General features: G+C 38.4%; 3 protein-coding genes and 1 pseudogene across 5 annotated transcripts; all 4 read left to right on the top strand.

Annotated features, from left to right (window-relative positions):
- The window catches only part of LOC115414683 (terminal nucleotidyltransferase 5A-like), a 5,298-nt pseudogene extending 2,297 nt beyond the window's left edge, over positions 1-3,001 (top strand).
- Positions 3,002-42,108: 39,107 nt separating this feature from the next.
- Positions 42,109-50,318, top strand: LOC115415470 (elongation of very long chain fatty acids protein 4-like). Its single transcript, XM_030129057.1, has 7 exons — positions 42,109-42,344; positions 44,082-44,173; positions 44,433-44,620; positions 45,231-45,311; positions 46,483-46,654; positions 48,304-48,431; positions 48,947-50,318. The coding sequence occupies exons 2-7, from the start codon at positions 44,107-44,109 to the stop codon at positions 49,226-49,228; spliced, it is 918 nt and encodes a 305-aa protein (XP_029984917.1). The 5' UTR covers positions 42,109-42,344; positions 44,082-44,106; the 3' UTR covers positions 49,229-50,318.
- Positions 50,319-53,932: 3,614 nt separating this feature from the next.
- LOC115415468 (protein SOGA3-like) lies at positions 53,933-60,258 on the top strand. Its single transcript, XM_030129053.1, is given in 10 exon segments — positions 53,933-53,962; positions 54,292-54,514; positions 54,517-55,034; positions 55,615-55,839; positions 56,020-56,178; positions 57,408-57,476; positions 57,974-58,243; positions 58,316-58,696; positions 59,128-59,790; positions 59,937-60,258. Coding segments are annotated over 9 exon segments (2,583 nt in total). The 5' UTR covers positions 53,933-53,962; positions 54,292-54,327; the 3' UTR covers positions 60,048-60,258.
- An 845-nt stretch (positions 60,259-61,103) lies between these two features.
- Positions 61,104-67,658, top strand: LOC115415469 (uncharacterized). Of its 3 annotated transcripts, none has more exons than XM_030129056.1 (6): positions 61,104-61,150; positions 63,671-63,943; positions 64,800-65,129; positions 65,627-65,706; positions 65,818-66,730; positions 66,835-67,658. In XM_030129056.1, exons 2-6 carry the CDS (start codon positions 63,800-63,802, stop codon positions 67,090-67,092), a joined length of 1,725 nt encoding a protein of 574 aa, XP_029984916.1. In that variant the 5' UTR covers positions 61,104-61,150; positions 63,671-63,799; the 3' UTR covers positions 67,093-67,658. The 3 variants fall into 3 exon arrangements, with proteins under 3 accessions (XP_029984916.1, XP_029984914.1, XP_029984915.1); XM_030129054.1 differs by having other exon boundaries at positions 65,815-66,730; XM_030129055.1 differs by lacking the exon at positions 61,104-61,150 and adding an exon at positions 61,177-62,280 and having other exon boundaries at positions 65,815-66,730.
- The last annotated feature ends 4,431 nt before the right edge of the window (positions 67,659-72,089 follow it).

Here is a 72,089-nt window from a genome sequence, read left to right as displayed (position 1 = left end):
TCACTTCTGCTCTTCTACGAGTGTTCAGAACACCCGATGGCTGCAACTTTCCACCCCACAATTCTTGGGGAGAGCGTCTATGGTGACTTTCCTACAGCCCTCGATCATCTGCGCAAGCGCCTCATTTGCACAAGGAGCCCCGAAGAGATTCGAGGTGGTGGTTTGCTGAAGTACTGCCACCTTCTGGTTCGGGGTTTTCGTGCTGCTTCTGATGCAGAGATGAAACTGCTGCAGCGCTACATGTGCTCACGTTTCTTCATAGACTTTCCTGATGTGAGTGAACAGAGGAGAAAGCTGGAGTCATATCTCCAGAACCACTTTGTGGACCTGGAGGACAGGAAGTATGACTATCTGGCCACGCTGTACAACGTGGTGCAGGAGAGCACAGTGTGCCTGATGGGCCACGAGAGGCGGCAGACGCTCAGCCTCATCTCTTCACTTGCACTGAGGGTCCTGGCTGAACAAAACGCCATCCCCAACGCTGCCAACGTCACCTGCTTCTACCAGCCAGCTCCTTATGTGTCAGATGGCAACTTCAGCAACTATTACGTAGCACAGGTTCAGCCTGTGTACTCCTGTCCACCCTCACCCCCTCACCAATACATTCCTCCACAACATCCCATGTATGCCACCTGGTTGCCATGTAACTAAACTTTCTGTCACCATGCACTTTTTTGTGTACCGGGTTTAATTCAGAAACCCTGAAAGGGATGACACATGATTGCTAAAATTCAGGGAAACAGGAAAAGGAAACAGAAGACAAAGGGCACAGATAAAAGAAAATAAAGAAAGCAAAGGAGGACAATGAAGCTGGATCATGGAAGGGAGCCAGAGAAAGGCTTTTCCTTAGGGTAGGGTGCCACAGCAGGAGCACAAAGGGAGTGATGCCAGTGGGACGCCCTGACACATCAATTTTAGTGTTCTTTCATCAGCACTAAAATTGATTTCAGTGAGCAAATGACAGTTTTTGCTCAGCTTCAGCATCACCAAGAGCATGAAAATCCTATTTCCTGTGGGTGTTATGGATCATTACTAGATGGCACGGACCCTTACATTTGATGAACACTTATGAGAGCCACATCATCAAATTACAAACCAAAACACAACACCTCGTGTACAAGTGGTATTTGATTGGTTCCTGGTCAAATAATGATGACCATCTGACCTGCACACACCCTCTGTTGTGTAGGACTCTTTTTTTTTTTCTTTCTTTTTTTTTTTTTTACAGACAATGCAAAAATGAGGAACTGGATATTGTTTACACATCCAAAGATCTGTTTTGAAACTCCAGTTTATCTGAGAAACAAGAAACAACAAAACAATGCATGCTTTATTTCTGTATAGGAATAATTTTCTTAAGTGCCTAAAGCCTAAAGGGAAGAGATACCTTTGTGATTCTTAATTGTAGTGAACCAATAAATGACAGTACTATTTTAAAGTGATAATGAATGTATTATCAACAGAGGGCTTAGCCATGCTGAGTGAGGTCTCTTACACTGAGGGAGGTTTTGGACCAGTTGATTTTTTGGACAACGTTTAGTTGAAGACTCTGCTCTTATCTGCACTGCTGTTGGACAAAATGCACATCCTGATTACCAAAGAGGAAGTAACAACATAATCTCATCATCTGTAGAAAGAATGAGGGGGGAGGGGTGCTACAATTAAAACAATAAAAGACATGAGAATTGTGAGAGAAATACACAGAAGAGATGGAGAGAGGTTTGGCAGCTAGAGAAAAGTATACAAGGGAGTTTAGAGCAAAACTCTTTTTTATTGCAGCTTATTAGATTTGTGCAAAGCACCAAAAAGCTAGAGAAAAACAAATAATTTAGTCATATATGCAGGATGAAATGCAAATTAATCACAAACGGTCTTATATTAAAATGCAGTTTAGGCTTTATGCTTAAGTGTTCTTGTAGATGGTCAAATGCAGACATTATGAGATATATATGTTTTTGGATTGCATTCTGGAAAAAAAATTCCCTCAAATCACACTGGAAACTTTTATACACTTTAATTTAATCGTCTTCTTTTAAATCAAATTTAGGCTGTAAGTGAGTGTCCATTTTTACATATATTTTAAAAAAGCATTTTCAATTACTATGTGCAAATGTATGTCAAAATGTATATCCCTTTAAAATCTACTATGAAAAGAAAGACAGAGAAAGAGATTCAGGAGAGCGAATCAGATCCGTATCTATGTTGTTACTGCAAATATCTGCACACCATCAAGTCATCTAAGTAACCAACTGTAATGTTTGCAAGAAGGGTGGAGGGTGGATTGTGTATGCAGGGATGTTGCAGCAGAGCAGCTTTCAGAGACCCAACAGAGAATACTTTCAGAAGCCAGAAAAGCTTCACAGATTATATAAATCCAGTGGATATTGGTCTCTGTATACAGTGGTTTATGGTCTCTGTATGGAAAGATATGTGGGCTTCATGCACAGTGGACAGCTGTCTCTTCTTACCCTGGAAAAAGTACCAAAGAGGAAATAAATATAAATGTAAAATATGTAAAGAAAATCAGAGGGATATTTGAACAGCAATAAAATAAGTAGGCTGTGAGGATTTTTGTCATCGCGACTGTAACAGTTGTAAATTTCAGTTTTGCAAGTGCAAGAGCCTCGGCATATTCTGTCAAACATGTCAGATGTCCTATTTTTCTATCGATCTCTATTTTTGTACAGTTTGTGTTTGGCTGATCTAGTGGGCAGATTCAAAGCTGTGTTGTTGAGTCTAAGAGTATTTTTGTGGTGTGTGCGACATTGTGTATTACTCTGGCTGATGAAGAGCAGCGCCAGTGGACACATTGACTATGTCAAGATGCATAACTTGTGTTGATTTTATGTGTGCTCTGAACTGTTTCATATGGACTTGTTGCTCTAAAGAGATTGTTTCATTGGGGTTTTAACTGCCATTCTGTTTGGACTCAGAAATTATGATCTGATAATTGTGTTCAAGTTGATCAACTTGATAATTAAAAGTGAAAAAAAGTCCATCAGACAAGAGTTCTTTACATCCTTTTTGTCATATCACCACACACTAACAGCAGTATTATCTTCACGCATTATGGTTTTTAGACATTTATTTAATTGATGTGATGGTGTTTGTGGTTCTTATTTGACAGAAAACTTTGAGTTAAGTTGGGGCTTACGTTCAGAATAGAGCTCAAACACTTGACAAAGTCTTTGATAATTCAAAATATCAAATTTGACACATAATAGTTGACTCCCTCATTTACAAGGTATGTTTTTCCAGAAAAAAAAAGCCAATGTTCGTTTTTCAGGTGCGTAAGTGTTGTGCCCAGATCTCACAATGGTCAGGAAAACCCTAACACCTCAGATTAGTTGAGGTTTAATAAGGTAAAAAGCTTTGCCTTTTCAATTTGGTACCCAGGCTTAGGCAGACAAATACTTGAGCGGGTCAATGTCCCGTGGGCACGGCTGATACTGCCAGAAAGTGACAGCTGAATGTGGCGGATTTCCCCTCGAAGAGACGTCACCAGCAAACGTCAATTGGCACCTGTAGCCGTCATGGTGTCGATTGCCAGACCTCATTAGTTCGCAGGTTCATCAAGTACATGATCGGACCTTACTACCAGCAGAGCCTTGGTCTCCAGAGACACATTGTAACTGGTAGATTGGCTGCAGGTCTGCATAGGTCTAATGCCCAGAGGCCTCAGCCTCCAGATGTCACTTTCCCTGCTAACACTGAGAAAAATACCCACCTTATTTTGTCTTTTATGCTTCAATTCATCTCTTTCTCTTTTCAGTTGTCTTGTCACCTTCCTTATTTCCTCATTTCTTTCATTTTTACCTTTGACCTAATTTATCTGATCAACACTGTGCGTTTTACAGAGTGTGATTCTTGCATCTGTTTCATAAGTGTCTCTTAAATACACAGCTTCTTTTATGCCTTTTCTTCCCTCTTTAATTTATTTCCCTATATCATATCCCACATGGACTTCTAGACCATTTTAAGGAAAGAGAGATGAGCTATGGAGAAGAGAACAGGGCCAGTGTTATCCCCTGTTAAGAGGGAGAGAGTGGACACTAAATATAGGCCCCCCTCTCAGCCACTGTAAGGACATTAGCCCATCTGCAGAAAGCTGATTAGCCTTTCTCCATAAGCATGTGCTCAGTGCTCTGGTATGGTTACTGCTGAGAGATTTACTAGCTATTGTACTGTAATACATACCACCCCCATGTCCCAGCGTCTTTTAGGTCACTCTCACTGTAAAGGGCAAGAAAAAATTCAGTCCACTTCCTTATCAACGGCTTAAAGGGAACTGAGAACGAGGGATTTGTGGCGTTTAGTGTGTTGCACAACAAGGAAAAGACCTAACCCAATAACACGATGAGCTTAGAAAGTGTGTTACCCAGGTATATGATTTAACGTAGTGTCTCGACAGGTGGGTTGAGCCGAGGAAGTATGTCATGTAGTTTTTGGTGAAGGTCCCACTGAGAGGGAACGTCAAGGAAAACTGGTGTGCAACTTCACTACCTGAAAACACATTTTAGAGAAGTATATATACTTGAAACTATTGACCGATAGCATTTCATCTTAAACCCAGCTCATGGAAGTAAAAATAAAACCCTTGTTCCTGTTCTAGTAAGTGTCATCCTTTAAAATCCCACAGCAATTAGACAAATAAACAGCAGAACTTCAAGAGTGTCTTTATTAAGTTAAAACTGTGGCCTTGGCATGTGACAAAGAAGACACTGGGAAATCCACATCTGTTTGAAAACTCAGAGCCATGGATGGCCATCAAAGGGGAGACTTGTGTTAAGAAAAATACTGCAGCTATTACTTTAAGAAGACCCATCAAAGAAATATGAAAAAGAAGGATTCCATTGTGATTTATCTGTTCAAAGAAGTGCTGACAGGTTTATTTACTGCAGATTTACTTATTCCAACAGTCCAGTAGGTTATTTTATCTATCACTGTTCAGTACTGCAGACACTGATATTTATCCAGGCTGTAGAGGAGGTTAAGGTCAGCTGGTAGAATTTTTGCATTGGATATTATATTAGCACTGTGCAGTTCTGATACTAAATCTGTACTTTACAACCATACAGCTGTTTTATATGCTTAGATGTTTAATATATTAATGAGTAAAACAGCCTGCTTTCTCATTGGGTAATAACAGTTTCTCACAAAAAAAGGCTGCAGTCACTGTATTGCTGTTGCAATAAAACTGATTCAAGTTTCACAACACAAGATCTGCAAAAGGTCAGTTAAATACTTGATAAAAATACAGGAATTGTGTTAGCAAGATAAACTCAGTTTCATATCAGCTCTACACAATCAAAAGAGGAGAAGGCACTTAAAACTTGCTGCTGGTGGAGCACAGAGTTAGATAGGAAATAAGAATATCTACAACACTAGGTTATAAGTGTGAAGATTTCTATCAGACTAACAGACACACAAATGCAAAGCCACAAACACATAGACACACACACACACACACACACAGGTCCAGTGTGGTTAGGCTAGAGATGAACCAGTTGGTGGAACAGCAGAGCCAACAGTCCATCCCGCTCAGCCCAACTGAGGTCGGAGGTCAGCAAGTAAATCAAACAACAGCCAGAAGAGACTGTGAGAAACAACTGTGTATGTGTGTGTGAGAAAAAAGTGTGTGTGTGGGCATGCATGTCTGCATCTGTATATTTGGGCTGTCTGTGTGCTTGTGTTACAGGAAAACTTGAGTGAGCCTCTTGTTTTCTGTGTCAGACATGTCGACAGTGCTGCTTTGAGAGATTACAGAGAACAGCCATAACCGAAACTCGATCCTCCTGATTATTGGGCAACAGAAAAATAATTCAACTTTAAGAAAAAAAAAATGTATGTGATATCAGATGCCAAATGACTAGATGGCTGTAGCAATAAATCAGATTTGCTCCTAATCTTAAGTGTTTATGCCTGGTAGTGTAAATAGTATGGCCAGCTGGATCAGGGCTGGCCCCAGGAAACAGACTGGGGTGTTTCAGTGGAGAAACCAGTCATTAACAGACAGTATAAGGCAGATTGGTGCAATGCAAATGCCTGTTTTTGGTTAAAAATCATTAAATAGATATGCAGCCTCTTGTAATATCTGCATGTTTGTTTGTAAAAAATAAATAAATAAATAAAAATAAAGTGTCTGCAAATTAATTTTGGTTAAGGTTTGTTCAACTAAATAATTTGCCTGTAGTTTCTAGATTTCAAGTTTCACTGCTACTTTATCATTATTATTGCTATTTTTTTTGTCACTTTAGTCACTTTAACAAACTTTTTTATGTTTTTTATCCTTTTAATACATACTGTCTTGTGCTGCTGTATACACTTGAATTTCCTCCTTGGGGGATCAGTAAAGTATATTGTATCTTATCTTATTAAGATTATAACTAATTAAATAAATTTAACATAAAATGACACCTATCCTTTCAGTTTGCTTGCACTTGTAAAAGTATTTGACCATCATTTTATTTAATAAAATAGAAGACAAGGATAGATATTTGAGAAGTTAGTACATGCTTTTAATAGAACTGCCTTTGAATGTAGCCTGTGAGGCTTTTCTTTTTTTTATATTTTTAACCAGATCAATCTTGTACAAATTTTTTTCTTTTTTTTTTTTTTTTTCAATAAGCCACACGAGACTTGTCTCCTCTCTCCTGCAAAATAACATCTGGTACATTGCTCCCAAACTCACATACCAACTTTATACACACACCAGCCCACACAACTAAGCTGAAGAAGAAGACAACTAGTATAGAAGAGAGAAAAAGCCTGACTATGACTAAAAAGTCAAATGGTATATGGTTGTTTCATCATAGATGTGTTACAAAATAAGTGGATGACGACTCTAAAAACACTACAGCAACAAACCAAACAAAACTAGAGCTGGTAAAAGTTCAAGGAGTCAGCGATAATACACACATACACAATACGGAGACCAAGCCAATCAGAAATGAAACTGTAGCAATTATCATCATCATTAGCATTAATGTGATGAAAACAAATATTCATGCTGCAGTTGGTGCTTATTCTGTCTGATGTTATCATTTGACTTGGCACCGGAGTCAGATCATTTTAATATCACTTCAGGAAATGTTTTCTTTGGAGCTCTTCCCTATAGTCTGGCTATAATACTATGCAGTTTAACCCATAAAGACCTAGGGCTACTTTGTGGCAGTTCTCAATTTAATTTCTCTCTCTATTTAACATTTCTTAAATGATTTATCAGCATTTATCATAATATTATCCTTTCTGTTTTGCATTTTTTTCAGTGAAAATCAAGTATTTTTTAATATTCAGTTACTGATCATGTACGTCAGTCCTATAACGCCAAACGTATCATATTTGATTCATGAGTTTTGAAGCCATCTACATGATCAGTGTCATATTTTTTTCTTGAAAAACCTGATGTATACAATTAGATACATCTGATACACAGATAATCCACCAGGGGGGAGGGATTCGTTCACCAGAGGCCTTTCCAGCGACACTACAAGATTAAACTAATGAGAAAGGAGGCAGAACTTTGCCAATTTTGAAAAGGAATTGCCAATTTGTTAGAGATGATTGTGTTATATTATGTATTTGTTTGTTCAAAAATAGTAATATTTGAGTATTGAGACCCAATTGAAACTGATACATGGAAATTGATATTTTAAAAAAAAGGGTTGTTCAGAAGGACCAATAAAGGCTCCAGTTTCAAAGAACTGGAATTTTCTGTCAGTTTTTTTTTTTCTTTTTTCTTTTCCTTTTTTCCCCTTTTTTCTCCTTTTTTTCTCTTTTCTATGATTTAATGGTTCAGGCTTTACAGGTTTAATCATCATACTAAGATTATATTTGAGGGTTCTTATATCAAAAACAGAGGAAACTGAAAAAACTTTTTTTGTACAATCTATCATTAATTGAACATAAACTATGTATCTCTATCCACTGTCATTTAGTAAACTCTATGGGTTTAACTGGTGAATCAATGTTGTAGAAGATGACGGTGTTTCCATGTTCACTACGGAGTCTCTGAACATCCAAATGGGTCATATCTAATGACTATGACAAGACGAAAAACTGCATTTTACACCAATTACTCACATGTTTTGATAGGACTAGTGGCTCTAAGGTAATTAAACATTTTAGATCAGCAGATGCTTTTGGTCACTGGTGTATATTTGGGTTTTTATGGGTTAAAGAACAAGTATATGAAGATGTGTTTTTTATGTGGAAACACTGATAGATCCTCACCTCGAAAGGCTGAAGGTGTAGGTCAGGACATAGGTTTAGGTTTAATCCTAGACTCAGAATTAGGATTAAAGGCTAAAGCTGGTCACCGAAGGAGCCTGTGACAGTTCCAACAAAGTATGCTGAATGTGTGTGTTTTTTGTGCGTGTCTGTTTGTGCGCACACATCTGCCTGTCTCTGTTTACTGCACCCAAGGAGGTACTGAAAAGCTGTGATGGATTTGCCCCAGATGGTGAGACAGCAGAAACAGAGAGCAAGCCTGAGAAAATATCAGCATGTTTTTGAACTATCCTTACCTGGCGCTTTGTGCATGTGTGCATGTTTACGTGTGCTCTGCTGGGAATAATGATAAATTAGTTGGATTCAGGATGACACAGGCAACAGCAGTGTTACTAGACCAGTGAGGTTTGCATTAGAAGAATTTTAAAGATAATTTATCTGGTGTTACAATTCATTAACACCTGAATCATTGAAGTGCACATTAAACCATAAATTTGGAGTTCATGCAGGAGCCAGTCATGCAAATAAATTTGCTATTAAAATGCCACATACAAGATATGCAGGAAAGGTTGATATATTCACTAATATTTCATATTTTTAATGTTCTTTTGGGTATTAACACAATTTACGAGTGATCCAGATCTGTTGCAGGGATTGTATAAGCTTAGTTTGCTGTAGTTCTGTTAGCATTCATGTCTAAATAATTGTATATGTCATTACTTGGAAACAATTTTGAGTGTAAAAACCCACACTTTATGATTTGTTGACATGAAGACTGACACAGCTTGTGGCACAAGGCACATCCATCATGTTTATTATGATTGACACAGTTTTCTCAAATTTCAAAGTTTTGTGAACTCATAAAAATAAAATAAAAAAAGTTCAGATCAGAAAACCAAAATGTTATGTATAATGTTACATATATACTGCACATTATCTATAAAAACAAATGTTCAACACACTAACTTGCACTTTTCTTCAATAAAATTAACAGTAATCTGAAACAGGCGTTTATTTTCCGCCTAGATACTTCACTAAGTGTTTATTTAGAGCTAAATTTAAATTGCAAAGGTGCTAATTTGTGCAGGTTTCTCATCGCAGAGTTTGTGTGTGTGTATAAATGTGTGTTTATAGCTCTGTGTGTTTAAGCCACACAAGTGCCAGTTGTGCACTCACATCCTGGTAAAAGCGTTATTGCTTTCCTCTCAGGTCCGTCCCAGCCGCCTGCTTACACGTCTGTTCTTACCTGGGATCTAATGATAGTCATTATCACATTGTAATAGCAAACACACCTGCCAGCTCGCTGCTCGTGCCAAAAACACACCTGCATGTGGTTAAGTATAGTTCTGTCGCTTTATACAGTAGGAAAACAGAAAGTTATAACTGGCTTTAAGAAATGACTGAGTGTGCACGGGAATGTGGTCCAACTTTATGGCATCATATATCAACAGATCTATACATCTGTACAAAGACGATAATTTATCACTTCCTGAATATCATAAACATATTTTCAAAAGAGCTTATAGGAGAGGAAACATTTTAGTGCTGCTTTCAGTGTGCTAAAAGGATTTATGTGTAATTAATCACAGGGACTGTCTTAGTCACAAAGGCAGGAGAATGTCTTGAGGATTTGTGTATTATTAGATCTGCTGGTCAAAAGCAAAGCCGAGAAGAGTCTGAGGAGTCTTGGGTTTGATGGTTCCAGTTACACAGCATGATCCCAGCCAGAAAAATTCAAAAATAAACTGTAGCAAAACCTTACAGTTTGACACTACTGCTCATTTTTCATCACATTCAGCTGTTGCAGCAAATACGACATGCAGTACTCATAATGTGGTTTGAAACTGAATGTTAGCAACATATCTAGGCACATTCATTTGATGGTTTGGACCTAGGAATGCTTTTAACTTGTGAAGCATGTTTATATTTGACAAATGAATCTTTAGCACCCTAGAATAAAACTTTGGATGTTATCAGTTTATAACTAGGTTACCCCGACATGTGTTTATGTCTTTGCTGGAAATAGAGTCATGACCCTGATCAGATAAGTCCTGCTGACTCCCATTCAAAGTGCTTTTCTTTCCTCTGAGCCTCGTCCAGCTGTGTATTATTTGTGTATCTTTGTCTGGAAGCTGACACCTGTATCTTTAGTTTGAGCTGCCGAAGGAAAGCCATGCACTCATCTGAGAAGTCAGAGCAGTTACATGTGGCACAAATGGGTTTGTTTAATCCAATACCTAATGTGATGTGAAAAAGTATTGGAAACAGAGGCCACACACAAAGATGCATTTGGAGGTTGTGGTATTTATTGCAGCAGTTTTATGTGTATGTAATGATTTGTGCATTATGTGTTGTTATATAAAGTTAAAAAGACAAATGTTTCAACTTTGCAGATGAGGCACAAAAGACATGAAGCCTCTGACAGAGCGCTGCCATGTGTGTAAACTTGATGAACTTTGAACTCTCTCACACAGAAGAAGCCTCATTTTAAACCTCCTGGACACTGTGGCACTTTTGGTGTCTGATGATCTGCTTAATATGAGGAAAATCTGCAATGTGCGATAACTTATGTTATTGCACATGACTTATGTTAAATACGATGATAACAAGACTTACGATGAAAAACAAACTAATTTCACTGTCACAAAAACAGATATTACGTCATGTAACTGCAGCTGACGGATTGCTACGGCTTCGTCTGATTGGCCAAAGTAGTACAGAAAAAATGTGTCTGATTCATTTAGTTTCAAGCGGCCTTTTGTGATATGCTTTTCAGAAATGTTCATATCTTGGAAAATGATGAAAATACATTTCAGTAGCTCTGTAGATGTCTATGTGTGTCAATGACTGCATCTGCCACCAATGTTATTAATTTTTTTTTTTACCAACTATTTATTGTCAGATGTGTCTGTTATATGTGTTTTAACTGTGTAATCTTGTAACTGTGTGTTCCATTTGCTACTGTCTTGTAAAAGAGGTTCTTAATCTCAGTGGGATTTTTCCTGGTTAACCCATAAAGGCCCAGTGCTACTTTTCTGTCAGTTCCTGTATATCATTTTCTGTATATCTAACCTTTCTTATGTAATTTATCACCATTTATTACAATACTATCCTCTGTATTTTTCATTTTGTCAGTATAAATCAGTTATTTTCCTGAATTTAATTTACTGATCATGTAGATGTTCATAAAAGCTCAGATTAAAGTCGAGGGTTATTATATCAGAAACAGAGGAAACTGCCAAAATAGTGACTTTTTCAGTAAAATCTTTCATTAACTTGACATAAACCAAGCATTTACATCCATTGTCATTTATCAAACTCCATGGGTTTTACCGGTGAATTAATGTTGTAGAAGATGACAGTGTTTCCTTGTTCACTACGGAGCCTCTGAACGTCCAAATGGGTCATATCTGATGACCATGAAAAGATGATAAACTGTGTTTTACACCAATTATTTACATGGATTAATAGGATTAGTGGATCAACAGGTATTTAACATTTTAGATCAGTAGATGGTTTTGGTCGATGTTGGATGTTTAGGTCTTTATGGGTTAAATAAAGGCTAAATAAATAAATGTAATGAGCTAATGTCAGCACATGATTACAGATGAGCTGATCTTCAGCAGCATGGTGGTGCAGTGGTTAGCACTGTTGCCGCACAGCAAGAAGGTTTGCATGTTCTCCCCATGTCTGAGTTCTCTGTGGGTACTCCCACTGTCCAAAGACATGCATCTGAGTAGGTTAATTGGTAAATCTAAATTGCCTATAGATTCCTCTGTGACCCTCTTGAGGATTAAACAGTTCAGAAAATGAAAGAATGAGCCTGTTCTCCTGTTGAAAAAATACTCTTAGGTCACTCAAGCTAAGGATGGGCCATAGTTACTTTCTGTTGTACCCCAAACCATCATGGATTGAGGTTTTTCTGATGAAATTGCTGGGAAGAGGTCGGGGTGGATGGAATAATAAATTTGTGGATAAGCGTTCATGTTCAGTTTCAAACCAAATGTAAACAAACTTTTTATTCCAGCCTGAATTCACCAGAAAAATGACACAATAATTGTTTAACACATAAAGACCCAAACATCCACCATTGACCAAAATTATCAACTGATGCAAAATGTGTTGATCCACTAATTCTATCAATACATGTAAATAATTGGTGTAAAATGCAGTTTGTCACGTTTTCATGGTCATCAGATATGACCCATTTGAATGTTTAGATGCTTTGTAGTGAATGTGGAAACACTGTCAACATCTACAACATTGATTCACCAGTAAAACCCATGGAGTTTGACAAATGACAGTGGATGGAAACTTTTGTTTTTATGTTCAGTTATTGACATCTTTGTTGAAAAAAGACACTTTTCTTCCATTTCTCTGCTTTGATATTATAAGCCTCAACTTTACTCTGAGCTTTTATGAAAATCTATATGATCAGTAAATAAAATGTAGCATAATACCTGGTTTTCACTGAAAAAATGCAAAATAAAGGAGATAATATTACAATGAATGGTGATAAATTACTTAAGAAAGGCTAAATACAGAGAAAAAATAATTTGGGAACTGACACAAAAGTAGCACTGGGTCTTTATGGGTTAAAGGGGTTAAAATGCATACTGTTTACACATGCAGTGTTGTAGATTAATGCTTTAAAACAAGAACTACAAATTCCATCAGGTGAGTCCACTATCCGTGTGTAGTCCTTTGAATTACCACAATCTTTGCGCAAAACCCTGGCACAAAAATTCACTTGGAGAGACGAACTGTTGATGAGCTTGACGGCCAAAGGTCAAAGGTCAGTGTTACTGTGGCCTCATACCTGTCATGCTTGTGAGCATCTCAGGAATGTCTTGAGGGAATCCCTTCAAATATGGCACAAACATTCACATGCTAAAAATCTACGTTAAAGGTCACTGTGACCCAACGAAACACATTTTTGGTCATGGTTGGTGGAAAATTGAGTGACCAGATTATGATGCAAGGACAGCGGACACATCTGACTGAATGTATGGTTCTTCAATCAATCTAGTCTGTCTTTTTGGTAAGAGGTTGTGTTGCTACAGGCACATACTTACATGACTTCATGGGCAGCAAAACCAAAAACAGTACTTTTATAAACCAGCTCTTACCAATAAATCATTAATTAAGTTTACTGGCCAACTGCAGCTGTGCAACCAGAAGAGAAGAGAAAAAGCCGTGGTTTTCCTTCACATAACAGAGGAGAAGGAACCTCCCACTTCCTTGTCATCAGTAACTACAAGCACACACAGAAAGCATGGGCCATGCTTTCAGCTGTGTATAAATGAAGACTGTGAACACACATCTTGGTGCTGTTGCATGTGTATATTCTCTGGGATGATTCCAAAGCAAAGAGAGTGGTTATGTAAAGGTGGTGGTGATGCTCCTGTTACTACAATCAATTCCAAAGTTAAGTTTCAAGACCTGTCTGACTCCTAGCAGTGTAAACAAACTGCTCAGACACTCAATATTTTAAAAGATAAGAATAAAAGGTACATGCAGGAGGAATAGACAGCATTTAAATAAATTACTAATATTCTTATATTATAAAACTCACATGATTCAATAGATTAAAGCTATTTTTATGCTTCAAAACAATGTTGTCCTATTGGATTCAGTACATTTTATCTGATTATTGTTTGTGACTTTTCTTTCTTCCATTATTCCAAAACAAAGCTGGAGTCTACGTTTATGAAATTTCTGAGACTCTTAATTTATTACAAAAGATGAGGGTGCCAATATCAACATTTCCTATTTTGACCTGTCAGAAAACCCAGTGACTCCAATCCAACCGTTGCCAGTCTGCACAAATCGAGTTATTTCCTTTTCAGATTGTCTGGTAGATGTTTGTCAGTGTTCTGGTCCAATGTGGAAAACAGATGTAGTGCAATGTTTTGAAATCATTTACAGTAAAAAGCAACATCTTTAATAAAAGAAGGTTTCAGTCATAGGATGCAGAGTTCACCATTATGTTTTGCATTTCTTAAAAAATATGAAGAGTTAATAAAAACTGTCAGGATTTTAATTGTTTTTCCCCACTCTGTTTCTGCTTCTTTCTCTATTTCTGTTTTTATTTCACTTTCGCCTCTGCTTCCATGCTGACATTAAACATGTTGTTTTGGCTAATCAAGGGTAGTTTGAGGATAGAGAAACCTTTTTCTTTTTTTTTTCTTTTTTTTTTTGGTTTGTTTTGTTTTTGTTGAGGTTGTTTTTTTTAACACACATATGGTATGTAGTTTGCCTCAGCCAGAAAGAACAGCATGTTTGTTGGTCTCATCAAATGTTCCCTTTAGAAAATGTGCACAGAGGAAACTATGTTTTGTGGTTCATAGTTGTTTCAAAGGTAAAATGTTGAGGGCATTTGGCAGGAATGATTGCAAATTTAAGAGGAATAGTTGTTTGGGGTTTTTACTGTGAGTTTCAGCATAAATTCAAGAGAAATACAAATCCTCTGTTAAAAAAAAACAGTGTGTTAGTATTTGATGGGAACAGGATATATAGTGGTTTTGCCTTAAATAATATATCTGGATGTCCTTCATTTAAATTCTTTACACAATATTATGTTAATTTTGTAGTTTTCCAGCTATGGATCCTCACTGGAAGGAACGACATTTGTATTTTACATTTAATTACCTTTCCAAATCTCATTTTTACTTTTTTTTTTTTGTTGTTTTTTGTTTTAACAAACAGTTCAGGCTGGTTTGGATCATTGTTGATCAAGACTCAAGTAACCCAGTTTGGGGTTTATAAATTACTTCCACTTATATCGCAAATGTCAAAAAGTATGTGTGAATTGAAAGTAACAATAAACAACAAAATCAGTTTTTGCTCTTTATGAAATATTTGAGGAGATAAAATATTTATAAAACGTCGTATTTATTCCAGGTGTTCGTTCACTATTTTTTCTCCTTGGCTTAAAAAAAAACTATGTTGTGCGATGTCAGCAAAAGTGAAATCCAGAAGCTAACCTCACTCAACTGCTTGTGTTTCTAATGACAGATTTATGGCCTTCCACTGTGGGCTCTCAAATGACCCCACCAAGGGCTCTAGGGTCAAAGGTTAGGGGTGACACCAGAACAAAGGGAGAGGGGCTACTGAGAGGAGGGTGTGAAGAGGAGAGGAATATGTCAGGCGAAAGCTGCAGATCTGAACAAAAACTTCATTCTGTTATGCGGGGAAGCCTCTCTTGGATTATTTATCATCTCAACTTAAAAACTCCAGAGTGACGTTGAGGACGAGGTGGATGGGAAAGTCATGCTGATGTGCACTCTCACGCACACTTCTTCGTATTCGCGCATCTCACACTGGAGCTATGTTTACTCATGAGGCCCACCATCTTTCACATCCTCTCAAACCTGTTCAGTCCATCTACCCCACGATGACCCCACTTTCAACTTCCTTTCCTCCCCTCAAATGCCCCCCCAATACCCCTGCCCACCTACCCGATGCTCACACACACATGCACACTCGTCTTTCCGCTGTGAGGTCTCGACAGTGACCCCGCCAGTTACGTCACCATCCCAGAGAAACCTACCAGACAGTCCTTAGTATCTTCCCTGTCACCATGGCAACAACACAGTAGATACACAGATTGTCACTTCAACAGTAAAACATGGGGACATATGATAGTTATCAATGTGATAAAATTAACAATTTTCCGCTTGACATTTGCAGACAGGACAAGAAATGAAACTGATTTCCTGACTGTGGATGTTGTAGAAGAACATAACTGTCTGCATTGTACATTTCGAGACAAGTATGTACATATTTCACAACACAAATCAACATTTAACATTAATAAGGGTTATTTAATCAACCGTGTTTTCACTACAAACTTCCCTCATCGTCTGTGCCAAACATTGCAGTCTAATCACTTTCATATTAGTCACAAAAAAAAGAAACACTAATCCGATTAGAGAAGGGAAACAGCCAAATTCTTGACCTTCTCTGACCATAGCACATGTTTGTCTGCAGTCACTTGTGAGTTAGGGGCATCTGTTTCATATCGGTGTGGTCATAGACAGCAAAGACGTGGAAAAATGAGAACGGGGAAAAATCTTAAAATAAGTGACAAATGTCTCAGATCCCTGCTGATCTGGGTCACTCTGAGCGATATTGTATATCTGTGTGTATATGTGTGTGTTTGAACGGGCTTTAAAACCCCATCCAGTCTGCTCCACTCAGCTATCAGAGCACAGCTGGTGAGAAGACATCTGGGGAGAGAGCAGGACAAAGAAAGTTAGACAGAGAGAGACACAGAGGGGGTGACAGCAAGGACAAAGGTAATTCTGGGTGAGACTGACTGAACTTACATAGAAAAATAATATGGATGTGTAAGTTGCAGTTCAACCGTGATGACTTCAGGGATTGGACACAGCTGTGTTGGAAAGCCTGGTTTCCTTCCTCATGTTATAGATGAAAGCTTCCTGTGTGACATGCTTATAATTCAAGGTCTTATGGCTAAAAGCTCCGTTATTCACAGCTTTAGATCAACATAGAGAATAAACTCAGGAAGGAAGCTTTGTATGATGAGAAATGGCTTTGTTGCGAAGCTATTTAATGCTCAAGTAGGGGGCATTTTTTAACGTCACTGGGTAAAAATTCCATAAAAACCTTCAAACATATTGTAATTCGAGTGGTCTGAGGGGAAACTTTGGCACCTCCTATGGACTCAGTCAGCCCAATCACAGTTATTTTGTTTTGCTTTTAGAAACAGATGACTGACAATTGTAATGACCAATCACTGTCAAGAATCCTTTAGAGTAGTTTCTACCAGACATTCTCTATGGATGCATCACATACTAAATACTTTATACTGTAGTACATACTGTATACATACTGGATGCTATATGCTATGCTCCCTAGCAGAATATAGTGCAGTGAATAATCTATATTATAAAAGGGGAGCGGACTCTGTTTGCTTGTGTTTGTGTGAGTGTGTGTATATGTGTGTGTCTCGGGCATCACACAAAATCTGGAATGAGCTCACCACTGCAGTTTGGCATACTTATGTATATTTGGTCAAAGAAGAGGCTAGCAAAAATGGCAAATTAATAGGACCAATATTTTGGGAGATTTTATTAATTTTGGATTACAATTGCCTTACAATCACGTTGCTATGCCCAAAACCGTGTGAATGCTTTGGCGGTGACTGCTGGACAAATGTGGTTCAGCCTGCGTGAATACACAACAAATATCCGTGCTGGGGGACCGGGATGTTGCCCCTCAGGGTCAGAATGTGGATTTTAAGAGCACCCCCCCTTTTCGCATCCCACCCTTAGTATTGACAATGATGAAGTCCAGGATCTAGAACCCATGGTTCCCCATGGGTCACTGTGCTAGTTTATGTATATTACCAAAGATGTATATAGATTGTGTTATAGTAGCCCTGCAATGAACTGGTGACATGTCCAGGGTGTACCCCACCTTCACCCATAAGTAGCAGGGATTGGCTCCAGCGACCCCCGTTACCCTAGTGAGGACTAAGTGGGTTCAGATGATGAATGAATGTGTATAGTTAGGGTTAGGGTTACAGCTCAAAACGTTAGTCTCTGGTTGTAAGCATATCACCAGAGGCTCTGCTGTTTGAATGGAATCCTATGGAAGAAGTAGCTCAACTCACTGAATAAAAACTATTTCATGAAAACATATGATATTACATAGTGACATGACCCCCAGGCTTATCACCCTGGATATTATTACCTGTCAGGTATTTACAGAAGTTTACATTATGCTTTTACATAAAATATCTATGAAAGTGCTTGATATAAATCAAGCTGTTCATATAAATTGCCATTATCAGTTACTACCTCACTGCTAATTTGCTCCTTTCATTGTTTCATACTGCAAGAATAAACCTTTCTATGAAAATATGACAGCAAATAATACTAAAGCAGTTATTTGCACTTGAAGTTACTCATCTCTTGCTGTTTTTGTCTAAATATCCTGAAGTGTATATCCATATTTAATGTGTGTAAACACTTAACTCCAGCAGAGCAAGTTATAGTAATGCACAACGGAAGAAGATGGTTGTAACACATAAGCCCCTTTAGCACCACAGGAACTGTAACCGAAATTAACCAGCGAATGTAATCCGAAATTAACCAGCGAATGAATGTTCCCTTGACCCCATAACTTTCCCTGAAAAAAGTTCTTAGTAGGGGGGTAGGACTTTTTAGACTCCCCAGAATCCTCAGGGGGGAGAAGCTGTGTGCTGATGAACGCTTATTGCAGTGTCCCGCACTTACGTTGACCCACAATGTTTAAGCTCATGTTCGGCTGCAAACTTGTTTATTCCATTTCTACAAGATTCACTTTGTTTGTGTTTTGATCATTTGGAAAATGGAGCAAACAAAAAGAAGCAACAAGAAATGGACGGACAAGATCCATTTGCCAAATATATTATACTTTTGAACATGTTCCTTTGAATACACTCTTTTGCACAAATTTGACTCCTATAAGGGCATTTCAATCATCTGACTCTGTCTCTTCTGGACGTATTCTGCAAATAAACTCAAAGATGTCTGGAGCTTGTCAAACATATCTGCTGAATACACTAAAAAGAAATTCCATAGGACATCAAGCCGGTGACACAAAACAACCAAGCTTGATTGAATACATTTTCCGTACTTTGAGCTGTAGTGGAAACACAAACAACATAGAATTACCTGAAATTCTCTTACTGAGGTAAATACATTCCTGGTAATAAAAGTTATTGGAAATGTTGGTGGAAAAGGGTCAATACGGGGCAAACATCACAGCACAACATGCATGTATGTGTGCCTGTGCCTAATAGATTATCAATTCTGTCACACATTACATAGCACTTTAGTTTTGGTTCTAGTCAGTATGCTAGTTGTCAGTACTAGGTCATTTCAAACACTGTAGGAACTATAATAACAACTCTTCTGGCTTCCCTTGCTGATTCAAGTATATTATTTTCATCAACTTCACTGAATCTCGTATGAAAAAGCTCAGTCTTACTGTAGATTGTTTATGTTTTTTTTTGTTGTGTTCATAGTTCCATGTATATGGAACATTTATTTTTGCACTTTGCTGTGTTCAGCTGCTGTGACAGACCAAACTTCCCCAACTTAGGGGAAAATTCAGCCCCAAGTAAAGTACTGTGAAATTTTCTACATATTAAGAAGTTATTTTTATTATTTTTATTTTGTTTGCACATTTTATGATAGTGTTTTATGCTACCCTATTTACCTTTTATATATTTTATGTTATATTTTATCCTTTTATCTTCTATGCTACAAAGCCGAGACCTGAGTAACTATATTTCATTCCATCATGTAACATTGATCGAATAACAATAAAGCTGAGTCTGAGTAAAGTAAAGTAACGTAACATAATGTAACGTAAAGTTAAGTAAGGTAAAGTAAAGTAAAGTTTTACCTTATTTTAAACCCACTTTACAGGTCTACTACAGGTCCAGAACCCTATCATTATCTACCTGGTAAACATACTTATATTTACATTTCCAGCATATAGATTACAGGAGTACTTGGTATGGCACCCCCAACTGTGATATTTTGGGTCAAAATTAAAGTGAGTTTACAGTTTCTAAGATTTAATCTAATAGTCCCTCCATGATTTCATCCAGTTGTGGCTTTAATTCAAGATTTTCTTTTTCTTTTTTTTTTTTTTAAAAAGGGCTTTTTACTTCATTTTTTATTTAATAATTTCTTCACAGTTTAGTCAACTTTCACACAAAAAAGTATCCCTATTATTTTTCAAACACAGGTCTTTTTTTCTTTTCCAGTCTCCCGTCAGTTGTGTTTATGTGTGTGTTATTTCAATTGGAGGATAAAGCTCGCAGCAGATGTCATGCCCACATTCTTCACTGTTCAGCACTAAGCTTCCAGAGATTGTCCCATCAGTACAGTTATTCTACAGTCTACACCAAAACCCATTATACGACACTCCAAGGACATGCTGCTTTTTTAATGATGTCACAAACCACATACATACACAGATAAACACACCTCAGCCACTAAAGAGCTGCTGGTTTTAGTGGGTTGTTATGGATTTAGTGTCTGCGTGTGTGTGTGTGTGTGTGGTAACTGCTGTATTTCAAATACAGCCATGGAAAGTTTAAGCTGAGCTCCAATCCAAAGTTGTGAAAAAGGAAAAAATGGATTCAAAAAAGATGGAAAGAGAAAGAAAGGAGATGATGCCTGGAGTTAACCAATTGCTGTCATACAGCTGGAGGCAAAAGGAAGAGGATCTAAAAGAGGCGTGGAGGAGACAAGCGGATTTTACCTCCCAGAGATGACGGCATGGTTTATTAGAAAAGAGTGAGAGGATATAAAAGATGATTCATGGTCTGAAAGGCAGAGGCAGTCTTTCCATTTTAGTGTTGGAGGCACTAAAAACAAACACTCTATCTGAAACATGACGGCACTGAAATCATTACGGAACCATTTTCCACTCCACAATGTCCCAGATAGATGATAAAACTACACTGAATAATAAAACATCTGTGTGCCAACTCAACTAAAGTCATATACAACCAAAGGAAATGTTTAAAGCATGTTGTGCAACACACCAGTTACTTATTTGTTTTCTTGTTTACAGCCATTTACTTTTATGGGATATGACCATTTGGAATAAAATAAAAATGACCCTCCAAACGACTCATAAACTACAACTACAGACATTAAGATGCATATAAATACTAATTTGCACTGATGTTTTCATTTTAGTACAGCTGGTTATTGGAAACAAAACACTTTTTTTCCCCAGAGTTTTAGGGAAATATTTCATGTTTTGTTCTGTAGTTGACCTTTGCATGCATAAAAGATATTATTACAGGATATCTTTGTGCTAAATGGGTGAAATTCTTGTAAAGGTCTGGTTTAATGAAATAAAGCAAGAATTTTAATGACAGGAAAATGTAATACTGGCCTTACCAGCAACAACAAAAGAATAACTTTGGATATATAAACTAAAAATATTTGTTAGTGCCATCACTTCACAGCAACACACAGATGAAATACAACAAATGAATGACTCTGTTTTACTTAAAGGTATCATATTATTTTACATGAATTATTTTACAAGTGTGCTTCTTTAAGTTATTTTAAAGTTATTTTCTCCTCAAGTTCATTGTAGGAAAAAATGTTGTTGAATATTTCTTCACTTAGCTCAAGGGTTGGAGTTGCTCTAAAATATGACACCGGAAGATGGTTCAGTTCCAAATGTTACTTAAAATAATAGTATAATATGGGCCTAGTGCATAAAAGAACCTCCAAAAACTGATAACTGGAGGTGGACTAAGATTGACTTCCCTGTTTACTCGTTCACTCCCATGTTCCTTTTGCAATGCCAGTCTCTTTCAGATTATGATATACAACCGCCCATCCCATCTCCGCTGGTATGAACATTCCCAAAATTCATTTGACAACCCTGAAAAAAAAATACATCAGAGCGCCTCCTAAGTACCCAACACTGACAGAGGCATAAATAACAGAGGGATCGCTGCTGGTGTAAAGAACCATAAAAATATAGGAGGGACTCCTTCTCCCACTAATTACAGTTTTTACCTTCTTTCCACACATGGTCACTATTTGTGCCATCCCCTGTCAGTATGACAGACGTTATTCATTCTGTTACTGAAGTCTACTCCTTCTTTTACTTTGTGTAGGATGACTAAAGGGCAAAAAAAAAGTAAAGACAATGGCCCAATCCCAATTCATCCCTTGGCCCTCCCCCTAACCCCTACCCCTTGGCCCTTGAACTTGGCACTGCCCCTTGAAACAGAGTTGAAGTAGGGGTTGAAACATTCCCCTATGAAATGAGACAACCCTTGTTACGTCATCAGCAGTCATCGATGCCGCTATAAACAGATGCGACAACTTAGTTTGCTAAAGAATTCTCCATGCCGTCAGAAGCTGTGACTGTCTCTGTTCCATGGGCTTTGGGCTCTTTTAACAGCTATCAACCGCAAACCACAGAAATGTGATCTATAACACACTGAAACAGCTTTAAATGGACGATCAAATGATTAAGTTGTTTACGAAGAAAATACCTACATTTGTGTGCTTCTTTTATCACACTGCTACACTTTTTTGCTGTGCTTACATCCATCTGGCCGATGGTTTGAACAGAATTATGGAAGATTTCTCATACCCTTCCGTTTGTAGTGTGGTCCTGAAAAATCTCAGTTTTGAGGGCCAAACAGCCATCTCCCTTAGCCCTTCCCCTCCGATTCATCAAGAACTGGGACACCTCTACCCCTTCATGAACATGCAAAATGGAGGGGTAGGGGTAAGGGGAAGGCCAAGGGGTGAAATGGGACTGGGCCAATGACCAAACACTACAGCTTTGAAAAGTAAATCTGTCTCAACCAAACTTGATTTTGGTGAGACATTCACAATGGGCCACCAAACATCTTTGACTTCAGGCTGTCTCAGGGAACCTAATTCTCACAAAACAAAAGACGTGCATAATGACAGATGTTGATGCTGCAGACCGTTTTATTAGCTCAGTATGCTTCACCTGGTTCTCATTTAGAGATGAGTGATTGATGTGGTGCGTGTGTATACAGCTTTATATGCTGCAAAAGGTGCACGACTAGAGATGCCTGATGGCAAAATAAGCCACCAATAAGTCAGGGGACAGGGCTGCTTTTAAAGTACTTGGATCTGATTAGAATGGTCTAATCTACTTATTCATTTATATGTAATTCCTTCTGTCTGTAACTTCCCACACATTTTTTACTGACCTGTTTCACCAGACCCAGAATTACAGTCTGGCTGCTCGCTTTACCAACTGATCAAACAACAAATAAACCTATCACTGCTCTGGATCACTAATGGGTTTTGAAAATGACTTTTTTAGGATAAAACTAATCAAACAGATTCTGGATACGTTAGACTGTTTTCTACCAGCTCATGCTTTTTGGTGTAAAATTCACAGTCTTCACTATTTCATACATTTGTAATGGAAGACCTGATACCACTAGTCTGCCATTATCGGAAATAATGAAGGAATTCCAATGACAGACGATGTCTACAATGCACTGGGTTTCAATTATCTATTATTTTAGCACAGTCTCTTCCAGACATAACTGTGTGTGTACGTATTAAAGAAAGAATGATACAGACAGATGCAGAGTGAAGGCAGGTTTACACATAACTGTATCAAAAACTGCATAAATAAAAGGTCAAAAAATCAGTAAAATGTGAAAGTACGGATGTTTCCATTCACTGTTGTTATGCAAATACTAAGAGTTGGTTCATCATCATCATGACTTAAAACTTTGCCAGTTGATGTATTTCATAAAACACCATACTTGCTGTTGAGTGAGGAGCTGACAGATATAAGACGTATTTTGACAAAAATTCCAAAGTTGGCTTGAGTTTTTCACCCTCGACTGAACTGCTAGTCTGGATCATATCACTGTGTTTCAAAATCTTTCATGGTTTGTCAGAGTTTTTTGTCTAACATTTGTTTCTGCAACTCTTCATACATGTTGACATTTAATCTGTCTCTTGAATTAAGTCAGTGTATGTTGCTATATCTGAATTAGTCCACAAATGTAGACACACTTATTTGCTCAAATTATTTCCATCTGTTTTTCATTGATACACCAACTTTTTAAAAAATGTTTATATTTCAAGGATTTTTCAGAAGTTTGTCATTTCCATTCCCCTTTTTTGCACAAATTGAAAACATTAATTAAAGCATGTAGGTGGAAACAAACCGATTAGTAAAGGCATGGGCAGTTCATCACATCTTTGATATTAGATAATGTAGGACTAGATATGAGGCTAAATGGAACTGCTGTTGTAGTCGCAACATGTAGCACAAATAAACTGTAATCCAAGTACTGCTGCACCTTAGTTACTAAAAATGAGATCCCTGTGCCATTTAGAAGTCTGTTTTAACTAAAGAAAGATGCCGTCTTTTCTCTGAGTTCGCAACCAGAGGAAAAATCGTGGGAAGAAAGGGAACTTTGTGATGACTCAGCTAATCGCAGCTTCTTAACCTATCGAGTCCCATGTGTCTGCAAGGGCGGAATCCAAGCAAACAAGGAAACGCTGGTCGTTGTTAACCACATCAGATCCCGGATGATTCATCTCCAAGGGGGGTGTCTGGATGGTGTGCACGTGCGTCGGTATGTGGGTGTGCTCTCCTCTGTCACAGAAATCTCTGGTGAGACTAAGGACATCTTGCATCGTCAGAGTTGTCTGCATCTTGGTATTTGTGAAATTTGACTGAACGGAGGAAATATGCCAGGGTTTTGCCAACTCTCTCCCTTTAGACGTATTTATCTTCATTCTGTGCTTGAATGTGGCCTTTTACACATTCGTAAGTTTGTGTACAATCAATCTATTTTGTGTTAAAAATGCTATTGAGAATGTAAAAATCTGCCTATCAGGACAAGTTATTCTTTAGTTACTGCAGCACTGATCTAATGATCTATATGAGCAGCTATGTCTTCCAAAGGTCTCATAATCAATAATCCATTCATAACAGTACTAGCCAAAGTCGTGACAAACTGATTGAGTGTCTGGAAAATATTAGAGTATCCTCAATCAAAGCTCACAAACTGCAACTTTGCACTTTACTCAGACAATAGTTTTCTTATGAACTGTGTTTATTCCAAAATTATGGGAGCACAGGTTTTAATAGAGGCTTGGATTATTGTTTTGATCTACATGAAATATATTGTGGTTTTGTGAAATGTTTGAAGGAAAATTAAACACTTGATATTTTTTTATGCTGTCCAATTGTGACTCATGTTTTGTGTGTAACGCCAAAAACATCTCATCAAGCAAATGAAAATCAGCTGATTTTATAAAGAAGTAAATCCTACAATCAGCCTAAAAAGCCGAAGAACCTCTTTGGGTAATTTACTTTTATTTATATATATAATGGATGTTCTAAATTATGAGAACCATCAGAAAAGATTTAACTCAAGAAGTGTTTACAATACCAATATATTGACTGTTTGTTTGTACGGATGCATCAAGTGCAGAAAAAGTGTTGGTTTGTAAGACTGATTCTTCCATGTAGATCTTCCTTTCTGTGCTTAAATAAAACTCATGAGGCTGAACCTCTGAAAGAATGCTGACAGTCTTTTTCCCCGTCCACAGTCACACAACCAGACCAGAGGGTTTGGTTAACTGGTTAGGAAAGGACCAATTAGCAAACATATTTGGTGTAATTGAAATGAGCAATTAGCTTTACTTGGTCTTTCATTACATATTATAAGACAGATTTACAATGTGTAGGTAAAAAGGGGTAAGTCATGAAAGAAAATCTGAAACATCACACAATACACACTCAGTCTCCAGCTCTTCTTGTCTCACTTCTCCTTTATTTATATGTACCCTGCTACATATAATTTTATAAAAGACATGCTGAGTGTAACCCAAAATAATGATAAAATGTGACTCACCAAGCATAAATAAAATGAGAATAAAATGTTTATGCCACGTCCAATAGCTTTTAGGTCATCTGGAAATGACTATATAAACAAAAACTATAAACCCTGTTTGGAGAGTAAGCACTTTAAAGAGTTTTTTTATGCATTCAAAGGCAGAAAAACTTAAGAATGTTTGATTATATGGAAAGCTTCAAAATAGCACAAGAGTCCACAACAAAGTCTTGAAATTCTGTGCAGCTGCAGCAGTCGAAACAGTTTTATGTTGATCTATAACCAAGCCGCTTCCTTTGATAAACTCTGTTAACATTGAATATTTAACTCCTAATAGAAGACAGAGTCAATATATGAGTCACTTCCTGTGCTGATCGGTTTAAATCCAACTACAATGTTTTAGTCATTTTGTCTCGCATGACCAGATGTACACCCAGAGGTTGGAAATACAAATACATTGTAAGTTTCTGTACTTTGAATTTTTAGGTATATATACTTCATTTATTTTTCAAACAAGTTTTTAGTTTTACTCCCTATATTAAAAAAAAAAAAAACTTAAACTGTACTTTCTACTCCTTACTTTTTCAAAACACAATTGTTACTTTGTTTTTGATGGACTCAATGGGTATATTCCATTATGTTTTATTTTGCATCATAGTGCATGTTCATAACATCAAGATCCATTTCAACCTACACAGAGGCCTTGGTTTATGCATTAATATATGCAACACTTGACAGACATAAACCCATAAAAACCCAGTGTTACTTTTGTGACAATTACATAAATTAGATGTTCCCACTATTTAGCTTTTCTTAAGCGATTAATCACTGTTTATTATAATATTATCCTCTATTTTGTGTTTTTTTAAGTCAAAATCGGGTATTTTCCTGTATATAATTTACTAATCATACAGATGTTCATTAAAGCTCATATTAAAGCTGAGGGTGATTATATCAGAAATAGAGAAAACGGAAGAAAAAGTGACTTTTTCAGTCAAATCTATCATTAACTGAACATAAACATAGTGTCTCCATCCACTGTCATTGATCAAATGCCAAGGGTTTTACTGGTGAATCAATGTTGTAGAAGATGATGGTGTTTCCACGGTGAATACGGAGCATCCAAATAGGTCATATCTGATTACTATGAAAAGATGGCAAACTCCGTTTTACACCAATTATTTACATGTATTGATAGAATTAGTGGATCAACAGGTATTAAACATTTTGGATCAGTAGATGGTTTTGGTCACTGGTGGATGTTTGCGTCTTTATGGGTTAAAAAAAAATGCAACAAAACAAAACAGACAGGGGAGAGGAAAGTGTAAGTACGAAGAGAAACAGTTATGATGTGAGGTTCAGTCAGCAGAAATGTACAAATACTTCATATTTTTGGCGTTTGAGTTCCCAGCAAGTTTAATATTTTGGTACTTTTAGTAAAGAAGTTTAATCACCATGTGTCTAATTTAAACTGAATCCACAGTGTATCCCTACAACAATAAACCTTTAAAATATTATATCTCCGGAATCTACTTAATAGCCAATTAGTCAGCATGAAATAATGATCGATGCAAAAAGGTGTGTTTAAGGTGCAAGAATTAAGTCATTGAGAGGACGGGACAGTTTGTGATGGTAGAGTAGTGGACACATTTGATTTTAAGTGTCTGTATTTCAGCTTCCTTCTACATGACTAAATCACGTGAATACTTTTGCAGCTGCTGCGTATCTCCAGGCTTCTTTTTAGTAGCAAGAGAAAGGTGTGGCTCAACTCTGGAAAAGGAGGAAAAAGTCTCTCCAACCATCTGTATTCCTTTTAAACCCACCGTGATCACCTTTTACAGTACAAAACCTACAATGCAGTGCTTTTGCAAAGATTGGGGAAGTGAACCAGAATGAAACAAGCTAGGCTGCATTAGCACAATACAAATCTTCATCCAATCTTACCATTTTCAGTGTGTAGTTACAACTCAGAGGTTGTTTTTGCTTCATCGGGAAAAATGGTATATATGATAGTATGGTATATTCGGTATCATATATGTTTGGTGACTTAACACTTTATTTTCTTCTGATCTATGAAATTGTGTGTGTGTACTTATAGTTATATATGTCTTCTTTCCAGCCTACAGTTTTATTATGAGAAATGACAATTAGTTTCGACTGACATACGGTATGGAGGCTTAGACTTCTGAACATGACTAATGTCAGATCCAATAAGGGCAGGCTTGGGGTGTATGTTTTAGTCTATAACAGTGTTTCTCAACCGGGGGGGTACAGCCCCCCAGGGGGCATTGGGACACCGTTGGGGGGCGTTTAGAATGAGAAAGTTGACAGTGGGGCGCTAAGACTGAAATGGGAGGTGTTAGTCTGTATAAGTATCAATATCAAGCAGCATTTTCTGTGCCCCCCTCTGCTCCTTTGTAATAAGGCATGTCACATGATAACGGACGTCATGGAACTTATAGAGCTATGCCCCCCTTGTCTTTGGTGGGAACATTCATCACACCCCACCCCACCCCCGGTCGCAAGGGTTCTACCTATGCTACTTATATAAGCTCCCTCCCGCTTGACAAGGAGGATAATGATAAGGTAAGGAGGGGGTATTACCTACAGAGCACTATAATGCCCTCTCAAAAATTTTGCGCTGAGGGGACGGGGGGGGGCAGGAGGCTCATGATAACGTGAAGGGGCGTTTGTTCAAAAAAGGCTGAGAACCACTGGTCTATGATATTAAAAAAAAAAAGAAAAAAGATGTTTTCAAGCCTTTAGATAGATTTTAGGTTATTGTTTTTTTGGTGTAAAAAGGTTGAATTTAATAAGTATGAATATTATATGTATAACAAATAAACTTTACCATAGATTTGCTTAATGTCAGGATGTCAGACATCTCAAAGTGGACCACATTTAATATTACGGTTTCCATTTCTTTGGTACGACAAACCTATTAAAGGTGCAAGGAATTAAACACAAGTCTTGTGGTTTTAAAATGTCATTAAAGGTCAGTGGCATTTTAAACCCAGGTTACTGGTGGTTATTATCACCGGGCAGCGCACTGGCACAGGTCACCCTTGCCTCTCTGGGTGACGTCAGACACTGACCTCAGCTGTGGCAGGGTTGCAGGCAGTGGGTCAACCTGTTGGCAGTGCATCCAGTTCAGATTAACATTAACAGAACGTGACAGTGCTGAGAGGCTTTCAGCTCTGTGGAGCAGAGGATTAACTACTGACAGCTATACCTGCGGCGCCTACCTAGGATGTCCCAGTTCCATACTACACCTATTACAAACAGGACTTAAATATGTAGCATAGTCACACGGGAAAAGTTACAAAAGTAAGACCAGGTTTAGCGGTATGCTTCCTAAATTTAACACATAAATACTTTTGTGGCAGCTCCCAAATTATTTTTCTCTCTATTTTACCTTCCTTAAGCTATTTATTACCATTTATTATAACACTATCCTCTGTATTTCGCATTTTTTAAGTGAAAATCAGGAATTTTCCTATATTTCATTAACTGACCATGTACATTTTCTTAAAAGCTCAGAATGAAGTTATGGGTTATTATATCAGAAAGAGAGAAATCTGAAGAAAAAGTGACTTTTTAGCAAAAATATCAACAACTGAACATAAAAAACAATTGTGTTCATCCACTGTCATGGATCAAACTCCATGGGTTTTACTGGTGAATCAATGTTGTAGAAGATGTTTCCACGGTAACTATGGAACCTTTGAACGTCCAAATGGGTCATATGTGATGACCATGAAAAGATGAAAAACTGCATTTTACATCAATTATTAACATGTATTGATAGGATGAGTGGATCAACAGGTGTTAAACAGTTTACATCAGCAGACAGTTTTGGTTGCTGGTTGCTGTTTGGGTCTTTATGGGTTAATGTAATTCACAAAAGGAAAACAGGATCTAGTCACTGCAGTAAAGTCCATGAGGTTATTGTAGGCGGTGAAGCAGAGGATGACTGAATAGTTCTCATAAATTGGAAATTAAGTCATTTATTCTCATTAATGCATTAAACAACAATATTTTCTTATCTATTAATTGTAAAATAATTATTAATAGGAATAATATGAAGATTTTTATATACAACATAAAGTTGTGTGAGATGAGTGTTTATTTTGTACAACATTTAAGGTATGTCATGAGTTATATTGGTTATTACTATAATTTATAAGGTGGAAAATTATTGTTTTCTGTTGAACTGTGTTGAAAGTAGAGCTGTGCAATGAAACAACAATAATTAGCGTATCATATGACTGTATTATTTTTCATTTATAATGTGATAATTTTCTTTGGGGCAATGACAATCACAATACAGTTTTATAATGCAATAATTAGCAACTTCATTTGTTCTTCATTGTGTTCACATGCTCAAATAAAATGCAAAATGATTCAATATGTCATTGTTTTCCTTAATTTTACTCAAGCATATATTTATTGTTTCAATTGTATATAATATTCTACATTTAGATTTCTGAAATGTTGGCCATTACATTTTTTTTGTTGAAACTTAAATAGTGAGAAATAGTGATTTGATGTTTTTGTGATAATTATTGATGTTGACTGACTAAGTTCACCTGACATGTCATTTGCTGGTTTTTTTCTATTGGTGGAGTGGCAGGCTTTTCTGAGAGGGAAGCAATGTGACGGAGAGAGGAACATTTTGTTGCTGTGTGTTTAGTATGGAATTGGAGGAGGTCCCCGTGGCGTTTCTTTTTCTCATGACCCTAATGAAGTTTTTTTTATTGGTACATGTAGTTCTACATAAAGTCCAAACTAGGATTACAACAGAATCAGTCAGCATTTTTTACACCACTTCCCTCTTAATAAACCTACAAATACACAATAAATAACTGTTAACTGTTAAAATGTTGTTATGAAACCATCTGAATTGTTTTTATTTTACTTAAGTACATGAGTAGGACTGGTCTACAGTGGTATCTATCTGACCTAGTGAAATCATAAAAGTATGGAAAGTTTCCTTCCGCTAAACATTAAAACTCCCCTAGCTCCAGGGCACTCAGCCAAACACAATAAAACATTAATATCTGACTGTATATTATGTTAGTGTGAATTATTGAGAGAAGTCACATTAGATTTGTCTGTAAGTCTTAAATAAATGCTCAGATATCACTCAACAACAGCAGTGAATATGACAAAATGTTTTGTTTGTAATTCAATTTCAGCATCACTGAATGGTTTGTTGGAACAAAACAGACCAGACAGGAAGGCTCAAGCAAACCGGCATCGTGCAACACAGCCTATCTGCCCATTAACCATGTCCCCATTATGGGCTTATTGGCAGAGCTGATCCTGAACCAGCTGTAAATATAATTAGTGACCACATTGTGTTGGAAGTGCTTGATGTTGACTTCTGCTTTCCAGGCCACATTTGCAGACCCTCTACTGGCTCCACTTCACTCCATTTCTTCTAACGCTCAAACCGATCCAATAACTCTTGTTTTGTGTAGCAACACTTATTTTTATGGATTTACATTACACCATCCACCATGTACTGTGACAGAATATGCAGTCAAAATAAGAAGTGGTGAGGAAAAAAAAAAACAAAAAACGTGGAGTCAGATTTCCTTCAGTTTGGCCAAGTCAGTGAACAAAGTGCAACTGCTTTACTGGTTTCAGTTCAACAGCTTTTGCCTACAGAGAAAAAATGTTTTCCTAAAAATATTATCATTCTCTCACAGACATGAACAATAACACAATTCACATGAAATAAGAACATGTATTACTCAGCGTGTCTATGCAATGGCCTAAAAAGTTTGTTATGAAGAGCTTCTACAAGAACTTAAATGCAGCTAAGTGTGTACATTTGCATCACAGCATTACACAGGAAACAAAAAGGCACTAAGACAGATAAAACCGATTTGATGTAATAGCATCTTTTTGCTGTTTCTTCCAAGAATCTGTCACCATAGTATCACTGTCTTGTCAACTGGAATGTGCCGTTATACTAACCACTATTTTTACAGGCCTGCGTTTTCATTAAGTGCATGAAACAACAGTTTTTTAGGATCACTGCATAGGTTACGGTATGGCTGAAGCCAGCACAAAGAATGTCATTCCTTATTAACAAACTCTTAGAGCCAAGACTCAGATTTCATCAGAAGAGAAGAGAGTGAGTCAAGCCGCCTCACACAGTCCACAACCCCCCACTCACAGAGCCACCACCCTGCAATCTCCTTCTGTATTATGTCTGTGGTTTGCACTAATCAGTGATTGACAGGTCGTACTACAGGTAATGAAAACGCAGAGACTATAATCTCTTTTTATGGTGCAGTGTGCAGTGATGGTCTTACAGTCTTTCAAAGACAAGCCAGAGGTGAAAGAAGCTGTTTGATGTCGGCTTGCATTTTGGAAAATCAGTGTGGTAGGTGTGTAAACAAATTGAGTAAGTTTATTTCTGTCTTTGACAGGCAAACAACAGAATGTTTTACAAAAAAAAAAAGTTACATAACAGATATGACAAAATGCATCAGATATAACAACCATTAAGACATAACATCAGTTTTGTTTATTTATGAGCTTATGTAGTCTCAGTGTGCTCTAAAAATATCTGATGTTTCCTGGTAGCGGCAAAATAATGTATTACACTATGCTAAAATTCACATGTGGAGTTAAAAAGGCTGTTTCAATTGTTTTTAAAATTTCTTGTTATATTTAAGCCATAAAGACCTAAACAGGCACTGGCGACCAAAACCATCTACTGATCTAAACTGTTTAATACCTGTTGATCCATTAATCCTGTCAATCCATGTAAATAACTGATGTAAAATACAGTTATTCATTTTTTCATGCTCATCAGATATGACCCATTTGGACGTTCAGAGGCTCTGTTGCGAACAGTGTCATCTTCTACCTTATTGATTCACCAGTAAAACCCATGGAGTTGGATCAATGATAGTGGATAGACACACTGGGTTTATGTTCAGTTAATGATGTATTTTACTGAAAAAGTCACTTTTTCTTCAGTTTTCTCTCTTTGTGATATAATAACCTTTGAATTTACGCTGAGCTTTTATGAACATCTACATGATCAGTGAATTAAATTTAGATAAATACATGATTTACAATGAAAAAACTCAAAATGAAAAGGACAATATTACAAGAAATGGTGATAAAACACTTAAGAAAGGTTAAATATAGAGAAAAAAATCATTTGAGAACTGACACAAAAGTAGCACTGGGTCTTTATGGGTTAACCACAGTCTGGGAATTATTAACCATTTACAGGGCACTCATTGAAATACTCAATTAAAAATTTCAACCTTAGTGTGTTATTGGACATCATCTCCCTCCTCTTGCCATAAAATATCTAAGCAGCACTTGCTAAAAGGTAAATACATGCAATAAAACAACTACTATAAGGTCACAAACTGACAAAAATCACTCATATTCACTATTTACAGCTTCAAAATTTCTATAAAATCTCTCTGAATGACGCAGCATAACCCATAGTTAATGTCTGGGGAAATTACCAAAAATAGTCACTTGCTCAATGAAGGGTTAATGACAACGTAGTTTTGTGTATGGATGTCAAACATTTCACAGACAATGCTGTTGTACAGTGTTGATAATTCTGCACAGCTACCACTATACAGAAATATGGAATGATAGTATCTTATATCTTATAGCTGTAGTGATGTATTACTGTGTCATGAACTTGTGATAGAAACAGACAAAACTCTTGTTTCTGAGAAGCAGGAACTATCACAGCCACCGGTTGTTAAAGGCCCTCAGACTGAGTGAACCGCTCTGCCCAGAGATGCACAGATAGACTAGAGGAGATAATTACAATGTGCACCCCTTTAAATTATACCATTGGTTGGCTTTTTCTCTATGATAATAATTACTGCTATTTATTGATGTTAAAAGCACTTATCATTTTATATCACTTCTTAACCTTTCTCTAACTCTTCATTGAAGTAATGACTAGCTGATACTTCAGGCCCCAGAACTAAATGGGCAAAAACAACTTTTATTAACAGTGCACAGTTGTGTAAGAGCTAAAGTACTCGTGGGACTGAAGAGAATAGAATAGCAGAAGAGAAACTGTGTCTGAAAGATGATGATGAATGAAAATGCTTAAGAGGTCAGAGAAAGGAAATATGACAAAGTGAAAAACAGGAAAAAAAAAAAGAATAAATAGAAACTGTACGACTGGAACAGGACGTTTTGGCTAAAAAGGGGAAGGAAAATGTGCTAGCATGTGCCAAGATCCAGGCAGAGAGAAAGGAAGAAAGAAAATATAGAAGGAAAAAAGAAAGGGTGAAAGAAATGAAAAACAAGAAATTAAAGACAGAAAAAAGAAGTGTAACAATAACAGTATAGGAGGAAAATTGGTGCTCCATCATCAGTCCTGTGTTGAGGTATCATGTGGGCCTAGGGCACTTCTGGCTACAAACACTGACAGGGGTGGGTTTCCCCTTACGCAGAGGCCAAATGAGGACAAGACACTGTGTGTGTGCCCATGTAGGTCACATATATGTGTGTATGTGTACAGAGTTGAGCCCAAATCCTGTTTTTATAGGGAGCAGTAAAAAAAAAACTAGTTATCCTCAAAATGGCACAAGCTGTGACCTAATGCCACATCTAGTGAGCCACTGTAGACGAAGAGGGATCAGCTACTGGATGAAGCCAGTAAAATTTCAGTCTGATGCATATGCTTTTCCAATTAAAACCATATGAAAAGACTCTAATGGAACAGACTTGATTCCAGGTTACACAGAAACTGTGAAAGAAAATGACACATGGCAATTAGACGCAATTCGAGAATCTGTAGTTATAGCGCAACTGTAGTTAATTAAAGGAGCATGGACTCAGTTACTGATGTTCTTATGGAAAGCATAGATACAATTATATGATGCAGATCTGATAATAATGATGAAACACAAATAGTGACTTGATTTAGTCCTGCCTTAGGGTGTACTTCTATTGAGCAGACACAGCAGTCTGACAGAGATCGGTTATCACACACTTGTATATACACATATACACATCTACCACATAGACACAGAGGGTCCATTGAGAAAAGTAAGTATATATACAGTACACACAGTCTGAGAGCCAAATCTCCTTAAGCCTGTAATTTCCTGGCCGCACGTGCTGAAACAGAGGCAGCACTCGAGAATACATCTTGACTGAGTTACAGTTTTATTTCTATCAATACTCCTCCTCTCACATGTCATGAAAAAATCAACCAAATCAGTCCAAGTGCTGATGAAAGTCTATTTTTGTTCAGGAGTTTTGCTTTTTTCTGAACACAGGGATAAATGCAAACAGATACTTTAGCTTGCAAGACTTCCCACCTCAGTCACTATCCCAGTCACAGGAGCCCTGTGTGAAAGAAATTACCCCCTTATTCAGAGAATGTTTTGGAGAGAGGTATTTCCCATAAGGCTTTTTTAAAGCTGTGCACCGCTCCAGTGGTATGTGGAAAATGGTTCGTCCCAGGTGGTTGGCTGTGAATGTGCCCTACAGAAGGAAATTTCCCTTACAGAGATTTGGTGGTTCATGCACACTGTGTTCCTGCATAAATCACAGGCTAATATATCTCTGATGGATGGTTTGGGGGCTAAGACAAGAAGGTTGTGCTCTGGCGTTTGCTGTGTTGGAAACTGTGAAATGCTTACCCTGTTGAAAATGTCCCTACCAGATGTAAAGAGACATTAGAAGACCAAGATGAGTGATAAAAGACTCTCTACTGTATATATACTTTATAAGCCGTGAAAACATAACATGAAGTGAAAGAAAAAGAGCAAATAAGATGAGAATGAAAAAGGAAAGCAAGGAAAAACCCAGAGAAACCAAATAGGAAGTGTGAAAAAAGGAAGTAGACTGACTGACATGTCATTTGAATTTTACTGTATAGCAAACTATGACACAAACAAAGGCACATTTTTGGATGCATGCAAATAAACAGACAAAAGCTTTATTTGTCTCTGTTATAACTAACCTTTAAGGGCTTTCAAATACTGGTACTTTCCAAGATGACGATCTAAACATTGTGGTTAAACAGCTTACACTCTTCTCTAATAATCTTGTTAAAATGTCATGATGCTCTGATCAAACTATGAAAACTGAACTTAATCAGTAAAATCTTTGCTTCACAAAGATTTTCTATACACTGATTCTTGTTCCATATCTTTGTAACTTTCGGGACACTACCATTCTTAAAAAGGATGAATATTGGTTAAAATACTCTTAATAGCTGCAAAAAATAAATAAATAAATAAATAAAAAAATAACAACGAACTGGGGCAAGGCAACCATTCCATCAAAGGACCAGTGGATATCCACAATTGAAGAAACATTTCTAAAGGAAAAAATTAACACACAGACTGAGACTGCAAGAACCACAACTGGATAAAAAGTGGAATAAACAGACTATATTTACACAAAATCAATAGACTGGCTTTTGCTACCCAGGCACATTGTTTTCTCTTGTACTCATTTGTTCTCTTTTTTGTTTAGTTTTTTTGGTTATTATTATCATTGTCCATAAAACTCAATAAAGATTTAAGTTACAAAAAAAAGATTTTCTATGAAGTACACATTAATCTGTTCTTCTTGTATGTGGGAGTAGTATCGTTAATCTGAATATAGTTAAAATGGTTCTTCCCTTTCATTGTCACATACATTCTAAATTGTCCTTGTACTCCTTTTTTTGCTGCTTTTAAAGGACCAAACTGATTTTTTAAATTGTTTTCAGTTTTTAGTTTAGATTATTGTCACATATTTTCCGAATGAGACGAAATTATTATTTTACAATGTATGTAATCTCTGACAAAGTACAGCCTAATAGTGGATAGAATTGATGTAAATGTACCTTGATTTTTTTAAAAACCACAAATAAGATTAACTCAGTGGGACTCATTTAACAGATGGCAATTTTGCATAAACTGTACCACTTTAATTTGAAACTGTATACTGTTAGTGCACTATTCAGGGCTGTTCTAATATTAAGTGTGTTTATTCAGCCCACAATCTGAAGCCAACCCAACATCCAGGTTGCCTAGATGTGGTTGGTGGAGCTACAGACCAGTAGTCATGGCATTTCTGATTTTAGGCCCGCCAACCTGCCTCCTTCACATTCTCTATTTGCCACATTCTGAATGTGCCAAGCCAAGGACCACACAGATAAGAGTGTGCTTGTCTTTGCATGTGTGTGGTGCATGTGTGTGTGTGTGTGTGTGTGTAGGTGTGTGTGTGTGTGTGTGTGTGTGTGTGTGTGTGTGGTGTGTGTGTGTGTGTGTGTGTGTGTGTGTGTGTGTGTGTGTGTGTGTGTGTGTGTGCCAGCAGGGTAGTGGTGTGTAGTTGTGCAGGTGGCTCTGACAGAAACTGGAGGGGAAAATCTCTCTTTTTATTAGATGTGAAAAACTTAATGAGAAATGTGGTCAGACTAAGGGTGTAAGTCATATACTTCAGTACTCTTTACCTAATGCAAGACTCTTGATGTTTTAATTTATGAATTAACAGAATACGAATCATGTATTTCTGTCACTCATTAACACATTTTCAGGTCATATCACTTTATGTGATTAATTCATACTTAATATACATCAGTTAAACCAAGTTAACTCACAGTTAGTCCATAAACTATGGGGACTGATATGTTATATGTTATTTGGGTCACAGTAGTATAAAAGCAGTTCTTTCTCTATCATTATAAAGCCAAAACTTTACAAAGAACCCAAGCTATACTGGGCACCACCTAAGCCAAATTAAGTAAAATAAATAAATAAAGCAACTTTTCCAAACAGCTGCACTCAGTATTTTTTCAGGCTAGTTAGATTTTCCAGTCTTCAGTACAAAGATATAGCCCAAAAGTATGTGAAATTATACTCTTTTATTGGAAAACTTCATATTTTCTTGTGTGAGGACCCCTAAAGCCCCACCTGTGTGCATAAGTCTTCTTAAGAAAAACTGAACCATAAAAGTTCCTGAAGCTGCAGGAAAAACTCTTATTAAAGTTTATTTATGTAACTATGTTTGTGATTTTACATTTGCCAACCAGAGCAGAGACAGGGAAATGTTTTTCAATCATATCTGTGTGAAGAGCATAATTCACCAACAGATGCAATCATTTTTATGAAAAATGGTAAGAATAAGTGAATGAATATCTAGAAGTGATCACATTTTGATGTATCTAATTTAAGAATTAATGAAAGGTCTTATGAAAAACAGTGTTTAATATAATAAGACATTGGTATTGTTTCCCCATTGCAGGTTTTCATCTTCTCTTGGATGCATTTCAGTCTGCATCTAACAACTAGTTTGATTTTAAAAATACTCACCTGTTTTCACTTTCCTATGAAAACCTGTTTTCATTTTTCTATGAAAACAGGTGCTGTTTTGCTTTTAAAAAGGCTGAGGACATGGCTCTGAAATAAAGTTTCATGTAACTGAAGTCCAGCTAATTTGGTCACATATCAGTTCCTTTATGTAAATACATTCACCTAATGATCTGTTAAAAATGAATCATCATTTATTACATCAAGAAGTCATGAAACATCCTGTATGAATTCGTGAAATAAATCATAGTTTGTGCATCAGTTATAGGAGTAATATCCTTATACTATAAGTGAAACTCACCAAGTTATACATCACTATCTAAACGGCTGCAGATTATCCACATGGGGGAGCTGTCTTGTTGATGACCAGTCCTATGTACACTATATAGACCTGCAAAACATAAAGCACAAGCAGCAGGTTAGACGAACTGATGCCAAAACCTTTACAAAATCAAGATATGGTCCTATTTTTAAAATAATAACACATGTTTAATTATAAAAATGCTGCTTTTATTACATCTGATACCAAAACTATTTTTATTGCAACAAAACCATCCTTTTTTGCCCCTAACAGCTTCCTGCCTGATTTTTAGGATTGGAAGTATGCTTGTAAGATCGTCAATAACTGAAATGAGAGGTTTTCAGTTGCCCAACCAAATATATGCAAGTATGGTAATTACAGTGCAATTGTAGTCATGAAATGAACCATCAAGGCAAAGGGGAAATAAACTGCACCCTGCAAACAGGCGCACACATAAACCACTCTCCTTTGTTTTACTACTCTTTAGTCTTTGGGCCAGGTTTGTACCATTTTACTGGACTTGCCACAGAAGCCAATGTGCAAGCAAAGCATGACTGGGACTGAGAAAGCAGAAGTGTGGAGATTTTATATATGAAGCAGGTAGAGCTTAATCAAATGAATCTATGTACGGATAAAATTGGACTGTCTTCACCCCTGAGGTTATTGCTCACAGGTTTTCATTGTTATGTGAACATGTTGTGTTTCTTTTTTTTTGTTTCATATTTTTATTGATGTGCATACAAGTAAACAAAAGATACATGCCTACACCATGGCACACTGATGTCAACATTAACCAGGTTTGTAAACACCATTACTTTCAGATTTGCATTTTTTTTTTTTTTTTGGAACAAATAATAATGAAACCAGACAAACAATACAATGCAAAGAACACTAAGACATAGTCTGGATAAAATAATTAAACTGGTGACATAAACATACAAAAATAAATAAATAAGTAAGTAATAAAGAGGGGGAAAAAAGGGAGGGGAAAGGGAATTATATTGTCTCAAAAAAATCCATAAACGATTGCCATTTATTGTAGAATTTGTTCAAATTTCCTCGCTTTGAATATCTAATTTTCTCTACTTTTAAAAAAGACATTACCTCATTAATCCATTGTGTACTGGAGTGAACATGTGTTTGCAAGTGTAAATAGGTGAAAGTGGCACAATGTACAGTGTGTTAAGGTGCTATCAATGTAAAAATGTTCTACATAAATCCAATCCATTTACTATAAACAACAGTGCCTCTACAGTGACAATAGCCAACTGCTACCTCCTGCAAAAGCAACTTTACTACCCAATAGTATTAGCTGTAGAACCCTTTTTGCATAAACGATGCACAAATAATACAGAAAAATCGTACATTCTTTCACTATTTTTCAGTTTATAATCGAAACTTGACAAAGTACAATGACAAAATGCTCTTATATATTTGTTAGTGATTAACACAATGTTTATATGATATTCTATGATGATACTAGACCTTTAAAAGAGCTTACAGAATGAGCAAGACCTACTTTTAGTTTTTGTGTATTTTAAATTACATGTTGCTGGAAATACCTGTGTACATTTATTGAAGTAACATTTTGATTTTTACTTTTAATTAGTAGTATTTTTACTCCTGTTTGTACTTCTACTGTAATAAAGCATGTGAATACTGTTTGTTTCCTCTGTCTAATGCAGTGTCTTTTTAAGTTAGATTATCAAATTTTTCTGTGTTTTGATAATTGAAGAGTGAGTAAAATGTAGAAGTTAAGGCCATTCATAATGTATTTTTACATATTTAGATCCCCAGGGAGACATCGGGTTTCTCTTTTGGGTCTTGAACTGAAAAAGTCTGAAAATCCCTAGTTTATAAAAATACAATAAAACTAAATTGCTTTTGTTGATTTCAGCAATATTGCATTACTAACTGGAATTATTAACCCAAAAAATGGGTCACAGGGCAGTTTTTATTAGGTCATCAATGTTAAAATATATAAAATACATAACAATTTAAGATACCTGAATCATTCTAATTAAAGTGTAAGACAAGTGTTGTCAGAAAGAATCTAGAAAGGTGGATGACAGCAATAAAATGTGAAAAGAGGAGGAGAGATCTAAGCTGTGCAGACGTAAGGCAATGAAAAGGATGCAACTCAGCTCAATAATGTATGTGTACTTATTATTTCATATTACTACTGACAACAGATACAAAAATACTGTGCATCATACTATGTATAACTGTGTGTGTGTGTGTGTGTGTGTGTTACAAATAAAACCTATCTTATCTTAAAAATGCAGACTTTATGCCAATTCATGCAGTACTTCAGTATTTTTTTCAATCTGAGTCCCAAGAGACATGAAATAATTTTTTTGTGTCTCAAGGTGAAAAAGTTGGGAACCAAGTTGTAACATAATCACTCAGACTTCCCTTCTGGAAACCTTACTTCTTCTCTCTATGACAGCGGTGTCTAACAAGCAGTCTGCAGGCCAAATTTAGCCAACCAAACTAGCCCATGAGATGAATATGTATTGTGAAAAGATTACACTGAAGATATCAGCAGTCAAGGGTGTTGAAATAATTTTAGTTCAGGGGTAACATACAGTGGAATTTGATCTTTAGTGGATTGGACCAGTAAAATAAGAGCAAAATAACATATAGTTAACAACAGCAAATTCTGGTGAAATGATGAAACTTTTACGGCTACAAATTATCCACAAAAAATCTAAACAACAATCTGACATTCCTTAAGAAAATAAGTGGAATTTTAACAATAGTATGGTTGTTACTAAATGTCTTTGTAGATCAGCTGTGACTGTAATGCACATGTGTAAATCACTGGGTGTGATAAAGATGTACAAGTATGTGGTAAGTGTGTGTATATGTATGTATAGGTGTGTATGTATGTGTGTATATATGTAGGTGTATATGTGTGTGTATAGATCTGTGTATGAATATGTATTTACATATATGTGTTATTGTATTATGTGTTTATGTAAATCATATTATATTTGTTCATAATAATATAAAGCCAGAAACCTAATTATTTACTAGTAAGTATCAGTCATATTATGGCATAGTGTATAGATGTGATTAGACAAGGAAGGTTATTATTGTTATTAATAAAATAAGGAGAAGGGGTGGGAGTTTATAAGTTGTACTTCTCACTGCTTTTCGAATATGTATATGTCTTACGTTTAAGTGTTTTGTTTATTTATTTTCTTCTGTTTGACATTCATGTTCTAAATAAATACATCAATCAATCAATCAATCAATCAATCAATCAATAAATGAGAAGTTGAGGCCAAACATTGTTAAAATTGCACTTGTACTTTTTTGCACTAAAACAAATTAATTATTACATGTAGGTTATAATGCAGTTATTTTACTGCTTGAGGTCAAATTGGTCTGTATGTGGACCCTGAAGTAAAATGAGTTTGAGACCCCTGTCCCTGCCCTGTGGGTTTACAGAGGAGGAAACTAAATGCAGCTGAAAGTTGACAACTAGATTCAATGAAAGCCTGACGGCGCCATCTTGTGTACCAACAAGGGCATGACGGGAAATTGGCAGCTAATGTGTTAGGAGCTGGTTTGCATTAACGCTCAAACATTTCTACAGAAGTTCATTAGGACTATTAATAAGGTGAATGGCTACTCTTGGGTATTTAGTAATTCATGAATATATTTTACGCGTACTTTTAATCACTACATACCAATATAAATAAGACGTCTCTTCCTGTCGTTCAGTCCAACATATGCTGCCATCAGCTCTCCCTCGCGTGCACACACGAGACATGAGGGTGAATCCCCGCATGCGCACATCCATCTGGCATCTAAACGTCTGGAGATTGGAAAGAAGATGATGCGACTGAGCGGCCGGCACGGACAGAAAGCATAATTAGCCTATCTTACTCAATGATTTTCACTTGCCTTGTGTAGTTTCTTGCCAAATTTCTGTTTAATGTCGAACTTAAACCGGCGCGGTGTAAAGACTGAGCGGCTGTAAACGGTAGAAGAAGAAAACGGAGCAGTAATTGAAAGGAGTTGGGCATCAAATTGCACCGGATGTCATTACACGCTCTTAAATATCGAGCACGTAAGTATCGTCTTTTCAGCCTTGTGTCCTAGCTAAACCTGCTGCACTTTAGCTTTTCACATTTCCGTTATGTTTTCCAGTTTGCTTTAAAAAAAGGTAGTAAAGTTTTCAGTCATGTCTGGGGTTGTTTTAGGTCGCTGTGGTGTCCCTTTGTCCACACTATTCTATTCCTCAGTGGGTCAAAGGAGACACGCTAATAGCCTCATATCTTATAATATATAAGACAACATAGCTTCTTTTTTTTTTAAATCACAGTTTGGTGAATGTTATGTTTGCGTCAGTTTGTTGTTTTTGGTCCTGTGAGATGCACACCTGTTCATCTAAAAAAAAAAAAAAAAAAAAAAAAAAAAAAAGCAGTGCAACAGAAATATACCTAAAATTGCAAACCTAAAGCATCTATGCTGTAATATTGTAGCTGCAGATAAGCTAACTTCTTTATTAATATGCTCATTTTATTACATTCCAGTTATATTCGGCTCTATTCCTGTTGAGTTTAAGTCTATTTTTGCATGATGTAGTTGTTTTGTGTGTATGTGCCACATGTAGTCAGATAACCATCGACAGGCTTGTGGGTCGTTGAGCATTTGTACTTATGCCTGTGTCTAAGCTCGTTGATCAATTGAATTTAAGCCTCTTGAGCGGCCCGAGCGAAACCTGCTGACACATGCGCCCCTGCCTTTTTGTGTGCGCACAAACCCGGTTAACCCGCTCTATCCCATTTTCATCACTAAACCAAAACTAGGGTGGGTCTGTCATTATGAAGTTTGGAAGTGTCTGCAAAATTATTACTCTAAGGTTAAATTAAAAAAAAGAAAAAATGCATGTGCACTGTTCTGTTAGTGAACACTCCGCCGTGGTCAGTAGTTACTGCACACAAGGCATTTAATAATTTAAAGGACAGATTATCTGACGCATCGGATTAATTATAGATTAATAAAGAGGCATCTGCTTCCAGCTCACAGGTGGATAACAAGTGTTTATTATGCAACACAGGTTAGGCTAATTTGAGTCAATGAGTCACTCTTGATGGAGCTTACTACCAGCAGTTTATTTCTATTTATTACTACTGAGCTATTACGTGATGCATTCTTGAATAGTTCATTTTAAATAGGTTAATGAGTTATTAAATACGTGCTATTCAGTTATTGAATCTGTCCTTTATTTAACTTAAATATATTAGAGGCCTGGTGAAACGGAGAGCAACATCAGGAACAGAGGAGGAGGAATTGCAGAATCCAATGTCCTCCATTTCCTTTTATTATCTTAAACTGTTGTGACTGACCAGCAATCATAAGAATCAATGCAAAGTGCATTAACATCCTATGGAGTTCCTGTTACTCTGATCTTTCAAATGAAAGCATGTGAAAAGCTGCTTTGTGATCTTTCAGGATGTTTCCAGTGATGGGGAATGGAGAAAAACTTTATTATCTTGAACTGAACTCCCTGCATTAGCATCATATAAAACACAGTATATCCAAGAGGTGCTCACATTGTGGCTATTTTAAACATACTATGTCTGACAAGAGCTCAGTGGGCTTAGAAGCGACTTTAATAGGGTTCTTTTTCAGTACAATATTGCCTTTTAGGCGTATGGCAGACAGGTTTTACAAATGCCATATAAAAGGGCTGATTTATTACACAGTGAAACTACTAGTTCAACTGTCTACATTTGTGTGGCATTTAATTTAATGTGGGTTTTGTTCAGTAACTGACTTTTTCTCCCTCTCTCTGATCCAGTGTAATCAAGACCAACGGCAGAGCCATGGAGGTTGTAACACATTTTGTGAATGACACTGTAGAATTTTACAAATGGAGCCTTACTATAGCAGGTAAGCTGGGATCTTGAATGTTTGTGTGGTAAATCACTCAACTGCAGTGCTTATCTTCAGACTTCAGACAAAATCATTCATCAATAATGACTGCATAATCACAAACTTGCTTGCAGAGTGAGGGGAAAGTGGTCCATAAGTGTGCACAGTTTAACTATAGGGTGATTAGAGAAGAAGGAGACTGTCATATGATAGTTCTAATTAAAAAAGATAAGTGCAGAGTGCCACTAATGATGCAAATAACTCTTTTTACTCCCAGACAAGAGGGTGGAGAACTGGCCCATGATGTCATCTCCTTTCCCCACTCTGGCCATCAGCTGCCTGTACCTGCTCTTCCTGTGGGCGGGGCCTAGATACATGCAGGATCGCCAGCCGTACACACTCAGGAAGACCCTCATAGTCTACAACTTCAGTATGGTGGTCCTCAATTTCTACATCGCCAAAGAGGTCTGTGTTACACATGGAGACATTTCTATTTGTCTAATGGTTCATGTATTCAACTTGGTCTCATATAGGTTGGTTTGTCATGATGCAAAAAAGACAAAAGGGCAGCAACTCAATCTGCTCAGTTAAATTCATATCATAAAATCCTTCTAGCTTGCAGCTGCTATTTGTTGTGGCTCTCAGTTGTGTTTTCACTGTGTCATTACAATAAGAATGATAGTGTGGAGAAAACCAGTAAAGGAATTTAAATGCAAGCAGTGATGTAAGCTGCTACTGATAGATGTACAGCTTAATGTAATGAAGAGAGAAAATACTGGAATACAGCTGCATCTCTTTCATATTGCATAGTAAGGGTGGAACAGTGAGTGTTCAGATGCATGATAATAATTATGGTTTAGATGAATATATGAACCATGTTGAGTGGTATGTATTGGATAATTATACTGTGAGATATGTGTAAGGCAAGGATTTTAGTATCTGAAAAATGTTGTAACACATCTGGTTTGAAGAAAGACATTTGCATCTTTTGTGTCTTGAAAAATTGTGTCATTTTAGAGTTCACTTTTGATAACTGCTTTTCTGATTTAGTTTGCTTTTCTTTTTTTTTCTTCAGCTCCTACTAGGCTCCCGAGCAGCCAGATACAGCTACCTCTGTCAGCCTGTCAACTACTCCAATGATGTCAATGAAGTCAGGGTAAGTTTCTTCCTACATAACAAACAACAAACAAGTGGTGCCAGGCACAACAAACCCCACCCCTCGCATGTATTTCACCCATTATAAGTAAATGGGAAGATTGTAAAAAATCATAAAAAATTTTAACTTGGACCTACCTTTCCCAAAATGTATTGACATCTATTCTGGGTCACTGGCAATCTATAAACTCGACTTGGTATGAATTGAACCACTAGTTTTGCTGCTAAAGTGTTAACAAACAAACAAACCGAACCAAAAACAATACCCCTTGCCTACCCTTCAGGGGGCAGGGCAAAAACAAGATACATAGAACATAGCTACATACTGAAAGACATTAATCCAGAAAAACAGCTCTGGCATGACTTCATATCCCAATAAACCTGCTTAGATAAAGAACCACCGTTCTGGTAAGTGCATTTATTTTGGTCTGGAGTAAACTAGTAGAGAAATAAAGAGAGGATTGGAAGCTAAAAGTTTCTATCTGTAGTGATTTGAGGACATGTAGGGTGTGGCCTGTGCAAGGAGTGACGTGAGTAATTCATCTCACCACTCTAAAACTCCTCCCTCTCCTCCACCTTTGGGCCTTACTCTTTAATGATGGCATTAGTAAGGGATAAGAGATACCAGAGCGTCATGGCTTAGAGAGCAAATGTTTTACTCTGTGTATGTGTACGTAAACAGAGAGGAATGAAGCTGAGCTATATAGAACAATACAGAGAGACAGTAGAATAATATAAGGGGTTAATATCTTAATGTAAGTAAATGTGTGATGTGTTTGTTTTATTGATCTCTCCATATGCTACTTAATTACTGAGCTTTTAATTTCCCCTTATGAGCAAGTGTCATATATCTGCACAACTGAAGTGTGGATGAATAACAAGGCATTTGCTTCGCATGTACACATGTTGTACTAATATACAAAACCTCTAACAGCTCTGCATGCCATTACCATACCTACACTGACCTTTATGTACCCGTTCTTCCCCGCTTTCTTAAATATTTTTGCTATTTAACTGAAAAGAATAAGACTCTTAGAGGATTCTATTGACACTGTTATGGTGTGCATCCTGTCAGAGGTGTCAAAGGTGCCATCACACTTGGTCATGTTGGCATCAAGGATTCACTAAGAATGATCCAAATAAATTCACTCAAACTGTTTTTGTGTCTCTAGATAGCATCTGCTCTGTGGTGGTACTATATCTCCAAAGGAGTGGAATTCTTGGACACAGTATTTTTCATCCTGAGAAAGAAGTTCAACCAAGTCAGCTTCCTCCACGTCTACCATCACTGCACCATGTTCATCCTCTGGTGGATTGGCATCAAATGGGTCCCCGGTGGACAATGTGAGTATCTGAGTTTGTGTTTTATACACTTTGGGCTGGATCTACTAAAGGTTTGCGTGTATAAAAACGTGTGTAAACTCATTGCACACACAAAAAAATGCACAAACTGATTTACTAACAGTGCACACTAAGGGTTGCGTCTTTCAAAGGTGCAAAATAGCATGTCTGCATCCAGTTAGTATGTTTGGCACAATGAATATGCAATATGGGGCGTTTACACGCAATTGTGTGTGTGCTGGGAGGAGAAAATGTAAATATATTAATTTAGCACACGCAAAGTGATTTGTCAAACCTGAAAACAATTTTACTCATAGAAACTGCGTCTATATTTAGCACATCTCAAAGGGAGGTGCAAACTGTTTGTATGTGTAATTGCACATACATGGCTGCGGTTATTGTCGCAAGAAGGAGACGATGAAACAAGACAGAGAACGCGTTTTTCACCCTTGCATGAACGTTTTTGGAATGAATGAGGGAGTACTCATTAAAACATATGGCCTATCCAGCCTTGTCATTTTGGAGCTGTTGGAGGAAGTCAGAACAGATTTGGAGCCAATCACACAATATCTGCAATGACAAAACTCCTGGCAAGTTTGCATTTTTTTTGCATCTGAGTCATTTCAGCACACAATAGCTATTACAGCTGGGATCTCCTTATCCCGTTGTAGCTCACCGGCCGACAGGCCATAAGCTATTGTCGTCATTCGGCGTCCGGCGGCAGTGTCTGTCGTCATCGTCTGTTGTCGTTGTCTGTCATCATCGTCGTCTGTGCTCTGTCGTCCGTTGTAAAACTTTCAATCGTCTTTTTCTCCGAAACTACAGTTTCGATTGACTTCAGATTTGGTATACAGCTTCTTTATGATGATGTCAACAAAAGTTAGTGAAATTATTTGGATCTGGATCTGATTCTGGATTTGGTGTGACTTTGAAAAATGTTCCCATTATAAGAGATAGGAAGTGGATTGATGCAATAAATCAGCAAGTATCAATGATATCAAGTTGGAATTTGAATTTTTTACAGATCTGATTGGAGTATGACCAAAACATGGGCTATTTCTGTAATATAATAAATACATATAACTGGGTGATAGTAAATGGCATCTGGATACATTTCCCAAAGCTTTTAATTTGGCCGGTAAGCTACAGGGCCATTGGTCCTATTTTCAGATGTGCTGTCTGAGGTCCTAAATGCCATGTCGCGCCAGATGGCCAGGTTTATTAGGTTTCCACACACACACCCCTTGAATGAGACCAAGCAAGGCGCCTTTGCTGTAGCTCATTTAAGTGTTTATTTGCTTCATCTACCAACACCTCTAATTCTATAGGGTCAAATTTAGCTCTGTGCTTTCGTCTCTCCAAACTCACCATGCTGCAAACCAACAAAAAACACACAAAACCCTCATTTAAATAGGCGTGTCTCCAACACGTTTGCACCTGTTGTCATTTACGCAATCACTCTTAGTAAATCACCAGCAAACGGCGGTTCAACCCCACACGCAAAATTCTAGATTGCACATGCAAATTAGTACACACAAATTAGGATCTTAGTAGATCCGGCCCTTAAACAGGAAGTCGGTTTCGGCAGAATTGATCGTTATAACTGTGGGTTGTGTTTGTCACTATTAACTTACGTGATTTACTTTCTGCAGCTTTTTTCGGTGCAACCATCAACTCCTCCATCCACGTCCTAATGTATGGGTACTATGGCCTCGCAGCTCTGGGACCTCAAATGCAGAAGTACCTCTGGTGGAAGAAATACCTTACCATTATTCAGATGGTAGGAATCACATTAGACTAACAATTACTAATGGCTATTGTAGAAAGTCACAAGGATTTAATTGTTGTTAGTAGTATGCAGGTCACATCAACAACCACATTAATTCAGATCTTTCAAAGTTTTAAACCTTTGTTCTGAGACACATTCTTCTAAATATTCTCATCAATTCATTCCTGTTTGTTTGGCAGTTTGACAATGGTTATCCTTGATCATTTTCAAGAATTAAAAAAATGAAGTATCAGTATGTGATTCCAAGATTTATCCAAGAACTGTGACAATAACCAGATTGGTTGTAAGTGAATTTCTGTTGAGGTCATTGATAGTTCGTATTTCATTTTTCATTACATGATCATGGATATGCAGCAACAAAACTGTTTGTGCGGAAGGACTGACTGTAGCACATTCACAGAGCTTACTATTGCTTTTGTTGGACAAAAACCTTCCCTTTTATAATGTTCCAGTCTAGCGTTTGCTTTATGTTATCTAACGGTTGACCAAACTCTTGTGTTGAACAGATCCAGTTCCACGTCACCATCGGCCACGCAGGTCACTCGCTCTACACAGGCTGTCCATTCCCCGCCTGGATGCAGTGGGCTTTGATTGGCTATGCTGTCACCTTCATCATCCTGTTCGCTAACTTCTACTACCACGCATACCGACGCAAACCATTCTCCAGTCAGAAGGGAGGCAAGGCCGTTGCAAACGGCACCACTATGGTAACTAACGGCCATAGCAAAGCAGAGGAAGTGGAGGATGATGGAAAGAAGCAAAAGAAAGGAAGAGCGAAAAAGGAGTAAACAGAGGAAGAGGTCTGGTGTTTAAAGGACAGTTTTGTTTTCAGGGCCAGAGAAGGAAGGGGGAGGGAAGGGCAAAACAGAGAAGTTCAAAGCAAACAAATCCTCACCATCTCTGCAAATACTGTAGAAGGATGTGATTTGTGACCAACTGGAAACGGTGAAAGGGTAGCAGTGTGTATTTATCGGTGTGTATGTAAAGGGCTCTGGTTTTGAGAGTGATAGAGGGGTGTTGGTTGTCTTCAAAAACAGGGTTTTTTTTATTGAAAGAAAGCAAATGCTGATCATGTAGGCTCTGTGCTGTTCTGTCCAAATGTGCTTTGGACCGTAATAGGACCAAATAATCCTCCACTCAGCATTCACTAACTCGTCAACCAAATTCACCTCCAATTTTTGTACTCTGGATTCCAGTGTTGTTTTATCTGAAAGCTTAAATAGTCTTAAATATGCTTATTTATTTTCTAGTGCTCTAAAAGAGTTTTAATGAATTTAACTATGACCAACAAAAGAACATGCAAAGGCTGTACCAAAGGGAAGTTTTTGTTTACAGTACATAGAGTCAGACAAATGAAGAAACCCACTACAAATTCTCACTGCCATCTACTGTTTTTGACTACTCTGATCATATCTATTCCATCTACCAGTCCTATACGTCACGGACTTCATTATCCGCTTTATCAGACTGATTTAACTGTGCTGCATTTACAGTTTGATGCTATTTTTTTTTTGTGTTCATTGTGAATTAAAAACTTTGTTAAAACACTTGTGGGGAAGAGGACTGTAGTTTCTTATTAGTGTTTATGCAAAACTGTTGGTATCTTTGTCATAATACATTTTTTTTTGTGGGTCATTGAGTTTTATTTCTTTTTGCTGTGCAATGTAGCTAAAGTGCAAGAATAAGGGGTTGAATTTCAGCTCAGTGCTGTCTCACTGCCACGTAGGACCGAAGGGAAACTCATCCTGAAAAAGACCTTTTTTAAGAACACAATCGATCATTTCTTTTGTTCCATTTTCACTCAATTTCTTTTAATGAAACTGGCACAGCTTCTCGCTGCACATATAACTGAAATAAAGACAATGTCAGCACCCTATAGTTACGTATTTGTCTCTGTTTGTTCATATGGGGGAATTGGTCTGACTACACACTGGTATCTTTTTGTAAGTAATTTATATGATCAGGAAGCTTCTCCATTTCCTCTTTTCATTCTCTCATTTGCTTCATCAGTCTCTTCCACCCTAGGTGATTGTGAGTAGGGCAGAGGTAGCCTGTGTCTTTGGCCTGTCCAGACAGATCTGCCCTAATCTTTGGGGGCAAATTGGCTTTACTTCCAAAAGAGCTTATTTCCACGTCACTCTGCGAGCTACGCAGGAAACCAGGTCACTGGTAGAGAAGCCTCAGATAATCTGCCATCAGATTGCTACTGCAGTTCTCAAACTGTATGGATTAGTTAACATATGGTAGTTGATGTATAAAATGGAAGGACTCTGCTGTATTTGTACAGTGACTGGCTTTTTTATCCACAGAACTGAATTTAATTTCTAGGTTCATGTCAGGACTTTACTCCTCCCTTTCACTCACATCTTTCACACTAGACATCCATTTCTTGTGAGGTCCATAACCAACACACAAACTATCATGTTTCACTGCATTGGGATCCATTAATTGCACCTCCTCAAGCCACAGTCATTTTCCTGCTGAGTGCACGCCTCAGCTCATGTGCATTTTGATATTTTATTATTTATCTGTTTTTTAATATTTTTCAGTTTGAATTTTCTGTACTTATTCTTTGTCAAAAATGTCTGTTTATTAATTAGCTCACTGTAACCTTCTTCCTCTCATTTGTATCTTTTACGGGCCTGCATCTTATCCTGGTGCACCACCACCTGTTGGTTAGCACCTACAACATCGACAAGCACGGATGTAGATGTGAATGATGGATTGGATGAGATGAGTAAGAGGAGGTGTATTTGTCCTCCCTTGGGACACAGAGGGATCTAAGCCAAGGTCTAAGAGGATTGCAGAAGGGCCAAGGCTTTTCTATCAAAGGCATTTAGTACAGGTCACTATAACCTGCTGGTGCAGGAACGTGAATGCACACAGGTGATTTCTACGTTTATCTGATAAATGCAGGAGTTTGGGTGTAACAAACACTTCATAATGTAAGATTCTAATAAGTCCATAACTATGCAATACTCTTTTAGGAAAAAATGTCATATCCATCTGCACAGATTGCTTCATCAATTCTTTTAATAATGGGGCACATTTAGTTTGACACTCAGCAACGTAGTCCTCTAAAAAGGCCATCTGGAGGGTGAAGTGTCGGTCATTTTGCAAGGGTTAAGCTCTTCAAACCCGACTCACTCTCTCATCTCATTAGCAATTATATGACTAACCTCACACTGTGGAAACTGTCAGCATTTTAGTGGCTGCCTATTGAGATAATTCTATGTGTGGAGAGCACCCTCTGCTGGGCTTCAATTATACCTGTACATCTGAGAAATATGAGATGTGAGACATTCAAAGTGATGTTTTTATTGTATTTTTAGGAAAGCGTTTAGTGTAAGTAGTTTAGTTTAAAAAAAAAAAAAAAAAAAAAGTTCACCATTGTTCAATCAAGTCTGCATTCTATCATTATGTTTAATTCAGTTAATCGTTCCAAAAGTGAAGCACCACCAAAGAATAATGTAAAGCAGAGCCTGTATTATGCCTGTGAGGTGAAAATTACAATCTCTTATTAATCAAGTTACCTCACATTATTACGACAACTACACTACATTTTTGTTAGTTCCCTACCTTTGGCCAAGAAATCTTAACTGTAAATGAAAAACAGTTACTATTTTGACATGTTTTAGCCCTTCCTCAAATTATCTTTGAATGAGCACTGATTCAAAAGAAAAATTATTGTGACAACTATAAAATAAAATAAAGTAAAGGTCTTACGTGTCATAGTCACAGGGTAAAACTCATTTTAGTTCAGGAGCCACATGCAGCCCAATTTGATCTCCAGTGTTCGTGGACTAGTAAAATAACAGCATAATAACCTATAAATAATAACTACAATTTTTTGTTGTTTAGAGCAAAAAAAAAAAAAAAGTGGAATTTTAACAATATTATGCCTCAGCTTTTCATTGATACATGTGCATTACAACTTAGAGATCACAGTGGATCCACAAAAACACAAAACATGTGGTAACAGGCAGAATATTGTTAGAATTCCACCTCTTTTTCTTGTTTCTCAAAGCTCAAAAGATATCCCCTCTTGAGACTTTAGGGCAGGGGTGTCAAACTCATTTTAGTTCAGGGGCCACATTCAGCCCAATTTGATCTCAAGTGGGCCGGACCAGCAACCAATACCAGTGAAAAAAGTAAAATTCTATTATGATCAGGTTTACATCTGTAAAGTTTCCTTAAAAATCTGAATATTATGAACAATTTGAATTGTCTTAAGAAAAACAAGTGCAATTTCAACAATATTATGCCTCGATTTATCAGTTTATCATTTACACATGTGCATTACAATCGCAAAAAACATGTAGTAACAGGCAGAATATTGGTAAAATTGCATTAACTTTACTTAAGACATTTCCGTTTGTTCATATTTGTTCAGGTTATTCACTTTTTTTTTTTTAAATAAAAGTATAATTTGGTCATGTAAACATTTTTGTGTAATTTTACTTTTTTACACCAAAAAACAAAGAGAAAATTTGGGGTTGTCATTATTTTTAGGTTATTATGATAATATTTTACTGTTCTGACCCACTTGAAATCTAATTGGACTGTATGTGTCTGTATGTGGAACCTGAATTAAAATGATTTTGACACCATTTATTGTTAATATCTAAAGTGTGATTTTTGCATTTTACAAATTCATCCCATGGGCCGGATTGGACCCTTTGGCTGGCTGGATTTGGCCCCCGGGCCACACGTTCGACACCTGTGTTTTAGGGCATCTAAAAATTATTGAGTCCAAATTTAAAGGACCATGTTTATTTTATATTTTACTCAGTCTTTAGTGTAATGTCAGAGAGAATGACAGAAAAAATAAATAAATAAATAAATAAATAACCGTTGTTGTTATTTTTGTTTTGCTTTGTACATTAAACTTTATTAATAAAAAAAAACAACTTCTACTTAATGTGACATGAGCTCAAATGTACACCTCCTAGTATTGTTATCACCATTTGTTTCTTACTTTTGTCTAATTTTCTACACTTTACCAAACTTCCTGGTGCCCCAAGTCCTCATATTCTTATCTTCATTCATCATTTATTTTTCCAACAATTTTAGCAACACATTTTAGTATATTTTCCTCATTTTGATGCTTTTTTTTTTTTTTTTTTTCTCATACTTTATTTACATAATACCATATATACATAGACCAGAACATGGCATGGAGAAAAACATAATGCTCGAGGTGAGGCAGGAAGAAATTAAATACAAATACATACATGGGTAAGTAAATTTGGTAAATAAAAGTAAAGGAATAAACTAGAAGAGAAAAAAATAAAATAAAATAAAAAATAAAAATAAAAATAATAATAATAATAATAATAATAATAATAATAATAATAATAATAATAATAATAATAAAATAATTAATTAATTAATTAATTAATTAATTAATTAATTAATTAATAACCTTTGGTACAGAAGCCCTTCACTTCCGGGTTGACGTCTGCGTCACGCGGTGCCCCGTGCCCCTGCAGTGCCTGGCGGTGCCCTGTGTGACAGCTCCGGTAAGATTCCACATCAGGATTCCTCTGTTGTGGCTTGTTTGGTATTATCTTATTATTTACATTTTTTTTTAAAAAATTGTGAATGTAAAATCCAGTCTTTATTGGACAAATGATGTCATAGACTCAATCAAAGTTACATTTTAGGTCAAATGTGAGTTTAGAAAAATAAGTTTGAGAAAAGCGACACCTAGCTGCTGCTAACGGAAGCAAATAGGCCCTCGAGAGGAAGTAGTTTTAAAAGATTTAAGCAGAAGCTGAGCTGCTTAAATGTGAACGTTAGTGTGTTTCTTATTCAGGTTTTATTTATTTTGCTCAGTGTGTACGACTAGGTTTATGTTTGTGAGTTTGTCGTAGTGGAGCAGAGGATGAAGTCCACCGCAGGGGGCGCTGCAGCTCCTCCATCACCGTCAACTTCATCCTCCTCCTCGGACAATAGCGCAGGGAGGAGGCTGCACCGGGCTCCCTCAGCCCAGGAAGGGGCCAACAAGAGACCCATCGGACTCAGAGGCAGGTCTAGGTCTTCTCCTGCTGCGGATAGGGGTAAATGCACTGGGTGAACTGGAGGTCCGCGGACGGAAGGGAGAGGGAGCCCGAGAGCCGCGGAGAGGCAGCTGTTCAACCGGATGGTGCTGAAGCTGATGTCGGAGCAAACAGGGCGGATGCTGTCAGAGAAGAGCCCATAGATTCAGGCTCCGCTTTACGCCTTCCCTGCCTTAAAAGTGAACGATCAGCCCGTCCGTGGTCGAGCCCAGCGTCGGTGAAGGAGACCAGGAGGAACCCCGGAGGCGAAGGCATTCACAGGGGGAGAGTCGGTGTGTCTGTGGGCTGCGGACCGGGTTTGTGGAGAGGAGGATGCTTACAGGCTGAACTGATCCACTTCCATCTGCAGAAGAGATTGAAGAGAAGAAGTGCGAAGATGCAGACCAAGACAGACAGCAGAACCACAGAAGAGGCCGCCCAGGCCGAGCCGGAGCCGGCTGCAGAGGCTCCAGAGGCGGGGTCCGTGACACAGCAGGACGAGGCCTTTGACGACGAGATGGAGAGGCTGCTGGAGGAAAATGAAGACCTCAAGGTTTGGCACTTCATGTTTTGTGGTTTTTTTCATGATACCTGTGCTGTGTCATCACTTAGGAGGTATTTTCTAGATGATAACAGTGCAGACTTGCAGGCCACAGGCTTGTAGTGTGTCAGACATGCTTGTTTGTGGCCTTCAGTCTGGATTTTATGTTTGTTGTCTCATTCACAATTTAAGGATAGACATGAAAACACAAGATTATTTGATGTGGGCATTTTTAATGTACTCACCCAGGAGACAGTGCTTAAATTACACCAGTTATGGTATGCCTAATTGGTTATTGATCACATTGGTATTGATTTGCAAGGATGAATGATAGGAAGGGGAGTAGACATGGATGCTGGGTCTGGATTGCATGAAGTACGTGTCATGTTTGCAGTCACAAACTGATGTTCTTTAGTTGGAAAATCCTGTTTTATCTTTTTAAAGTTGTCTGTGTTTGGCTCACATCCAAAATACCCATTACTCCGTCTGTGGAGTCAGAAGTCAGACGTTAAAACAGTTGAGGTTAATCTTGCTGATCTTAGTCTTAACTGTCTCATAATTGTGACACATAATTGTTGCTTTGGGACACCAGTGCGAGATAGAGGAGATGAGGACAGAGATGGATGAGATGCGTGACACATTCTACGAGGAAGATACTTGCCAGCTGCAAGAAATGAGGCGGGAGCTGGAGAGAGCCAATAAAAACTGCCGGATCCTGCAGTATCGTCTGAGAAAGGCTGAGAGGAAGAGGCTGCGTTATGCCCAGACGGGAGAGATCGATGAAGAGCTGCTCAGGAGTCTGGAGCAGGACCTGAAGGTACAGATGGGAGGGGAGGGCGCTGTGTGTCTGTCTGGATTATATTGTTGCACTGTGTGTATTTTCATCCTTAAAGAGCCAAAGTACTCTCTTGGAGATATACTGAAATCAAATAAACTGTGCTTTCATAATAGAAGTCATCTGTAATACACACTAATCATCATGTTACACTGATCACAGGTGGCCAAAGACGTGTCTGTGAGGCTTCACCACGAGTTGGAGAAGGTGGAGGAGAAACGCACAAAGACAGAGGATGAGAATGAAAAACTGAGACAAAAGCTTATAGAAGTGGAAGTGACCAAACAAGCTCTGCAGAATGAACTAGATAAAACCAAAGAGGTGGGTATCACATTCACTATTAAGAGACAGATATTTAAAGGGAATATATGTAGTAATTGTACTTTAAATAAATCTAATAAGACCTTAAATTAACATCTGAACGTTTAGAATAAAGAGCTATGAAGTTATGCTATCTAATCTATTGGATTGCAGAGATATGAATTACATTTATTTACATTGATGGACATTTATGTGACCACTAGAGGGAGTAGTGAGTCACTCTGTGAGTAAAACTAACATCATGGGCCTTTGATCAAAGCAATAGAAAGTGATGAGATGGGATTATAACCGTTAAGACACAATTTTTAGAGTCAAAGAAAGTGTCAAAGTGATAAAACTTAGAATCACTGTTGTTTTCACCACTGGACACAGCTCTAAATGAAAAGAATGGAGTTTGATGTTGAAATCAGAGCATATCTTCTACACAGCTGAGTTTGATTATGAGGCTTATGAAGGTATAAAGTTATTATTTGATGTTATTATCTTTGCTAAGTTACTGTTTGTTGATCCACGGTTCAGACTAAACTGTGACAGTTCTGACCTTTAGATGATTTGAAACAGGTCAAAACAGAATAGCTGCACTTAACAGCTATTGACAACACATACCATACAGAAAACAAAGGTGATTTGTGGATTTACTGTGGCTATTTTCTGGCTAAAATCAGAGCAAACAGAGCTACAATGTAAACAATCAGGTGACCCAAAATATGAAGATTATACAAATAACCGGCTATAACCGGAGTTTGAAGAAGAAAACTTGATGAGACCATAATACAGATGTGTGTAAACAATGAGCTGTGTTCTTTATTCAGTGAGCGATACAGTCAGTGCGTGCATAGTGTTGATTGGCCGGTGGTTTTAGTAGTTGTAAGTGTGTACTGGTACATGACTTCCCCTACTGTTGAGAGTTCAGACCGATACTACATAGAACCCCTTTAAGTCACATGTGCAGCTTTAGATTTTGATCAGCAAACTATCTTTTTCATTAGGTAAGTGGGATATAATCTGACCCAAAAGAAATGGATATACTGTTTCTATTTAAAAATGAGATCAATTCAGCATAATAGCAACAAAATATGTAGGAAATATCTCCCCTTTAAAATCTCTTATCCCACTTTTTAGTCCTAAAATTTATAATGCACTGCTACGGTGGTCCATAACTGTATAGTCACATAAATGTGCTCTAATCAAAGTATTTGTTAGTTATTCTATTCACTGTTCTTCCTCAGTCTCAGAAGAGAAGAGGAAGCAAGGACATCCAGAAGACAGACAAAAAAGCAGCACAGACTCCAACTGAGGTGAGATCTCCTTGAAAATCAAGATCTTCTATCCAACATATTTTCTTAGATAACAGTTTAGAGATGCTTCAAATTGTCGCTGAAAGGAGATAAATATCTGTTTAAGGAACATCTATATTAATAATGATATTAAGTTTTTTCCCATATATGTGAGTCTTAATCTTACTGATTTATATAATGTATTCCAGATGAGGTTGAATTAGATAATGGGAGGTTAAAGGAGTTGGCCAGAGAGATGTAAGTTTTAAAAAGCTGAGAGTTTGCAAAGCTCCAACAATTACTTTGGACTTCGCCGACCTCAGATGTCCATTTGGTTAAATGCTAGATGTTTTGGCACAGAGAAATGTGTTATACAACCTCTACAGTTTAATCTTAAATCTGTCCGTCTTTATGTCTTATTGCAGAAACCAACCCTCTGAACTTCAGAATTAAGTTTCAGCTCTCACTCTTTAGATATACATTTACTAGGACAGTGTGTTCTCTGTTACTTTCTCCAGGAGGACAATGAGGACCTTAAGTGCCAGCTCGCTTTGATCAAAGAGGAAGCAGTGCTTATGAGGAAGAAGACGGCCAAGATCGACAAAGAGAAGGACCGTCTGGAGCAAGAGCTACAGAAGTACCGCTCCTTCTACGGTGAACTAGACAGTACCCATCCCAAAGGGGAGGCTGGTGGGCCACCCACCACCCGCGAATCAGAGCTGAAACTGCGGCTTCGTCTGGTGGAGGAGGAAGCCAACATCCTGGGAAGGAAGATCGTTGAACTGGAGGTAAGACCAGACAAATCTGAGCAGAGCTTTGAGTGGAGACCATGATGAATAATTTGTTTTTCTTTGCTACAGGTTGAGAACCGTGGTCTGAGGGCGGAGCTTGACGACCTCCGTGGCGAGGGAGAGGGTGCAGGAAGCTCTGGGTGCGGAGCGATGGGTGGAGTGGGCGCGGGGAGAGGCCTCGGAGACGATCTGACGGACCTTCGACAACAGCTGCAGTTAGTGGAGGACGAAGCAGAGTTGCTGAGGAGGAATCTTGCTGATGCTGAGGAGCAGAACAAGAGGGTGACCACAGAGCTGAACAAGTTAAAGTTCAAAGCTGGTACACATGAGGGAGGCACCCGGCATGGAGGAGGAGGAGCAGGAGGAGTAGGGATTGATGGAGCAAAGGTAGAAGCCCTGCAGGAAGAGCTGAAAGCAGCACGACTACAGATCAATGATCTAAGTGGAAAGGTAGGAAAGGGCTCACCCATACTCACCAAATACTGACTAGTTTTCCTATCCCTGTGTTAAACTTGTTGAACCTGATTTTCAAAACAAATGTGAAATTTAAAGCGTGTAATTGCTAAGGTTGTGCATAGTAGATCTTAGGGTTTTTTGGATGTTAAGTCATGGATTTCATAGCATCATCCTCATTTCATTGCATCATCTTTCATTGCAGATCAGTGAAATATAGGCCTTTTATGAAGCTGATGCCACACGTACTAATGATAAAATTTAGCTTTGAAGGTCTAACATCATACATTCATATATAAGTTTAGTTCAGTTGATTAGATTGACTTTAATTATTTCACATGTACTGTTTCTGCCTTTTCCCCCATATCCATAAGTCAAATTAAAACTTATTTAAAGTCTACCTTTCCCACTTCTCTGTTTTCCCTCAGGTAATGCAGCTTCAGTACGAGAACCGTGTGCTGCTCTCCAATATGCAGCGTTACGACCTGGCCTCCCATCTCTCCTTGCGGCCGAGCCCAAGGGACAGTGACGCAGAGAGCGATGCTGGTGGAGCAACAAGCGGACGCCGTGAGAGTGACGAGGACTCCACTTCCTCCCGCCTCCTCCCACCACATCGCAAGCGTGAGGGCCCCGTAGGCGGGGAAAGCGACTCAGACGAAGTCAGGAATAATAATGGAAACAGCCGATGCTTGACGCCCACACGGGGGCTCTACACGCCCACAGGACCTGAGGGTGCCGCCTCCTCCGCCTTAGCCCGCTTCCTGCCTGGCGGCCGGTGCAGCTTGCGAGATAGGCAGCAGATGATTGACATCCGTGTGGAGGCAGAGCGACTCGTTCGGACCATCGACCGGCTCATCGCAGACACAGCCACCATCATCTCAGAGGCGAGGGTCTATGTTTCCAATGGCGACCTTATGTACGGACGAGGAGGTGAGGAAGGTGCAGAGGATGATGGGAGTCGGATCAGGGAGCATGAGCTGCTTTATCGCATTAATGCTCAAATGAAGGCCTTCCGGAAGGAACTGCAGGCCTTCATAGACAGACTGGAAGTGCCAAGGCTGGACGACAGAGACACAGATGAACCGCTGTCGGTGAGAAAATCCACGTTGTATTTTGTGGTGGCACATAAAATATCTCAAACAGCTTTATGCTAATTCTGTTTCTTCCCTTTTCTCATTTAATTCAACCTCTTATTTCTTATCTGTTATGGTCCGTCACTCCGCTGTTCTTCACCCAGATGTTCCAGCCCATCATTTTGCTCATCCTCATACTCGTACTGTTCTCATCCCTGTCTTATGCCACCATCTTTAAACTAGTCTTTCTTTTTACTCTGTTCTTTGTTCTGTGATGTACAACTCCCTTTATTTACATCATCCCCTGTTTTGTTTTGCTCTGTTTATTTTATTTCCTCCTCCCCGCATCATTTGTTGCCAAGGTAACCAAAAGCACAGGAAAAGCTCTGCCCTTGACAAAGCCACAGTCACGTTTAACAAAGTGTGGCTGAATTCAACACTGGAGCGTATATGATCTACAACACATTACAGTCTGCAGCAGTCCATCAACAAGGTGAGTTCCTCTGTAAAGCTGAGCTTTACAAAAGATTTGACAAAACAGGAGCAGCTGTTACGGTGTGTTGACACTGAAGCAGATAGTATCACACACTTATAAATGTGTCACATAGCTGTTTTGCTGTTTGTTGTTTTGGAAAGTGAGGCCAAAATGTGAAGACAGGAGATCTAAGAAATGAAAACAACAAACTAAGGGGTACTCTGAAATTATGTTAATCTACAAATGCCCCACAGTTGTGTAAATAAATGAACAAATTACAGTTACTTTGACATTTGTTATAACTGTGTTATTAGTCATATTTTAGTGTGATTTGTATAAATATATAGAGACCTTTTTTTCTGGGTTCTTTACTAAACAAACACATTCCTTTAAGTCTGAAGACTATATGTGAAAGCTTGGGCATTTCTGTAACACCACAATGTTTTATTTATATTAGCATGTTGTGACCCATTTCACCTCTATAAATATTGGTTGTTCCACTTGATTATATTGTGATTTTAATTATATTTAAATGAATTCCAGAGCCCTGCCTCTTCCTGTTTAAATAGATTTGCTCCACAATTTCTTTGGCTTTGCTTATCCATCCAGTTCTATTAAAACTGGCATAGGTAATTACGTATGTATGTGACAGACAGATAGACAAACACACGTGAGTGGTCGCATAACTTCCTTTGCAGAGGCAAAAAGGAAGAAGGGTCATATAGGCCAAGCTTTATGTCACAACGCAACAGCACAGGAAGCTTAAATCACCTTTCCACGCAGTTTCACGACCTGCTTTAACCTCGCAGCTAAATATATTTTTATTACTAACGTGTTACGACCTCCGCTTTGTTTTTCAGAACTACCCTTTGCATGCCACGTTGCTGTCGCAGTTTCCTGAAGGTAAAGTAAGGTTTTTTTTAATCCTTGTCCTAAAGTCCTAAGGGACTGTGTTTGTCATTTGTTAGGGAATACAACAGGTGCAAATTACAGTGATGATCCAGGGGCTTGAAACTGAAAGGAATGCTAAAGATCATGTCCTTTGCCAAATGTCAGATCTTGTCCGGATGCCACACATTTCCCAGCAGGCCTTCTGATTAGGGGCAGTAATTGATGGTGTGGCAGATGAACATAGGCAACTGTCCTCAGATGTCACTGGAGCAGGATGAGTCAAGAACACAGTCACAGGTTCAGCTTACTCCTGGACAGAGTCTGAGATTTCACCCATTTTGTGTCTTTGCACAATTTACAACATGCGCTCACCGGAGACTGTGTTAATGGTTGCTTTCATAAGCTTAAGTCATTACAAATGACACTGACATTATCTGTCATTTTTAATGGCAGGTTGCCAAACATGCAAGGCATCCTCATTGCTCCACCGTTTTCGTGACTATGTTCAATAAAGATATTATTGACTGTGACACATTATTACTCACTGTGTCACCTACACCCATTTGGCATCCCTCGGAAAAATGATTTGCTGCAGGGGTTTGTCACAAGACAAAATCTGCCCAAGCATCCGAAAACGGAGTAGCAACAGAGAAGCCTATTGGCCAAGAGATTGCAGCAGCTGAAATAGCTATGTAAACACTTTCCCTCTCTCCGTGAGCCCCAGTAATTATAGCCAGGATGCCGGTGACGACAGTTGTCCCATCGAGACTTCAAATGCTGGAATAAATTTGACATTATGACATTTGATCCTGTCTCCAATGGCGCGCCCACGTAAACACTGGGGAGCGGTATAAAGGCTGGGTACCCCGGCTGGAACAGAAGTTGTTTACCCTTTTGCTCAACGCACCCGGACATAACCTGACATGAGGTGTGATTAGAAGTAGGGGCCCTTTAAATCCAGCCGGGGTTTTTACGTAACACAGCAGAGGAAAACTGAGGGGGGAAGCACCGGAGAGGGGACTTGACAATTTGCGACGAGTGGATGTGAATGTGTTAGAGTGGCCAGAGCGCACGGTGCACAGGAACTACAGCGAACTGAGGATTTATACAGGAGGGCACCGAAAACTCATTTGTAGAAGAAGGTAAGAACAGTTTGGTACCACTACTGAAGTGACAGGTGTAAAGTGAATGTCTAATGCTTTGCTGGCAGATGGAACCATACGTAATAATAACTAAAATCTAAATTTGACTAAACTTAATGACAGAACCTAAAATTGTCAGAGCACTGATTCACCTGTTGCTTTTCAATTTTTGTCTTATATCAAACCTTTTCTTTTATGTTCAAGTATAAGGAGCAATGAGAGTGTACTCTTTGGTTTAATTTCCCTGTGACAGTCCACCCCTCTCTTTGTTCCATTCCATAGCCCCATGCGCACAGGCCACACAGAGTTTACTATGCGTAGTTACAAGTTTATTAATATCTCTACTCTTGCATCACATGTGGGAGGGCAGTGGTGGTACATTAGGATAATATTGAACAGGAATACAGATGTATTTAATGACTGCAGAAATAATACCAAAACCAAGCTGACTTAATTTACTTACGTGGAGCTTATTGAGTTAGTAGGCAGTCAGTACTGCATCACCAAACAACTCATCCAGACTTTAACCTAATATTAAATCACTGTAGGGTCGCCAGTAGTTTATAGGATACACTGAACAGTCATATAAGGGGAAGTCTTTAAGAGCTTACGTGTTGATCCCTTTATTGACCTAAATAGCCTGAAACAGAATCATCTTTCTTGTACTTTGTGGAGGCCACATGCAGTCAAAAGTGGAAACAAGCATTTTTACCCTTCTTAGAAAAACCAGTGAAGCTCGGTCTTGCTGTGCATAGTTAAAATATCTAAGCGATGAGCCATCCATCTGCCCGTCTTCAAAACAAAGCAAAGAGAAGATGAGCTGGTCTCAGATTTTAGTGGCAAAAGGTGTTTGGTACATGCCATTAGGATTACACTGATGCCATGTGTGCACTATTGGGTCAGGTTCCAAGAAAATGGCCACCCCAGTGCATGCTTGAGATATTTATCTTCCTATCTTCAAAAGCAGGCTGGAGGTCAAAGTGACCAGGAGTCTAAACACCCATGCTGTCATGCGACACACTTGTCCACACGTGCCACATAGGTAGGCCAACACGCCTGTGAATTTTGGAGAAGAATGTGAAAGGAACAGGCTGTAAATAGCTGACCTTGTCAATCAGAAGAAGTTATTTAAGATAGGAAATCCCCTTTTACTAAGACAAGTGAATGAAGTGAGTTCAATGGAATTTACCTGTTTCAGCTGCTGCAATTTAACTCCAGTGACTCTGAAGTGTGAGGGTAAATTAGTTTTCAGAAAATGATTTTCTGCCAGATATTAAAAGAATCTTAAAACAGGATTGATCCAGTAGATGAGGACAAGATTAATGTGGCCTTCTAAAAGTAAAACTAATAATAAGCCTTTCTTCTCTGTCCCTCATATTTGTCACTATAGAGTTTCCAGGCCATCGATCCTTTGGCCCTCGCTGGCAAACCCTCAGTGACCTCTGAGAGAAAAGTGCAACAGGAGAAAGGGGGGAAATTGCCATTTAAAAACGCCCCTGGGTATTGAGTGGCCTGCGTCATGGCAGCCATTGATCTGGAGCGCGGACTGGAACACGGCGGTCGCGGCTGGGGGCAGGAGAGGCCAGAGCTGATGGACAACTTCGACTCAGAGATGCAGGAATGGGAAGACCAGCTGCAGGACATTCAGAGGAAAATTGAAAAGGTGAGATTTTATATAAGCACTGAACAGCTGAAAGAATTAAGCATTCAGTTAATTTCCAAAAAATGTCTTATTGCTCACTGAACCCTGGGAATTCAGCTTTATCTCTGGTCTCATTGTTTTACCTAATAATGAAGTTCTCTTGGTATCCTCGAGTCAAAGAAAATGATCTTGACCAAATGAATTTATTTAATTTAAGTAGCAGTCCAAGTGGCGCAAACATGACACTATTTATCTCACAAACACGCCATACCAGAGTGTGTGAACATGATAATAGTTTTGTTTTCCGGTTACGAAGTGCTTTCATCATCCCGAGAGGGTGTGTTAATTGGTGTAATATGTGTGCATGTAACACATGTGTGTGTGTGCTGTGGTCCATAATAAACTGTTGGCAGGACACTGACTGACTCAACCTCATGACCTTGTTGGAGCAATGATACGGACAAATGTTAACAAGCTAATTAAACTCTGATGCGCTGACAGACACGCCGAACTTCTTGTACTTCTCTCTCTCTCTCTCTCTCTCTCTCTCTCTCTCTCTCTCTCTCTCTCTCTCTCTCTCTCTCTCTCTCTCTCTGTCACACACACTCTTTCACACACACAGTCTGAAAGTGGATACTAAAGGAAGTATTAACGGTTGCGATGGGAAACAGATGCTTGTAGAAAATAGAATAGCATGTGCTGTTAACAAATATAGATTAGATTGTGCAATGATTTTGTGATTATTATAAGACATGTTTGTTGTGTAAACACAGTTTGTTGTACAATATGTGCATGTAGAAACATAGCTAGCTAACTTTGAATATCAGAAAATGTAGAAAACACTATTGAATTTATTCTTCTGATTTGTTTTTTTCAGTTGTACAATGAAGTTCAGGCCCGTAGAGGAGGAAATGATATGACCGCTGACAACCAGAAAAATGAGTTGGAGTGTGGCCTAGGACATCACGGTAATGGCCTTTTTGCACCTGGCCATCACAGCAAGAATCACTCTGGAGCTATAAATATGCCACATCACTATAGTAATGGATGTAACTACGGTCCTGGTGGGTACAGCTACCCTGTGAGTCATCAGAATGGCTATGGTTACTGCCACACCAATGGTGTTTCAGAGATCGGAGACTTACTTCAGGATTATTTGGGACAGGGGAAACAGATGAGCCGGAAGAACAATGGAGCTCGCCATGTGGTAAGTTGAGGGAAAGAAAATTTTGTGCCTCATTCTATTGGCATTTGCACATCAGAGGAAACCAGATCAGTGGATGTGATATGAGTCAAAGCTGGGGTTCAGTCAGGAGCATATTGATTACAGTTAGCTGGTTCCTCCAGGTCTGCTTACACAGACAAGTTACCAGATACCAGTTAGTTTCACATACTTTCACTGCAGTCTTTCCCAACTCCTCTCTTTCTTAACTCTCGACAGCATATTGAAAAAGCATGAAGTGTTTACTGACCTACATTAAATACCATGTGAACTACCAGCATTAAAGTACTGTACATCGGAATAGTTTTAGCAGTGCTATATTGAGTGTTGATGAAGGGTCAGCTGAGGTTCAGTTTTGGTATGGGTGACTAAAGGGAACCTCGCCAGTGATCCTGAGTAAGCAGGCTGTACCTTGAAGCTTTTAAATATAGATGCAGATTGATATGGACCATTTTTAATATGTGTTTTTCCCTATTTTCTAGCACTTCAGTGACACAATCAAAGTGAGCGAGGGCATCCCAGCATACCAGGATGAGATCAAAACACGACCTGGAAATGAAAGGTGGGTACAGTACCTTGGTACTAGATGTCCATTTGTGAACACTTCGTTGATTAATGTACCCGACACTGTTTAGTTTATCTTTGATTTGTTCATATTTTGATTTCTCACCAGGGTTGGCCAAGAGCAGTTTTATGGCAGTGTTGAGGAGACTGAAAACAGGAAGAATCGAGTGTCTCACATGAAGAACTCCCCTCGTAGAGAGAGTTCCCCCAGTAAAGAGAACGCAGGTGCCAAACCCCCACTTAGACAAAGAGAAGCTTCTCCTGTACAACTACGCCCAGGCTCACAGCTCCCAATGGTAACCACTGAATCTCCCGCTCTGGAGAGAAAGACCTTCAGTCCAGGTGTGCTCGGAGACAGGAAGTGCGGCAGCCCCTCTGTTCTCAGGAAGTTTGGTGCCATGCTCCATGAAAATGAAGGAAAGCTTCTCACTGAATCTGGGGTGGTGACCCATCAGGGACTGGCTACAGAGCCAAAGTGCCCCACCCCTGGCTGTCAGCGCAAAGCTCTGGGAGCCACTGCAGTTGGCGGCAGGGTGCCCATGCGTGTGCCTACCCAGAAATGCCAAGCAGATTGTGACGTGCTGACAGCAGATGCAGAGTCCAGCCAAGATTGGGGGTTAGCGTCAGACTCTGGTAGACAGAACCATAAGGATCAGAGAGGAGGCTACTGCAGCTCTAAAGGGTCCCAGCCCAGTCCTCAGCAGTCCCAGCGGAGATCACAGGTGGTGGGAAGTCCAAAGCTTAAGCCAAGGGTTCACAGTGGGACAGACAGAGATGGAGGACTGGCAAGGAAGCCCACACCCCACCTTGGGGAGCCCAAAATGGACTATAGGGTCTCAAATTCTTCACCTGGAGCTCAGAGGATCCAGAGGGGTGGGTTTGTTGGTCAGTCAGAGATGGCAGGTTGTGGTGGGATGAGGGATGATGGACTTATTGAGCTGCTGGACATGCTGGAGATTGAACACAAGTACAGCTCCAATTCCAGAACAGGACATACCGCCTACAGACAGGATGCAGAGCTGGTAGGTTGTTTCCTGCCTCATCACTTAATCAAATTCCACATTAGCATGCTTGTTAGTAATTTCCACTAAAGCTGACATTTGTCCTTTTATTTGTCTTCGTCCAGGCAAATCCAACTGAATTTTCCACATCAAAGCCGACAAAGAGCTTCTCTCGCCCGGCACGGCCAGCCAATCAGCGACCTCCGTCCAGATGGGCTAGTCGTACCCCTACTGCCAGGATCACTGCCCCATCAGGTCCAATGTACCGGCCCCCAAGTCCCCTGACTCGTACCCCTAGTCCCATGACACGAGCCCCAAGTCCTGCCCTGAAGCACCGGCCTCTCATGTCCTATTCTCTTCAGACTGAAACTGTCATCATGTGATACTTTGGTTTTAATAAAGTTTGCTGCCATCCCTCAAAACCCACATGAGATTCCCAACCATTTAACACCCTCTCTGTCTGTAAATATTAGGGAAACTTCTATTAAACCAAAAGCTTTACAAGAGATGCTTTACATCAGAAGTGTTTCTGTTCATCTGTTCATCTCCACATTCTCCAGTGTTGCTGTGGCTTTTTGCTTCTTCTGTGCTCAAACTTTGCCAACACGTACATATTGCTTATTGCCACTTCCCTCCTTTTTGTATTGAATTTCAGGTGTTCCTTGTGAAATGAGATTTAAGCATGCAGCCCACGTTTGAGGGTGCATGCTCATGTGTTAAATCCTCGTGGTCGCCATGCTGAATCAAATTCAACCTGGCCACCATTTGGAGCAGATTAAGTTGCAACTGGGCTCCCAGCAGCAAAATACTAACTGTCAACAACAGTGTGTTTTACTGTATCATATTGTCAAAGTAATATATTTAAGATGTTCAAATAACAGCTGTGACAAATGACTATAATATGCCTTTAATGTATTTTTTCTTGTTAATAAATATGACAGTGCTTTGACATAAAGACTCAGTGTCTTTGTATTGCAGAATGATCGTCCTGTGTTGTAACATCAATGATGACTCATATTGCAGTGTTTTGAAGATTTAGTGGACGTCAGGCTTATGGATATCTGACACCAGCAGGTCCCAGCATGCCAAGCCAGTTCAAATGTCAGCTCTAGTAATGTTAGATGTCATTGCTAACCATCCACTTACTTAACACCTAAAGAACTTCCACACTGTTAACTTCCAGGATGGATCTGCAGTAACCTCTGTATTGTTCATTAATAACAGCAATTTTCAATATAACACAACACCTGAATTATGTAGGTTTAATATACATAAATCTATGTGACACACTGAATTTCTCCTACCATGCTGTGAAATCCATAAACACTGTCCAGTGTTGGTTCAGGGGCAGTTATGTTACCCATCGTTACCAGGATATCCAATGTGCAGCACAGACAGTGATTCTGTACTATGAAGGATCACATTTCATGCTCTGAGTTTCTCGCCTCATAAGACTACATCAACAACCTGCGGCTTCCCTGTCACCTCCTGCTCTGAGGAAGGTGAGGAAACACACCCTCGTGCTTGTCAGCCTCATATATATACACACACACACACACCAGAATATTTATATAATAACAATACATCCCATTTTTCTTATCGTGTTCCCCTTTTTTGCACACTTTTGCAGACAGACTCCCATGTACGTTCAGGCGCAGACATGTACATGGACATGGTCTTCTGGACCAGGTTGCCAAAGTAGTGTGAAATGTCATGTAAAGGCTGGGTTGGGTGTACGGAAGTCCCTTGGCCCCATGATGCCTCAGCCCTGTCACCCAACCTCGGTGCTATGTGGCACCTCAGACAGAAATAGCAAGCGTGACGTGTGTTTTGGTGCCAGAAATCTTAGCCTGCTGTCTTTGGGGGTATAAATAAAGAGAGGGAGGGGGGCATTGCTTCTTCTCTCTGTTAGATTATTTCTCTTTCTTTTATCCTTCCTACTTACTTCCTTCCTGCCAATTAAACATGAAATGAATTATGACAAACAAGTGTCTTCAAATCAGGAGTTTAATTTGCTGCTCCTGTAAATGACTTTGCTGCTTTAAAAATCCTTTAAGAAGTTTTAATTTTAGCTTCTTGTTGTAGTTTAGGCAAATATGATTACCATTCCTTCCCAGGCTACATTTCATAGACTTGTCTTCTTTCTTTTTCTTGCCCGTCCTTGCTTTCAGTCTGAGTGTGTTATGTGTAAATGAGAGCCTGTCCATCAGGTTGGCACCTCCTTGCACCACACGGGGGTATTTTAACAAGGCCATCACTGCTCTGTTTACATCAGGCTGACTTTGCCAAGCTGCTATCCAGGTGATTTAACTGTTCATCAGATGATATATAGTGTCAAGTATAAAAAAAAACATTGCATGGTTTCTTCTTTCTTCTCCTTTTTTTCCATCCTCCACTGTCCTTCCCAGTGATTCCCAGACTGAGGACACTCTGACCAGGCGGGCAGAGCTTGGCACAGCATGTTCTGTGCTGGACGGCTATTCATGAGAGCAGAGACAGACAGATGACAGAGAGAAAGAAAGGGAACACAAGAGTGGACAGCTGAACTGTAGCCATGGCTCCCCTGACGTCAGCAGTCCAAGTTATCACACCCACTCTGGAGGCAACACCCATCAAAAAATAGTTTGTATCACAGAACTGAAGACTAGTTACACTACTTGTGCAATATGTGCTCCTTTACAAATGTGCAAACTACAACATTTCCTCTAGCCTTATGTAATGTTACTTTACACCTTTGAGTTATTTTAATTACAGGTCGATTATATTTACAAGTCAGTTGCAACATAGCCTGGCCAAAAAAATGTGCTTGCACCTGGGTGTAACTCAGCAAATAGTTCAGATCCTTCCATCGCATAATTACTTAATATGTTTAAGGTGCAACAAGTTATTTGACCCTAATTCATTCAATGAACAGCTTCTCATTTTTTTTAACTTATATTTTCATTCATTCATTTTCTGAACCTGCTTTATCCTCACTAGGGTCACTGGAGCCTATCCCAGCTACTTATGGGCGAAGGCGGGGTACACCCTGGACATGTCACCAGTTCATCACAGGGCTGACATATAGAGACAATCAATCATTCTCACATTCACACCTATGGCCGATTTACATTAACCGATTAACCTATCAGTGCATGTCTTTGGATGGTGGGAGGAAGCCGGAGTACCCGGAGAGAACCCATGCAGATACAGGGAGAACATGCAAACTCCACACAGAAAGGTCCCACCCCCATTTACTGGTGTAGGAATCGAACCCAGGAAACTTACATTTTATTATTTCATTTTTGAAATTTAATTTTAATTTTTATTTTATATTTATCCTTACTTGGTATGTCTTTTCCAATTAAATGACCCAAATATAAGGGCAACACAGCAGTGCAGTGGATAGCACTCGTGCCTCACAGCAAGAAGGTCCTGGGTTCGATTCCAACACCAGTTGATGGGGGTGGGACCTTTCTGCACTGATAGGTTAACTGGTTAATCTAAATTGCCCATAGGTGTGAATGTGAGAGTGACTGGTTGTTTGTCTCTATATATCAGCCCTGCGATGAATTGGTGACTTGTCCAGGGTGTACCCCGCCTTTGCCCCCCACGTAGCTGGGTTAGGCTCCCTGTGACACTAGTGAGGATAAAGTGGGTTCAGAAAATGAATGAATGACCCAAATATAGCACAGAACATATCCTTGGTAGTTTGTATCCCAATATTTTTCTGCATTCTTCACTGATATTATTCCAATATTGGGATAATTTTGTGCACTGCCAAAAAACACGTGCATGATCCACATCCTGCTCACCACACAACCTCCAACAGGGCTGAGGTAATGATAGTGAAGCTTTTTTGATCTTTGGTGTTATAAAAAAAATCTCTCTGTTTTTCCAACAAAATATTTTCCAATTTGTGGAATTAGATGTAGTCACTTGAGTTTCATATATTTCATACCCTGTATCATCACTAAACTCTACCAACAGGTCTTTTCTCCATTTTTCTCTAACATACAGAGTCGAAGTTTTCAGCATCTAATTTATTTAAGCAACCATATTAGAAGAGAAGCTGAAAAATGATTAAAAACTGCCCAATGCTTTCATAAAACCTGGATGGATAGCAGTCAGTGAAGAAATCTGGTTATAATTTTGTTTGAAATGATTGTGATCAAAGATAAATTATTTTTAAAAATCAATATGACAGCAGTGCCACCTTAAGAAAACCTCTTATTTGGAAAAAAGGCTTGGGTTTACTGGAGACCATAACGCTGTGTTTCAATGGGAAAAAGTCATGTGGTCTGATGAGTCCAGACTGACCCTGTTTCAGAGTGATGAAGTGATTACCCATCATGCCTAGCCTGTAGTACGAATCTGTGGGGGTAGTGTTATGATCTGGAGTTTATTCAGCTGGTCAGGTCCAGGTTCAGCAACGTTATGTGTTCGTAAATGAAGTGAACCTGAATAAACTGAATGACCAGAATGAACACTAGTAGATTTTTTTTCTTCCCTGGTGGCACAGATATATTTCATGATGATGATGATGATGACGATGCCAGGATTCTTTGGGATCAAATGGTGGTCCAGGGACCATGAAACATCTTTTTCACACATGGATCGGCCTCCACAGAGTCCAGACCTGAACCCCACTGAGAATCTTTGGCATGTGCTGGAAAAGTTTACACAGCGGTCCAACTCTCCATCATCAATACAACATCTTAAAAAGTAATGTGACTTTGATTAGAAATACTGTAAATGTTGTGACACTGCATAAACTTACATGCAGTAATCAAAGCTAGTGGTGGTGTGATCAGGACACACATATGTGGAGGAATATCATGTGGTATGTAGACACAATAGAACACTACAGATAAGTTGTTATTTGTCTGTGCTGCAGTAGAGGACTATTAGCCTCACATTCAGATATAGACATTTTCTCCAGACATATAGCAGGAAAAAAAGCAAGTGTAGCTGATAAAGAACCAACAGACATGGCCTTGTTGCGTGGAAGTGAACAATGCACCTGTGTTTTTGCTTTAACAATATCAAAATATAAAAATCCTTGGTCTGGGATAGTCTGCTTGTTAAAATTTCCAATCCATCATGACTAAATTTACGCCTTTCCTCCCTACAGTGAGAAGAACCACTTAGTAGATAAAGAACATTTCCCTCCATTTGTACTGAGTCTTCATTTTATAATGACATCTTCCTCAAGACCATTCATTTCTGACATAAAATCACAACTATGTTCCATGGATGTGTTATTGAAAACATAGACATTCTTTTTTTTTTTTTTTTTTTGACCAAATAGATGTATTTAATCAGAGTTAACAGGCTATCTCCATGTTTCTATTTCCTCTTATCAGTAAAAAAAAAAAAAAAAAAAAGTTTTCCCTATCTT

Source organism: Sphaeramia orbicularis, chromosome 24 (assembly GCF_902148855.1).
Source record: "Sphaeramia orbicularis chromosome 24, fSphaOr1.1, whole genome shotgun sequence".
In the NCBI taxonomy this organism is placed as follows: Eukaryota; Metazoa; Chordata; class Actinopteri; order Kurtiformes; family Apogonidae; genus Sphaeramia; species Sphaeramia orbicularis.
This window is presented reverse-complemented; position numbering and strand designations above follow the sequence as displayed.

What these genes read in the sequence shown, in the direction of transcription:
- LOC115415470 (XM_030129057.1), top strand. Translation starts at nt 44,107, where the DNA reads ATGGAGGTTGTAACACATTTTGTGAATGACACTGTAGAATTTTACAAA. An exon ending in ATGGAGCCTTACTATAGCAG is followed by an intron (nt 44,174 to 44,432) that starts GTAAGCTGGGAT and finishes TTTTACTCCCAG; the next exon opens with ACAAGAGGGTGGAGAACTGG. An exon ending in ATGGGTCCCCGGTGGACAAT is followed by an intron (nt 46,655 to 48,303) that starts GTGAGTATCTGA and finishes TACTTTCTGCAG; the next exon opens with CTTTTTTCGGTGCAACCATC.
- LOC115415469 (XM_030129054.1), top strand. Translation starts at nt 63,800, where the DNA reads ATGGCAGCCATTGATCTGGAGCGCGGACTGGAACACGGCGGTCGCGGC. An exon ending in TTCAGAGGAAAATTGAAAAG is followed by an intron (nt 63,944 to 64,799) that starts GTGAGATTTTAT and finishes TGTTTTTTTCAG; the next exon opens with TTGTACAATGAAGTTCAGGC. An exon ending in ACAATGGAGCTCGCCATGTG is followed by an intron (nt 65,130 to 65,626) that starts GTAAGTTGAGGG and finishes CCTATTTTCTAG; the next exon opens with CACTTCAGTGACACAATCAA.